This window comes from Cucumis sativus, chromosome 1 (genome assembly GCF_000004075.3).
Source record: "Cucumis sativus cultivar 9930 chromosome 1, Cucumber_9930_V3, whole genome shotgun sequence".
Taxonomy (NCBI): domain Eukaryota; kingdom Viridiplantae; phylum Streptophyta; class Magnoliopsida; order Cucurbitales; family Cucurbitaceae; genus Cucumis; species Cucumis sativus.
In genome coordinates this window covers 24,058,286-24,126,450 of record NC_026655.2, presented here as the reverse complement: position 1 = coordinate 24,126,450, position 68,165 = coordinate 24,058,286, and the positions used below count along the sequence as shown (strand labels likewise).

Genomic DNA, 68,165 nt, shown 5'->3' with positions numbered 1-68,165 from the left:
GTCTATAAAAAGAATATGTTATCGTTTGCAATTGACCTTCAATTTCTTTGAGATACCAAGTGCTTTCTGCAGTTTCGAATGTACCCATTTTTGATATCTCTCGAACAAATAATAATAATACACAAAATGGTGATGCTTGTTCTTCTCTAATTAATTAATATCTAGACAAATTCAAGGAAGTTTCCTATAATTTATTAACCATTAAGAGAATTAGACATTTAAGTTTTAAAAAATTATCCGTCGGAGGTTTGCCCTTTCTTATTATTGTCTTTCTTCTCTGTTCTCCTTGTGTCGATCTTTCTTTTCCTCTTTTGTGATTTTTTTTTTTCCAATCGTCTTTTATTTTTGCAATTTTTAAAAATATTTACATTTGTTTTTATTTTTCATATTTTGTTTTCTCCAATTTTTTCTTTTCCTTTTCATAGTATTTTTCTCTTTTTCTATAATTTTTTCCTTTTCCTTTCCATCTTCTTTTTCTTTCTTTGATAATTTTTTCCAAAAGTTATTTGATTGAAGATCGTGCTATTTTTTTCTCAAACTGTTGTTTTTTTAAGATCGTGGACAAAATATAAAAGATCGTAAAAAATATCATTGAAATATTGAATTGTTTTGAAATATTAAATTGTTAAATGTAAATAATGGTGTACAAAACAAATAGTGAAATCTAAATCTAAATAATCGTGTAAACAAAAATTGAAAAAAAATCGTTCAAATTTGGCTACCATAATTTAAATGATCATGCTACTTTTTTCTATTTTTTATTCTCGACTGTGAACTTTTTCGACTTTTGAAATTATTTTATAACTCGTAAATGTTTTGCCGCTTTGTTATATTTTTAAAATGATGCATACATAAATAAAAAATAATGATTTGAAATGTTATTTTAAAACAAAGAAAATCAAACGGTTGAGTTGGCCGTTTGGCTACCTTAACAGAAACCGTAACGATGATTCAATGGTTCTATTTTATTCTAAATATTTTTTTTTTCCATTACATTGCTTACTAAACAACCCTTCCATCTATTCCATCCATTTTAATTTATCTATAATTAATTTTCGTTAATTTTTATAACCGATAAAATATTTATGGTCCGAATCACAAATTAAAAAAATTTATGAAATTTGGGATATTTTTATTTTCTTTTTCTGTGATATCTTTTCTTTTCATCGTCATATTCTTTTTTCTTCTGTAATTTTTTTCGTCTTTTTCTCTTCTTCTGTAATTTTTTTTTCTTTTCCTTTCCATCGTTTTTTTTCTTTCATCAGTAATTTTTTTGTATTTTTTTCAAACGGTTATTTGGTTCGTGTTTCAAATATAGAAGATCGTGAAAAAAAATCATTGGATATTGGATTGACAATTGTAAACGGTGTATACAAAAATAGTTAAATCTAACGATCTAGTTCTAAAAGTGTGTACCAAAAAATCTTGAAAAAAATAGTTGATTTAATTTAAACGATCAAATCTAAACACAAGCTACCAAAATTTAAAAATATCTTGAAAAAAATCGTTACCCAAATCTAAACGATCGTTTCTCGGATACCAATTAATCATGGATCATTTTTGGAATTTTCCATTGTGGGCTTGTGAACATTTTTCGTTTTCGAAATTATTCTATACCGTGTAAATATTTTGTCAATTTGTTCTATAAACTCGTTAATTTTTATATTGTTATAAATTCAAATTTAATTATTATTATTTTTTTTGTTTCCCCTTCAACAAACTGGTGCTTCATGACGTTTACAATTATTAAAATTGGCAAAACTTATTTTGTATCATCTTATTTTTGTAAATGTATGCATAATATTAATGACAATTTTTTAATAACGTTATAACCCAACTTTCAATGGTAATATAAATAATTGTCAACCATCAAACATTACTAACAATCATAAATTGTCACTGTCAAGCTTATTTGTGAAGTTATAAGATGTAAGTAAAGAATATATTATGACTTTTTTTTTATCAAAGCCAATGAAGAATATTTGAAATTATAAAATATAGAACTTGTAGTATCTTATTTTGTTAAATAAACAAAGACTAAAGAATGATAAGGTATAATATTTTATGGCACTATGTATATCTTATAAACTAATCCTAATATATATAGATATAAATGACATTGGCACACACGCAATCCATACAAAAAAAGTTCAATTTTAATTACATATTTTTCAACGATCCATCCTTTTGGAGTGAAATTAAAGAAACCATATATAGAAATTAATTCTATTTTTTGAAATGTTAAAATATTTCTTTGTTGAGTTTGCCACTGTTTTGAGTTATCCATTTTCTATAATACTACTTTCTGTCTCATCCAAAACAAGTTTGGTTAGCTGTAGGTCATGGAATTAAACACAACATTGAATGTCATTAACAATTCCACAATTGAAGGTATAAAGCTCCAAAAATTAGGAAGTAAAAGTCCATATAAACCCCTTTTGAAGACCAAAAACTAATATCATCAAATGACTTTCAAAGGCAGAAACTGGATATAGCTTTGACAATAACTAACAGCCACATAACCCTCAAGACAAATCAACATCAAGAAAAAACCTAAAAAACTCCAAAGAACTCTCTTTTTTTTCTAGAGAAAGTATATAAGGAATGATTAGGACTGTATTCACTATATTTAAATCAATATACAAATATGAAGTTCATTCCAACAAATTTAGATGAACATTTTTTTTTTTATCAAGGAAACAAACAAGATATAGGGTGCATTCGGATAACCTCGCTAGAAGGCTATTTCTTTAGCACCACACACTATCCCGGATATATTATTGAATAGAAAGTATTATTACATGTTGAAAATTTAGATCAACATTAAAAGAAAACAAAAACTAATACTAAATTATAGTAATTAAAGCTTCTTCACTCTATATTCCTCGCCAAAATCGTGTGAATTTAACTTTTATTACAGTTTTATTTTTCTCTCTTCCTGATCTCTAAATTTACTATTGTATTGTTGGAGTAATAATACTTTGTTTGGGTTTAGGCACTAACCCATTGCAACGTCGCCCTTCGTATTACTCATGGTTGTCTGAGGTTGAAGCCTCTCCATGTGGCAACAGTGGTGGATGGTCTGCCGATGAGAATGATTAGTTAATTAGGATAAATTTTATATATATCCAAAAACATTTTTACAAAGGAATGGAAAAAATTTAGATATGGATTATTAGTTGAAATTACCATAATTGGAAATGAAAGAATGCTTGTCTTCCTCCCCCATCCCTTCAAAATCTTGGCCTCCCATTGCTTCATAATTATCCCCCAAGTGTTGCTAGTTTCATTTCGAAACAAACTCAGTGGAGATAGAGAAATATATAGGTGTGTAAGAAACCAAACAAAACCATAATGGTTTACTTCAATCCTCGAATCAGTTTAAACTGAACCCAAAAAAATTATTGGATAAACACCTAGTTATTAAAAGGTCTCTTCCTCTTTTTAATGTGAATGCATCTAGACTCTCTGAGATCACCATTTTTGAGTTTGATCGTTTCATAAAAAAAAACAAAAAAAAAAAACAAATAACCATTTGAATTTTATTTTTCTATATAGTATTACAGTCTTGAACCGTACTTGAGCACACTTCATGAGATTAAATATACAATTTTATTTCAAAACTAATTCACAATAGAAGAAAGAGAAAAGAATTTATGTTGTTTGGACATATGGTATATAGTTGAGTAAAGAGAAAAAAAATTCAAATTAACAATTTTAATTAACCACACTCTTGATAAAATGAACTTTGAAAGTGTTTCACTGTACATTTTGAATGGTTGTCCAAAACGTTTATAAAAAGTGACTTATTTTCAATTTAAACACTTGAAAAATGAAATCAAACAAACATTTGATGCTATATATATATCAACAAATGAAAGAAGCTCTTTACATGAGTGGGAGAAACTAACCCCAGGCGTTGGATTGAAGGATGGAAAGTCTTGATAATAAAATTTCCCATCTTCCAAGTTGTTTAAATTAGCTTCATTTTCAACTGAATCACATTCTAAAACATTATTAACCATCTTTTTCCATATCTTTTCAGGGACTTTCTCTCCAAGTAGCTGCATACAAAACTGTATAAAATGATTATGTGAAATTAACAACTTTGAATAAAACAATAAACTAAAGAGTTTTTTTTTCATACCTGTTTTAGATAAGTAGAACCCTTTTGTTTATAAGTCTTCAAAAAATCATCCACATTTTCTATTGCGTTGGAGGACAAGCGTTGGTGATATGCACCATTTTTGGCAATTCCTTCCAATCGCCATACTTCATCTCCCCTACTTGGAGGGTGGTGTTTCTTGTACCCTCATGTGTCATAATAAACAAACAAAAATATTGGGTTTGAATATATTGACCAACTTTGATCTAAATGAAGTCCATTTTATGATATATATTTAAACATAATATAAGAATTATAGGGATTAGAATGAAATATGCCGATTGGAAGGACTAAGATGTATATAAAAATATAAAACAAGTCTCAAAAAGGCATCAGATCAGAATATGATATTTTCACAGTTTTTAAAAGAACTTTGCATTTGAGAAAAAGGAAAAAGAAAAGGGCATACCTTTACCACGCTGATCCATCACTCTAAAGGGTTCGGAGACAGCATCCTCAATTCTTGGGAAATTAGTTAAGATTTCCTCATTCAAAACTTTCACTCCCAATCTAAACTTCTTAGTTTTGGTCCAACTTGAATTGTCAGTAAAGCTCAAATCATTAAGCTCTCCAAACCCATTATTCAGGCGAATTATCTTATCATTCCCAACAATTAAGGGTCTTTTCCCCACTCTTTCAGAAACAATACTTTTGTTAAAACCATCCCTACTCCAACAATTATTTTTCTCTCGTCGTCGATTGAAGCCGAATTCACAGTCAAGGACAACGATCTCAACCAAGGCCGACGACAAAAGACCTGTCTTGATGATAGCATTGGAGTTGGTAGTATTTTCACAAATTGCAACTACTAGTGCTTTCCCATTTTTGGCTTTTATTTCATTGTTGGTGAAAATGGTGGGAGCTATTTGATTAATGAAAGATAGCTTGAGCTTCGAATTTTCAAATCCGATTACAGTTCTTTCTTTTCCAAATTGGTTAGTGAGTTGGCTGCTTCTGGATCATGAAAGAAAAAAAAAATTGATTGATAATGATGAACAAAAATTATTAATCAGGAAAACAATGTGAATAAAAAATAAATTAAGCAAACCTTGACAGAAAGAATTTTAGGTGAGAATCAACTTCAATCTTTACCACATCCTCGACCTGTGTGTAGAAAATGACAAATGTAATGAGATTTTTTTTTTGGGGATATTAGAAATAAGAACTAAACATCATATATAAATGAAAGAAAAAGAAAGAGGTTAAACCTGCTTTAATTCATTTTCTTGAGGTATGTTCTCTTCTTTAGGAGACAAATCCTCGGATGGAATAACAGATTGAATTTCAAAACTGGAAAACCCAAATTATGTAACTCAGCTTTAGGTTATTAATGTAAAATCATTGTAAGACAAAAATTTTAATGACAAAAAAAAACATAAGTTTTCATCCATATTTAAAATATAGCGATCTTATGATTTTTGTCAAACATGTAAACATATTCTTCGACGTCTCGTAAACTCCCCATGGGGAGTATGGGAGAATTAAAGCAGAAGCAGAAGCAAGGTGGACAATAAAAGAAGAGCATAAACTAAATTTAAAAGCCAAAAAGAAAAGGAAAAAAAAAAGAAACGAAAGTGTTAAGAGAAAGAGAAAGAACCTTTGGATAAAGGATGGGAGAATTGTGTTGAAATGAGTTTGATGTTCAATTTCTTCGAGATCACAAGTGTTTTCTGCAGTTTCTAATATATCCATTTTGATATCTTTCGAACAAATAATTAAGACTCAAAATGTGGGCTCATTTATATTTATACACTATTAAATTACTTGGAAGAATTTACATTCAACTTGGAAGACTTACAAGTACTCTCTTTTCCACCTCTTTAATTAATATCTTTTTCCAAGGAAAATTCAAGGAAGTTTTGTATATCCACCCATGGAGTGTGAACACATCACGCCCTCTCAGCCTCATAAGTTGACCTTAGAGGATTCCAATCACCGGGCACAGCATCTTTCTTCTCGGCCCCGAAACCATTATCTTGTCCAGGCTAGGACTACTCTAGAGAAGATGAGCAGCACAGCAGTTGGGATCTCGTGCTTCCCTTCCAGTCACTTACGATGTGGAGTATGTTTGTGTTTAGTAGATAATGTGTTTGGGAGTTGTTGAAACACTATACCAACACTACCAACCAAGAAACCATTTTTCTTCTATTATTATTTTCAAACATTTAGAAGAACAAAATTTATCGTCTTTTTTTATGTGCAAACCATCGAAAAAGCAAGTCCGACCATCCAATATATTTTTAATGCAGAATTAAGAATTTGAACCTAAATCCTCTTGTCAAGGTACTAGTTGAGCTAAGCTCATGTTGATCAGCTTCTACAGATTTTAAAAACTCTAAATTATAAACTTTCAATTCAAGTCATTAAAATTAAACTCAATAACTAATTTAATTTTAAGAAAGTCACTTATTTCAATCTAATTATAATTACAATGCTTAATTTTTTTTAAAAAAATTGTATTATTGATGAATAAAAAGTAATAATTAGTAAAGATTTAAGAATATTATTGATGAATATCTTATTTTCTGAACCCGTTAATGACGGTCTGAATTTCGTGTTTCGTGAAAAATAATCTTTTCTTGATGAGCAATTTACATCAAGATATCATTTTTCTTAATGAGTATTGCCCTATGATCTTAACTTAAATCCAAAATTATAAAAAAAATTCTCGATGGGCAATGTCTATCAAAATATCATTTTTCTTGATGGATTCATGATCTTTTTTTTGTTTTTGTTCATCAAGAAAGCCTAAACACATCAAGAAAATTTTAAACCCATCGAGAAATCCAAAACAAATAATATATTAATTTTTTTCAACGATGATCATTACAAATCAAGAAAATTCATCTCTTGATGGGTCATGTTCATCAAGAAAACTTAATTAATTTGATGGGCATTGTCAGACGAACTTGATGGACATTGTCAATCAACTAATATATTATTCTCGACGTTTATTGTCCATCGAGAAGTAGTTTTCTTAACGTTTATAAATCATCAACAAAACTAAAGAAACTTTGTCCATCAAGAAAATCAAGAATTCACTTTTTTTTTTTTTTTTTTACATTTTTTCGTATTTCTTCAACAAAATAAGGGAGTTTTTCTTGACGTACATGGCCGTCAAGATAAACATTGGATCAAGAAAAATATTTTTCTTGATGGTCCTTTGTCATGACCATCAAGAAATCAAAATTTGCGCGCGACAAGAAAGACCAAATATATATATTTTCTTTTAAGTTGTTTCGGTAGAAAAATCATCAATTTATTTATAATTTTTTTCTTATATATTTAATTCTTTTGAAAGATCATATATTTTCTCGTTTAAAATGATTATATGTTTTAAAAACTGTTTATGGTGAAATAGACACACTCTATTCAAAAACTATGAGTCAAGCACAATCTCTATATATCAGTATTAATGCTTTGACAAATTAATACGTAGTTTACGCTTTGTGTGGAAGCTTAACTCTACTCTTGACTACAATTTGTAATACTTTTCATACAATAAAATATCGATATGATTAGGTATTATAAGAAATTCTGTCATGGTCTTTTCTGAAGCACCCAAAAATTGAAGTTTTGTTGGAAGTTTTTAAAAGTGTTCACAAACACAAAATTTGGAAAAGATAGAGAAAAACAATAGATTGAAAAAAAGAGGGTTGCAACTGGTTTATCATCTTTAAATTAGGATCTAGTAGAGTTCACCAACTTCAAGGGTTTCTTTTTTATTGATGAGCTTTGCTCTTCCACCCAAAATAAATTACTACAAAATTAATATTACTATCAATAGTGTGTTCATGTTAACCAATTTGGGAATCAAACAATGTCAATAATCTTCATTTGATATCTATATAAATTTCAACCTCCTCTCCATTGACAATTGTTTTATTTTAAAAATTAAACTTATAATAATTAATTTCTTTCACTCATGTCCAAATGATAAAAGAAGAGAGACTAGATTGATAATGCTCAAATATTTTATTGATGAAATTTAAATTTTGATTATTCATTTATAATGAGATTTTTCAAATCATGCACACATAATTTATCCATAAAATAACAACAACTCTATCGTTAGTATTTACCACAACAATAATTAAATATATGAAGATGGGGAGATAGAAATTACGATGATATTGAGAATGTAAATACTGTATGCAATTTCTAAAGAAATCATAAATATTTTTCAAGAAAGAAAAGTAATATCTTGATTTTAAAGATTTAATATTTAAAATATAAGTAATCTAAAACTTATTTATTTCTTAGAGAACAAAGTAGAAAAGAGAAACCAAATAGTTGAGGTGTCTTTGCTTTTGACTAAAATTACAATTAATAATCAAACATTAAATTAACGGTAGACTTTCTTACTCTCCCACTAAAAAGTTAAAATCATAAAAAGAAAGAAAGAAAAAAAAAAGCTAGCTATTGTGGCCGATCACAATCCATCAGCAATTTCTCTATAATTTCCTTATCCTATGGTTTTTAGAAAAATTCCAAGAAATAAAAAAGGTTGGGTTTCAACAAAGGTGTTATAATATAATTATATGATGTCTTAAACTTTATTAATTATTCTTTATGTTATTAAATTTGTGTATTTTATTGTGATGAAGTAAAAGAAGATTTTTCATGAAAGTGAGTTGAGGAGGAAAACACATCCACATGGAGATATATGAGTTTGTGATTAATGGGCTACGAGAGAGACAATATAAAATCTAAGAATTATATTTGTTGTTCTAAAGAAATAATTGATGAAAGAGAAAATATCCATAATGTATCATCTCTCACCTACCATATGATTTAAAAATAAATAAATAAATAACTTTGTGGTTGAAAAGCTATAGCAATATGGAAAAAGTTGGTGGAATGAAACAATAACAGGATATTTGATGCTTATTTGGAAAAAAAAAAAAGGAAGAATTAGAAACATAACTATTAGAATCGATTAAAAAAAATAAAAATAATTAGATAAATTCATATTTGAGAATACAGATTTGATTGAAAATTCAAAATCCAATTCAATTCATCTAATCAGACATTGTTTATATTAGAAATCATTTCTTACGGATTATGAAGCATAGTATTATGAAAAGAAAAAAAAGAGATAATTTGCTATATTTCCAAAGAAAAATTTAATTAGTACTATAGAACACAATTTATGTTAGAGATTTTGTACGAATAATCAAATCTCAGCCACATAGATAATTAATGACTCTACCCTCTAAAATAAATAAAATCTAGGAATATGTCAAACCAAATTACACTAAACCACTTTTTAAAGTATTATGTTAGGAATAACCACATATTTATCATAGTCCTAATACAATAGTTGGGTCTACCGTTGCACTCTTTCATTCTTTTTCCTATTGAAAACGGTTGTAATTTTTATAAAAGAACATAGAATTTATTCTAAATTAAACCGTCATTGTTTTTCTAAACAACATTTTCATAAATAAGTACTTTCACATTAACAATCACATATATGTTTTAAAAATATTTCAACACGGTAAATATTTGACTAAAATTTTTGTCTTAACTCGATAACAACGTTGATCGATAACTCTAAATCAGAAAGTTGAATGTTAGTGCACATATTGCAAATTTACCTTAAATTAATTTCACTATATTAAACTAATAAATATATATTTCATAAAATAAGTAATGAATACATAATTATATATTATCTACCATGCATGCATGCTTTTTAATTATTCAACAAACTTCAACCTCATGTGATTCCAATATATCCAAATTAAGTATAACTCAAGTCTTTTAACTATGTGTTATTTGTTTATTAAAATGGGATAATTAACATAATGACGATGATTATTATTATTATTATTATTTATTACTATTATCAATCATGATTAACTATTTAATTAACAAACCATTTCATTTTTAAATACAAGTTCAGTCAAACCTTCAAATGTGACCTATCACCTCTACTCTCTCTCCTCATTTGACCATCTCTATTTCTCAACTAGTTATTACTTGCTTAAATTATATATATATATATAAAACTAAAATATATAAACAGAATATTTGTATGAAAAATATATATTTATTTAATTTGATAAGATATCTATTTAAAGATGTATGATAGGTGATAACAAAAATAAATAAATAAAAGAAAATGAGAGGTGATAACAATATACCCACGTATATAATTATAATTATAATAATAATAATTATTACTATTATATCATTCTTTTGAAAAATGTCAAAATTAGCCAAAGTCAAAATTGAAGAGTCGTTTTTTTTGGATAGTTATAATTTGTTATCATTTTAAAAATAATAATTAGGTATGTAGCAATATTTAAACAAATTACAAATATATAATAAAATTTATATGTAATAAACTTAGATAAACTCTTATGCACTAGATTTGATAACATTTGAAAATTTTTATTATATATTTATAAATACTTTAAAATGTTGTTATATATTTAATTATTTTGAAACCAAGTCATATATTGGGATCGATTCATTTTTACTTTTTACTTTGTGGATTAAGCTTAAGCCTATTATAAGCTTGAGCTTTTGTACAAATAAATATATTAATTTTTGAATATGTCATCAACAATTAACTTTTAACTAATAACTATTAATTTTGGAACCCACAAAATTCTTAGTCAAAATTTCAAACATCAAATCAAGAAGTAAAGATGTTCTCATCACACTCAACATTATTCAAAATCAAAATAGTCATAAGGTCTATAATTGAAATCAAACTGAACCAAAAAGAAAAGGCCGAAAACTTCTCACTCTATATTATTTTTGTTGGAGTAATAATACTTTTGTTTGGGTTTAGGCACCAACCCATTGCAAGGTCGCCCTTTATAGTTATGGTTGGTATGAGGTTGAAGCCTCTCCATGTAGCAACAATGGTGGATAATCTGCCGATGATCAGAATGATTAGTTTAGGATAAATTTTAATATGATTATATATAATATATTCAAAAACATTTTTACAAAGGAATCGAGAAAAATTAGAAATGGGCTATTAATTAGTTGAAAATTACCATTATTGAAAATGGAATAGTGCTTGTCTTGCTCCCCCATCGTCCCTTCAAAACCTTGGCCAGCTCTCATTGCTTCATAATTATCCCCCAAGTGTTGCTAAGTTTCGTTTCAAAACAAACTGATCAGTGGAGATAGAGAATTTTAATTCATCAGTCTTGATAAAATTTGTTTAAATTGAACTTTAAAAGTGTTTCATACAATGTATTTTGAGTGTGGTGGTAAGAAACACAGTTAGTTTGAATCACGTGTTAATAACATACGAAATAACTACGGAAGCATATAAAAACACAAAAAACACATCAAACATCAACCTCTAGTAACCCAATTCGATGATACAACATCTACATTTAGGAGCCATGAACCCATGATAAGAGATTGCATAGCTAATGTAGTGATTGATTATTACAACGTTATGACCTAAGGTACAACACTCTATACAATATCAACGGGTTGTCCATGGACTGATTCAGGTATCAGTTCTATTTATTGAGAACAACTGTCATAATATGTAAGAGTTGTTCTCCCCCTTAATCATTATACACTCGCAATCAGATCATACACTATTCTTGAAACTGTAGTAGTATTTATCTTTTATCTTCAATGAGTTGTATCATAACACCAGGTTAAAAAGAAGGTACACACACCGAAAACTTTCCATGCCAGAATATCTCACCACCACGCAATTTCGAGAAGCCCTTTTTCTCTCAACACACCGTAACCAACAATCAATAATTCTAAAGTAGCCAAAAGTCTGAGACCCATAATCTAAACAAACCCGAGAATGAAAGGATAACACAATCTCAACCAGCCACAACAAACTCAATGATCACACCAGAACTAAAGTAAGATAAAATAAATAATTTAATAAAGGAAGCGACACCACTCTACTAACAAAAAAAAAAAAAAATCAAATAACTTATATTTTCAAACTTAAACACTTGAAAAATTAAATCAAACCAACATTTGATGCTATAAATATCAACAAATCCGCAGAAGCTCTTTACATGAGTGGGAGAAACTAACCGTAGGGGTTGGATTGAAGGATGGAAAGTCTTGATAATAAAGTTCCATATCTTCCAAGTTTTTAAAATTAGCTTCCTTTTCCACTGAATCACATTCTAAAGCATTATTAATCATCTTACTCCATATCTTTTCAGGGACTTTCTCTCCAAGTAGCTGCATACAAAACTGTATAAAATGATTATGTGAAATTAACAACTTTCAAACTTTTTTTTTTTTTTCATACCTGTTTTAAGTAAATAGAACCCTTTTGTTTATAAACCTTCAAAAGATCACCCACATTTTCTATTCCGTTGGAGGACAAGCGTTGGTGATATGCACCATTTTTGGCAATTCCTTCCAATCGATATAGTTCATCTTTCCTACTTGGAGGGTGGTGTTTCTTGTACCCTTATGTGTCGTAATAAATAAAAAAAAAGGTTTGAATATATTGACCAACTTTTGATCTAAAAATATAAGGACTAAAGGGAATCAGAAAGAAATATATGGCGATTGGAAGAACTAAGATATATATAAACCTATCAAACAAGTATCAAAAAGGGATCTGCAGAATGATATACATTTTCACTTAAAAGAACTTTGCATTTGAGAGAGAGAAAAAAGGCATACCTTTACCACGCTGATCCATCACTCTAAAGGGTTCGGAGACAGCTCCCTCAATTCCTGGAAATTTAGTTTTGATTTCCTCATCCACAAATTTCACTCCCAATCTAAACTTCTTAGTTTTGGTCCAACTTGAATTGTCAGTAAAGCTCAAATCATTAAGCTGTCCAAACCCATTTTCCAAGAGAATTATCTTATCATTCCCAACAATTAAGGGCCTTTTCCCCACTCTTTCAGAAACAATACTTTCGTTAAAATCATTCCAATTATTTTTCTCTCGTCGTAGATTGAATCCGAATTCACCGTCGAGGACGACGAACTCAACCAAGGCCCTCGACAACATACCTGTCTTGATGATAGCTTTGGAGTTGGTAGTATTATCACAAATTGCAACTACTAGTGGTTTTCCATTTTTGGCTTTTATTTCATTGTTGGTGAAAATGGTGGGAGCTATTTGATTAATGAAAGATAGCTTGAGCTTCAAATTTTTATATCCAATTACAGTTCTTTCTAATCCTAATTGGTTACTAAGTTGGCTGCTTCTGGATCATGAAAGAAAGAAAAAATTGATTGATAATGATGAATAAATTAAAATTATATTGATCAGGAAAACAATGTGAATGAAAAATAAATTTAATTTTTAAGAAGCAAACCTTGGCAGAATGGATCTTCGGTGAGAATCAACTTCAATCTTCACCACATCCTCGACCTGTGGGTAGAAAATGACAAATGTAGTGAGATTTTTTTTTTTGTGGATATTAGAAATAAGAACTAAACATCATATATAAATGAAAGAAAAAGAAAGAGGTTAAACCTGCTTTAATTCATTTTCTTGAGGTATGTTCTCTTCTTTAGGAGACAAATCCTCGGATGGAATAACAGATTGAGTTTCGAAACTGGAAAACCCAAATTATGTAACTCAGCTTTAGGTTATTAATGTAAAATCATTTGTAAGACAAAAAATTTAATGAAAAAAAAAAAAAAACATAAGTTTTCATTCATATTTAAAATATAGCGATCTTATGATTTTTGTCAAACATGTAAACATATTCTTCGACGTCTCATAAACTCCCCATGGGGAGGATGGGAGAATTAAAGCAGAAGCAGAAGCAAGGTGGAAAATAAAAGAAGAGCATAAACTAAATTTAAAAGCCAAAAGGAAAAAAAAGAAAAGAAAGAAACGAAAGTGTTAAGAGAAAGAGAAAGAACCTTTGGATTAAGGATAGGTGAATTGTGTTGAAATGAGTTTGATGTTCAATTTCTTCGAGATCACAAGTGTTTTCTGCAGTTTCTAATATATCCATTTTGATATTCTGTGGAACAAATAATACTTAAGAACATACAGAAAGTGAAGACACTTGGTTGCTTATTTATAATTACTCGGAAGAATTTCCATATTTTTAAGAAAAAAAATGGATTGCAAGTTGGAAGACTAATCTTGACTTACATATTCCAGGTGGGTAAAATCAAGGAAGTTTCCCTATAATCTCACATCCTTACGGTGAATTTGCCCATGTAAAAGAAAATTAATTAAAGAAGGTGTGGAAGATCACGATCAATACCAAGAGTTACAAGAGCTAAATAACTCTTCCAACTTGCTTTCCATTTTTTCTTCCAACTTGCTATCCACTTTTTATCAATAATAGATTGAGTGCGATAGACATCTTGATTTACGTAAAATTTTGATATATTTAAAAACAAAACCCCTTTTTATTACTGGCAATACATTTTCTTCCAATTGAACATTATTCAGACATAATTTTGACAAAGATTAGGGGTGATTACCAATAATACATTCCCATATCTAATTTCATTCCTTAAAATTTGAGTTACATGTGTGTAGCTATATTAGTAAATATTAGTTTTCATATTTTAAATAATATTTATATATCAATATTAATTCTTTGTTGAACCACACTTTTATAATCTTTTTAATTTCAAATTTAAAAGAATGATGTAATTGAATATTCTTTTTTTTTTCTAGGCGATTTCCTCAATTAATCATAATTGGTTTTGTTTTTTTCTTCCTATATATGTTGAAAATCCATCCAAAGACTTTAAAGACGTGGAGTGTGTAAATAGTAAACCAAATGGTTTGAACTTTCAATTAGAATTCATTATTAGTTTTGTTTTTGTAGGTTATTGTTAGTACTTTTTCTTATTTATCATTATATTAAAATTGTCACTTATTGCTTTAGTTTTCACAAATCATGAATCTTCCAATTGGATTTTTAAAAAGTGATTTAAAATAATCTAGTGAATTGAAATTAAGTTAATTCCAAATAAAAGTCTGCTTGTGGCAAATCTGCAAAGTTGATATTGAATTGATGGGACTGAGTATATACATGCTTATAAACTAATATCCTGATATATACGTGGAAACACATAGGGCACACGTATGCATGCATATATACTTAAAGGCAGATTAGCTATGTATTTTCAACGAGTCCTTTTCGAGTGGAAAATAGAAACCCATTTCGATGGACTCCAAATTAAGAAAATAATAATGATTACAATATATGCTCATGGAAGACACAATGACGTTACACAATGACGTTGTGTGAATAAATTAAATGGGTATTGACAATTGCACAATCCAATCCACAATGCCTTCTCGTTCACGTATATACGTTTTCTCTAAAATGTTTCAAAACCGAAAATCATGGTCTAAAAATGTCTTCACTCGAGTATTTTCAAAAGTTATATAATCATGACTATTGAAGTTATAATGTGTTCACTAGAAATCACATGACAAATATCATTTAGAGGAAATTTTCATCCTTATGTCTCAGTCGAAACAGACGTGTGCACTGCTACTCCCTAATGACGAAGATTTCAATCACCTTTTCTTATAGTGCAAGTTTACAAAAATACTTTGGGACAAGCTCTTGAAATCAATTGACAAAATTGTCAACAAATACAACTTGGACTCCCTAAGCATATCTTTAAGCAAGTTGAAACAAACAAATAGAAGAATGTGCAACTGCTCCCCTTTGAATGTGTGGATGGAAAGAAACAATATAATCTTTAAGAAAAAGTCCAAAATATGTTGTGAACATTTGGAAAGATAAAGATGTGTATAGTGTGATAGGAGTTTGATCTAAATCGTCACACTACCTCTAACGCCAATCCTCTTCTAGTATATCATTTCTCTTAATTATAGAGTTTGGTTAGATTCAATTGTTTTAGGCTTCTCTTTAGCCTTCTAACCTTGTAACTTTTCTCTATATGAATAGATTTATAACCAATCTTTCTTGGAAGATTTTATTCTGGTCCAAAAAAATTATTCTAAATTAAATTGCATATATTGCAAATTTACTTTAAATTAATTTCATTTACATAACGATATATTACCTACTATGCATGCATGCTTTTCAATCGCTCAAACAACTTTAACTTCATTGATTTTAATATATCCAAATTAATCCTAACTTAAAAGTCTTATTTATTTATTAAAACGGAAAAACTAACATAGTTTAACTATTATTAATTACTATTGTTATTATTATTATTTATTACTATTATCAATCATGATTATTAACTATTTAATTAACAAACCTTTTCATTTCTAAATAAAAGTTGAGTCAAAGCTTCAAATGTGACCAATCATCTCTACTCTCTCTCCTCATTTGACCATCTCTATTTCTCAACCAATTAACTACCTATTTAAATTTAAAATATATATTTAATTTTGAAAAGATATCAATTTAAACATTGACTTTAAATCCTAAATGAATAATGGATCCAAAAGTTCAAGATTTGAGATATTAGCCTTTTAATTCTTATTTTATTCAATCTTTTCACCCTTCTTATCCCTTTTTTTTTTCCTAACACACTTTTATTTTCTCATAATTACCTTTTCTAAATAAAATATAGCTATATTTTCATATATGAGAACAAATTATTTTCAAATATATACATATATAATAGAATTCATTTCAATGGATCCGACTCCAAATAAAAATATTTCTTTGTTGCATATCCTAAGGAGTTTTTCTTTGTAATTATAATACCACTTCCTGTCTTATACAACAAGTTTGGTATATGCTCATGAGAGACACATAATAACATTGTGTGAACAAATTAAATGGGTATCCACAATTGCACCATCCATATATATTCAGTCTTTGTGCCATAAAACTCTTGTTCTTTCTTAACATCTTACTTCCACATAACCCTTCTCAAATTTGATACGATCCAAAAATTCAAGATTCGACATATTTGTCGGTTAGAAGTCGTATGGGCCTATGGATATTCTACTTGTTCAATATTGTCTTTTTTCTTGATTCAGTGACAAAAAACATTCGTTTAAAGAAAGTTTGTGAAACATATTTTGATGGAACAAATATTTTATTTTGGGTCTTTTTTTAAAAGGAAGATGTGTCTTTGGAGTAATTTTTTCGTGTGTACAAACTTTTTATCCTAGTGTGCATATCATTCTGGAATATTGAGCGAGAGACGTTGTAGCAGTGCAAGTATATAGAGAAGTGAAGAACAACTTCTCGATTGAACAACTAGTAAAACATAGATCCAGAAGCATGTAAGTTCTCTCTTATTATTGTGGTTTAATTTGTTGCTTACTGTGTTTAATTATTTGATAATGTTTTGTGCTGAGGTTATAAGGTATGAAGTTCAAGCTTTTGTAGTATGATGATTTTATGATATATATTTTGTTTACGTCTTGATGAAGGACGTGACTAAAGAAGAGATCCTTCAATTTACTATCTTAATCTGTTAATTGATGAGAAACTTGATTAAAGGAGATATTTTGATTAGCCAGTTGATTTTTAGATAATTTAGTGATAGAATTACCTTCTATGAATTACAAATATAGCATTTTTAAAAAATTACAAATATAGCAAAATTATATTGATAGACTTGTATACTCGTATGGTCTATCAATGATAGATCAATATTTGCAACATGGTCTATAGATGATAGACTTCTATTATTGATAGAATTTGACAAATTTTGTTACATTTGTAAATTTTTTAAAATGTTACTATATGCTTGATTATTTTGAATCTAATTGGTAAATTTGCAACTACAACTTTATTAAATGGAAGCTCATGGTCACCCAAGATCAAGCCCGCTGTTGCGCCCAAAAACTAATTAGGCAGAAACCCAACTTAAGATTCATTAAAAGTTTTTGTCTATATATAAATAAGGGTTTGTTTACCTTCTCATTTTGAGGATAATGTCTAAGAAGAACAAAAAGAAGACCGAAGAACGTCTCAAGCTCTAAATTGAAGCTTTGAAGGTTTAAAGCTCTAAGGGGACATTTGGAGAAATGACTGAGTTATGGTTATGATAAACTTTGGAGAAATGACTGAGTTATGGTTATGATAAAACTAGTGTTATGATAAACTTTGGAGAAATGTCAATGTTCAAATGAAAAAACAACAATCGAATGAATAAGAAAATTATGTCACTGTTTTATTTTTAAAAACGTTGTGCCTCAAAAAAATTAAATATGTTCAATGTAACGAACTGGATTAGTTATAGAAACATCAATAAAAGTATGCATGAAATGGATGTGAAGCGAAGTATGAGGATGAAAATGAATACAAAAAATCATACAAAATGAACAACCAGTAAAATGGATATGGACAATAAACATGAGATGACATGAAAAATATGAAATGGCAGTAGATACGAATAAGATTGTATATCATTGCATAAAGAAAGAAAGTCATGACCCATACTATGTCTTAAATAAAACACATAATTGAAAGCAAGGACAGATACACACATGATTGGTAACATGGATACGGACAATAAATATACAAGCACGAATGAAACTTGAAAAGAAGAAAACAAAAGTAACTTACCTACCAAAACAAGAAGGAACATAGGATGAAGCAGGACTAGAGATAGTAAATGAAGAGGTATATATAGAGTGATAGATGATCAATAAATTATGCCTTTATTGACCAAAAAAAAAAAATACAAATGTGTCAATAAAAGTTAGAAGATAGTCAAAACCTATCACATTAAGGACAAATAAAAGCTAGGAATAAACAAATGCATAACAAAGGCCGAACGAAAAAATTGAACAAAGATATTGCAGTGTTATGGATGGATGAGAGTTGATTGCAAATAAAGAGAACAAACTTGGAACCGTAAACATGAAAGACTCAAATGGAAAAAGAAATAAATATGACATCATATATTTTTGAGGCATCGATTACAAAAAAATGCCCAAAAATAATTGGAAGAATAAAAATATTTAAAATTGAAACAATTAAAAAAAACAGCATTATTGTAGTTTCTAACCAAGATGCCCAAATATGGAGAGATATGGAAATAAATTGAAGTAACAAACAAAATTAATCAGAAATAAAAATTCAAACAAGTAGTTTGTAATCCTCATCATCGACTTTGAGGAAACTCAAGTTTGAATCGCTTACCTCCAACCCTATCTTGCTCGAACATCCCATGTGCACAAATGATAGTAAGGATAGTGTAGCAAGTGTCCAAAACAGTGCAAAAAAAAATTTGATCGGCAAATAAGAGTCCAAACAATGCAAGAGGAAGTGGAAGGGGAAACTTGAGTCAAAATTGCATGTTCACCGAGACAAGTGGTGAACATGCAAGTGTTTGAGTTTTGGAGGCAAAGTCTAAACCCAACCATTCAACAAAACCTTAAGGGAAGGTTGAAGGATGAAGAGTGGGAGAGAAACAAATATTACAACAAGATGAATTTTTTTTCCCACAAGAAAATGAAAGCCAAAAAACAACTGAAATAGGTTGAATATGAGTTGAGAAAAAAAGAAGATTTATTTTATTTTTCTTAGCCATCAAACCCAAAACAATGTGGTTGAAGAAGATTCAAGAGACGACGAGATGATTTCATATGAAAATTAGAAAATGATGAAACGAGTTGAGGAAAGGATGAAGTGGGTGTTGAGAAGAGGTTAAAGATGAGTGGAGTAGGGATGAAGACGAGTTGAGAGGGAGAATACTCTAGGAAGTGGTGAAGGGTTGAGAAGGAAACACAATGGATTAAGGAGTAAAAACGAAAAAATGGAAACCCTAAACTATAGTTTCCATATCATGAGCCCCAAAACATAGGTTAAAGTTATTATAACCCAAGCCCACAATGATAATATAAGGTCCAAAGACAGCCGACCCAAAAATTGAAGCTATAAACCCGGTTTGAAAACCAATAATACTTTAAAGATCATTAAATGACTTTCAAACACCAAAAGCTATAGCCTTGAAAACAAGCCACATAACCCTCAACACAAATCAACATGTAGGAAAAAACCTAAAAGCCTTTCCAAACAAATCTATAGAACTCATTTTCTAATAAGGAACAAAGATTAAAATTGTACTCACTATAGTTAAATCAATACATCATGAAGTTCATTCAAACAACTTTTTCTTCTTTCTTCTTTAAAATTTCAATGGAATAACAAAGAGTAAGAATCGTATAAACTCAATTTTTAAGTTTGAAATTGGAAGTACCACCCTTTGCAATTTGCCCTAAATAAAGATCAAAATGTATAAGTATATTATAAATTTGAATTCGCACTTTTTGACGCAATCGCATCGCACGTAACTTTTCACGGATTTCTTCTATCTCGGTAAGAACTTCTTTGCTCCTTTATGTTGATTTCTCTTTCTAAGATTTTTCGCTACGAAATTCCACTACACTAAGGAAAAACCGTGAGAAAAATTCCAACTTTTTCCACCCTCAGGTGAACCATTTCGGTAACAGTGGCAATATGACTGTTTAATGTCGATTATGGGCTGTTTGGCTCTGAGTTATTGTTAATCTCACTTGATTGTTTCTGGGTTCCTTCTATTTGCTTCTGCTTTTGTTTAATTGTTTGGGAGCTTTCATATATTTCTCTTAAACGGTTTATCTGCAATTTTCTACTGTTCTTTGTTTATTTATGAGTACTGACCTTGAGTATGTATGTTATCTTATTGTTAGAATGTTGTTTCTTGTCAGCTTTACTACTTTATTACATTTTAGCTTCTCTTAGTGCAAACGATTTAGTACCATTCACAGTATTAAAATGTCAACTGGGGTCCCCTTTTTGACTTGACTTAAGGGATAAAAGCAAGGGACAGATCTTATAGTTGCCTGATAAAGAAAAAGTTCATTCATCATTCATCATTCATCATTGTTCGTTTGTGACTAAAAAACTCATCTGATATTCTATTTGTGGGTGTTAGGATTTTCTTTTCTTTTCTTTTTTTCTTCTTCTTTTTTTTTTTTTTTTGGATAGAAACGACTTTCATTCAAACTAAATGAAAGATTACCAGAACATAAAAAAAGAAGAAATCTGATTTGATTGCTCAATTTGTGCTATTGGATGGAGGAAGAAGTCCCTGATTGAATCGAACCTTGGAGGCATCCCTCACTCATGAAAATTTTAGAATCAATCCACGATCGTTATCAACACTGAAATTAATGATATTAGTAGATCCATTTTCTTACTAGTCTCACGATTTTGATAGTTTTGGACTACAAGAACTTAGATTGATTAGACCATGAATCACAATTCTTATTTGATTCCAAATTTGGGACATTTATTTTGCTTACGAGCCCTTTATAATAGGCCTTGTTTACAATTTTCAGTTTTAAATAACTGTAGTCTGCACCATGTCTAGGACTTCTTTTTCGCCTTCTCTCTGTTACTTTTTTAAAATGTTGTATGATAGCTATAGCTTCCGTAGACTATCTTGTAGCATTTTAAAGTTGACTTTTAAATTGCACCAATCAGGCAATCACTTATTTGTCTTCGTTCAAGAGTTGAGTTGTTTTAGTGAAACCAGCGCATATAATATTATTATCATGGTTTAAACATTGTCATCTTCATTATTTATTCAAGTTTCTTTTCTTTTCTGTTATTTTTCCTTTTAGGACCATCATTTTCTCATTGGCATGGGATTCGATCAAACTGTTGCTGAACCACTCGACCCTATAGATCAAACTCATCTAGCATGGAAAATTACTGTGCACTCCCTTTCTGATCTATCTTATATATCTCCTGTTGTATTCTTATACCTTCTAAAAGAATGTTATATTCGTGGTATGTCTCCCCTGTTTCTTATGATGTATCATATATGTAGAAGTTCTGTTGTTTTGCTGTACTACTTATTTGGTCATATGTGTGTCTGTGTATATATTTGAACTTTTTCTCAGTGCATATATGGAAGTGCAAAGCTTTGTCTTGCGTGAACCTTTTTTTTCGATGAATCAAGAATGTAATGTAAAAAAGAGGAAGAGAAGTCTTCCAATTGATTTGAAAGTGAAATTGATATAGTTTGTCTAACCTTGCTCTTCATGTTCTAAAATTAATTGTTAGATAATGTAATATTTCATTTGCCTTCACCCATCAAGCACCAACTGAAGTTTTTAGGTAAATCAGTGATTTAACATGGCATAGCAGGTGGTCTAGGAGGTGTTGTGACCAAACCTTTGCAGTGTTATTCTCTCCAATTAATATTTATTTCTACTTGCTAGGTCCACTACATATTTCAAGCTCACAAGTAAGGGGGAGTGTTAGATGATACAACATTAAATTTACTTCACCCATTTGTTTAAGCTTTTAGGTCAATTGTGATTTATCATTAACTTTCTTATTTGTGCTGAACAAGTATTTTTGTGTTAGCGGTGATAATATTGAGATTTACTTTGAAGTAATGGATTCTGGCACTTTCTTTCTTGCTTTTAAATGATTTTGTCTTTTCTTTGAGCATTAGTCTCTTTTCTTTTTAGCAATGAAAAGTTTTGTTTCCTTTCCAAAAGAAAAAAAAAAAAAAAGAAGAAAAAATTGATTTTGCCTAAATATTCAACCAATGTTTATTTTTTGTCCAACCTTCCTAGTTCCTCATAAGAAAGTTATTCAATGCAGAGTTTATCATGAAGACATTTTTTTGTCATACCATATTGGAGTTATTTCGGTTCATCTTCATTCTATTTATTTATATTCTACATTTTTAATGTCACCTAGTACAAATGCAGGCACATTGAAAGCAACTAAGAAGTTTCGATTCCTTCAGCAACAAGTTCATTTAGTACTTCATAATGGTCCCCAACCTGGACCAGCTACCTTTGTTATTCGTTGCCTATACGTCTTGCCTATATTTGGACTATATAGTGAAGGATTCAGCCACTTGATTACCTCAGCCCTCCAACGTTTTCTGAAAGTTGTGATAACTCCAGCAGACCTTGATGAAGCAAAGGACCTAGCTGCTCAGTTATTTATTGATATTGTTGGAGGATTCATTGCGCATGATGACAGGATAGTCGTGAAGATTATACAGATATTTGATGTTCAATTGTCCGATGTTGAGAAAGTTATGTTTGAATCTAAGGCAAGAAATAGGTGTTCCTCTGACTCAGCCAAAGACTTTGTCGAACAATATGTTTCTGAGTTATTAGAAACTCAGGGTTATGCGACAGCTGTTGACGTATTAGAGCATTTCTCTATTCACCAATCTGGGCAGTCCCTTCTCTATGGCATGTTGCAGAACAATGAATTTAAGGCAGCTGAGAAATGGGCCACTTTCATGGGAAAGCAAATGTTACATCTGCTTGTCCAGGAGTTGATAAATAGAAACAAACTAAAAAGTGCGTATGGCGTTATAAAGAAAAATGATTTACAGAAGGAATTTCCCGATGTCTATCAGAAGTGTAAAGAGAGGTACTTTGATGACCCCTATGCTGTATTTTTCTTCTTTGAACTCAAATTTTCATGTGCTCTTGGTATTGTTCTGTCTCCATTGGCTTAAAATCTTATGAATAATTATGATTCTTACTCAGCTCCTTGAAGAATTTAGCTGAAAAAGGATGCTGGGATGTTGCTGAGGCAAAAGCAAACAACAATAGGCAATTTCTTGAATATCTGGTTAGTATACTCCATAGATTCATTACTCATATTTTGAAGATTTTTAAGTAATACATATACTTCATTACAAGCAAAATGTCTTACCTGCTGAACCTGAGTTCTGGGTTTTTTGACAAATAGTTCTTAAAGCTCAAAGTCTTCATATCTTTACCTAACCTTTATGTGTTTTAAGGTTTACTTGGCATTGGAGGCTGGTTATTTCGAAAAAGTTGATGAACTTTGCACTAGGTACTCCCTCACGGGTTTTCTGAATATCAAAGGTATGCCATCTGTACCGTAGTCTCTTGCACTTAGAAGTTTCATTGTATATGTCGGGCCGTTTTTCCAGCTTTACCAAGATCAATATCTCATGTTAGACTATTATTATTCAGAAGTGTTCTACAAACTATCTTGTTGGCCTTTGTCCATTCCCTATTAGTTGGCCTTTGTCCATTCCCTATTACCCCTAGTCATTCCTTTTTACCTTTTATTCTTTATTGCCTCAAGTTTGTCCACTTTATTTGTTTTTTAATTGGATAAAAATGGATAGGCATCTCGCATAAAATTTTTCAAGTAGAAAATAAAGAGCTAAAAGGTGCGGCAAGAAAACAAGGAACTGGTTGAATGCCTCAGGGAATTGCTTCCATGGGCATTAAGAAGTGGAGTTGCCGGAGATAGTGAATAAACCAAAGAAATCCTTATCATTATTCCTAGGTGATTACGGCCTTTGTTAAGATACTGGCCATGTTCTTTTATTCCTCAAAAAAGTTAAATTGTGTTCAAAATAAGGGAAAGAAGGTTCTTGCTGATCAAAAAAGGGTAAAAAATGTAACCTAGTGAGCTACTCAATTTTACCATGGGCATTAAGAAGGGCCTTTTCCTTCTCCCGTTGATCACCCAATGAAGGAAGGTAGACTACTTGTCACCCTTAGTGAGCTACTCAATTTTACCTCTCTGTCTCGAGAAAGAGAAAATTAGTGTAAGTGTAAAATTAATATCATTTAGCAAAAACTAAAAAAGTGTAAAATTAATATCATTTAGCAAAAACTAATTTAGTATATTTTTAGCTTATTGACACATTATTGTATTAAAAACTAAGGAACAAAAATTATCTTCGACTTCCCTAATCTTCTAGGCAGTCATCAATTCAGTAGTAAATTATCTTTGAGTCACCTAGGATGATTTCCACTATCAGGAACAAATTTTGGTTTCTGTACATTATATTGCTTCAATGTTCTTGAACATTATCTACACAAAACATTAGCATGCTTTGAATCACTGCAGTTAAATTTATCAGCATATTGGTTTTCTGTAGAACGTGAGGGAAGTTATGAACAGAAGTTACCTAACCACTATCTGGATCTTAATCAACTAATTGATGGAAATATATTATGGATCGACAACGCTGATGCTTTACATCGTGCAACATGCCATATCGAGGAGTGTAAAGTTGTTGGTATTGATTGTGAGTGGAAACCTAACTATATTAAGGGCAAGAAACCGAACAAGGTAATTGCTGACAAATTATTTGTCCTCTCTGTTTGTGCTTTTCTCCTCCAATTCCTTTCTTATATTGTTGTATCTGCACTGGTTGTATTTCATTTTATTTTTTAATCTATTAAGAACGTTGAAGTACGTAGCAAATGCACCTGTTATTTTGGTTCTTTGGATTGAAAGAAACAATAGGGGTTTCAATAACAAAAACATAACAACAATAGTAATAAAATAAAATTGGACCATGTTATTTCTGTAGCCCTTTACTGTTATTTCTAATGTTTTACCTGTCTTGGTTTCATCTCAGGTATCTATAATGCAAATTGCTTCCGAGAAAATGGCTTTCATCTTTGACTTGATCAAGTTATATGATGATGTCCCTGACATTCTAGACAATTGCCTGACTCGCATCTTGCAGTCTTCTAGTATTTTGAAGCTCGGTTAGTAGTATCTGAATGTTTCAACTTCGTGTAACTCACTTGAAGTCTTGAATTTTCCATTCATATCCCAAAGTCTAGTTCTTAGTGATTGAATTGTTATGTCCTTTAAATTATTTTAATTTTTAATGTGAACCTGAAACATAATTTAAAGATGCCCAATCCCGATAGTATCTTCTTTTATATATTCATAAAGAATAACACTTCTTGATGTCTGAAAAAGTGCCTGTTTTACTGCTACCTTTCTATGTTCATGTACTAACTCCCTTTCTTTTCTGGGATCGCTAATTTTGAGTAAATATGTTCTTGTCTTTGTAGGCTACAATTTTTTATGCGATGTAAAGCAACTGTCCCATTCGTATGAATCATTGAAGTGTTTCAAACATTATGAGATGTTACTAGACATTCAAAATATATTTGACCATAGTGGAGGTCTATCTGGGCTTGCACAGGTAACATAACTGCAATTACACAAAACTCTCTTCTTCCTCGAATTTGATATTGAAATCATTTGGTTTTTTCCCATACTATTGCCTACTCCTCGCATAGCTCTTTTATCAATCAAAGCTTTATTGGCTTGTTTTTTTTTTTAATGTTGTAATTGTTTTAGAAAGTGTTGGGAGCTGGATTGAACAAGACACGAAGAAATAGTGACTGGGAACAGCGGCCTTTAACGGTGAATCAGGTCAATTTCTTTCTTGCTCAATTTTTTATATCAGTTTGACTTCTCTATAGATGAGGGGAGTGACAAAAGCAATAGCAAGCGTTTGAATAATGCACGTATCGGACCATTTTATTCAAGTTGGATAATATTTTGTGGTTTGGATCTTTGTCATTACTCATTACTATTGACAAAAGGTGAGAATGGGGTAAGCAGATTTGAATCCACATTCTGCAGTTTGTTTAAAATTTGAACTTAGTAGATACGTCACTGATAAATGGATATTTATTGAAAATTTTCCTAGTTCTGTAAAAAAAAAAAACCATGGATGATGCTCCTTTTTTTCATTTTTTTTTTCCTTTCTACGTTGTAGTAAGATATGCCTACGGATTTTGTAGAGGTGAAATTATTTCTTGCTCCCTGTTATTTCCCACTTACTAAACGGGTTTCTCTCATGTGTCTTTGCTTGTAGATTTTAAAATTTCTTTTAATTTCTCTTCCAAATAGACTAGAAAAGTTAAAAACATTTATTAAACTACAGTAGTATTGTTGAATGTTGAGCAGCTAGAATATGCAGCGCTGGATGCTGTGGTGCTCGTCCATATCTTCCAACATGTTCGAGATCAATCACAGCCATCTACGACAACAGAAGGGGAAACACGACTTGAGCGGAAATCCTTTATTGTAAGTCTAAGTCCTCTGTTCTTATATATACCCAGTTGACAAAATATGAAAATTTTGAATCCTAATTGAACCGGAGCAATTGACTAGCTATCGTCTTCTGTCGCTCGTTCTTTCTAACTCCTTGGATAATAATGTAGGTCTCCCACATGGATAACTCGTCAAAACTGAAGAAGAAAAAAGAGAGGAGCAAAAAGGAAGCAGAAGTTGTAACCAAGTTGTAATGTCAGATGTGAATTATGTTAGGATGTTTATGGTACACTCGTGCCTTTCCTGTACATATTCATTCAAATCAAAATTGTATGTTGATCTTCACTGTACTTCAGTGATTTCCATGAAAATAGTAAATGTGTACAGTAAATGATGCTTATGTTAATATGGATTATGCACGAAACCTTCTGTTTAAATACTCTCATACTTGTATCATTGCCTTTGGCACAGGAACAATGAGGAGTGAAGACTAGGAATTACTTTGTAGATTGGATCAATTTGTTCTCTTAGCGAGTGACAACAGATTTATATTATTAATCTTTGATCTTGGCGACTACTTGTGGATTTGAACGTTTGATGTCTAAGGATGGAGGTTATCAGTATTAGTAACAATATTTCTCATCGGTATTAGTGTTGTATTGATAACTTAATATCAGTAGACCATAATAAGTATCACTTTGAGAGTATGAGTATTGGAATTGGTAATTGGTATATTTCCTTCGCGTTTGAGGCTCATTTACAATCGATACGTAAGTATAAGCCTATTGTGATTGTAGCAATTTTGATTTCGAAATATGGAAAAGTGAGTCCGTGACATTAGATCTTTATTAAGATAAGAGATTAATTATTTCACAAAAATTGAACATAGTGTTTATGAATTGATTTTTTTTTCTTACATGTTTCTCAGGACAATTTCAAACAAAATAACGTAAAATTGAACACAATATAATATAACTCCTATAATTATTTATTTTTATTGTTGGTATGTTTGCTATTTTGTTCTTTTTTCTGCCTACAATATATATAGTTCATATCGTATCAATTAAATATAAAATTATATTATATACCTTCATTTGTTGTATGATTATCTTTAGGATTAATAACAAAAGTGAGCTTGGCTAATACTAAAAAAATAGGTTGAATATAAATAATGTATGAATGATACACATGGAAGTGAGTGTACAAATAGAGTAATTAGTAGTATAGAATAAAACATACAAGAATATACATTTAGTTGATTTTGTATTGACTACATAAATCTACAAAATAATTAAGTAATTAATTGTGGACATGAATTAATTAATCAAAGAAATCTCAGGTTGTTTGATGTTTAAAAATGAAGAGATGGAACTGTCAACATTTGTTGTTCTTCATCCATTTGAAGCCATTGTTGATGGAAATCTTGAGTTTTGAAGAATTCAAATCATATAATTTGTATTTTGCAACTCTACCACCTTTCCTCTTATTCTCTCCATTGTTTTTCCACCATTTCTTCACTGATTTCTTCCACATTTTTGTTGCTTCAACCACTCTTTCTCTCGGAGATCTTATTTCTTTAATCGTTTCCAATGTCGTCTCCATCCTCTTCATCCTCTGTCCCCGTGCCGCTCCCAAGTACTGTCGTCGTTGCACCGCTTCCATCTTCGTCGTTGTCGATTGTTTGATTGATGATAATGTGGGGAATTGGAATTTGTGTGTGAGGCTTTTTATCATTTGAGCTTTGTTGTTGAGGGAATCCATTTTTAGAACTCCCAAGAACTTAATTAGCTTGTTTTTGGTTCTTTAGTTTTTATTCTTTTCTTAATAGAAATCGTAAAATCTAAATCACTCCTAAAATGATCACCGTTGCAATTATATGCTTAAACTTAAAAATTGAATCTTTAAATTCATGCAAATATTAAAACTAGACCCTTGCCCTTATCATAATTGCAGAAACTAAACCTCAAATGATAAAAAGTATAAAACCGTTAAATTCAGGATGCGTTTAGTTTAACTTTTCAAATGTTTAATTTTAAAAGTAAGTTATGTCCTACAAAGAAGAACGTGTTTGGCAAATAAGTTATTGCACAATATTAGAAATTTTTCCATAGTAAAAGTTTGAGAGCTCAATTTTATTTAGGCTGAATTTTAATAATAAAAAACTTAGACGGTGTAATTGTAATTAATTTTTGAAATTTGTCCTTTGTTTTTACTAATTTAGTTTAATTTATTGGCTTTGTTGTTTCTGTAGCAAATTAGTAGATAGAATTGGTTTGAAGTTAGAACTTTGCTGATTCCTTTTGATTGCATTTTGCAACTATAAAGGTTTTATAGATAATTGTTTTTAACTTCTTTTTCTTTCCCTGCTTCCTTTGTTTGTTTGTTTTTTCTTTTTTTTTTTTTGAAATAAATTACTTCTAATAATTATAACTAAGATATTAAATTGAAAATTTAGAGTTTCAATATTACTTTTAAAATTCAATATTAAACCTAATAGATTACTTTATTTCTCAGACTTTGAGAGGGGTAGAAATGCATACTCGATCCGACTTTATAGATGAAGTAGATAAACCCTAAACCCTAAAACAAAAATTAAGGATCCACCAATATTTTCAAAGTATTTTATATTATATCGTTACATGCACGTAATAATGTCTAAGTAATTCATATTTAATTAATTAACTAACATTGAATTCAAAATTTTATATCTATACTATATAAAAAGATTATACAAAGAATCAAAGCAAGCTTGATTAATGGTATTGGCATAACCTCCGTTCCCAAAGGTTAAATTAAAGGTTCAATCCTACATAATAATTGTTGTACTAAAAAAAAAGGGGTACGAGAGAAATTTTAATTTCTTTTTTTGCCCTTAATATTTTCGACGATGACTATTTTGCCCTCACAATTAATCACATGTATCTTTAGCATAGTATATAACCATGCATTTTCCTTCTTTTTTATATATTTAATTAACAGAACTTTTACCGACATTAGACCTAAGTGCAAATCCTACCATTCTATAGATGTTACGTGCTTCTTTAAATTACAAATTTATTGTTGTCGTGACACAAACATCATGTATGTTTTCTCCGAGGTGGCATCAACATTACTTATAACCATGGATGCCAATGTCTTTTTATTTTTTCACTTTCTAAAAGTTGATATTATAACATTTTAACTTTAATATTCTAAACTTCTAGCTAGATATATATTGGGGCATTCTTTTAATAATTTTACCATATATTAAAGTTATGGTTTAGATCAGTTGTTACTATTTTTTTTTTCTAAACAGATAGACAATCAAACATAAAATAAAATAAAACAGAAAAGTGAATTGAGAATTGAGAGTATTTGATAATAAAAATGAATGATATTTTAAAACATAAACTAATATCAACAATGTCTATACAAAAGAAGACACGTTACAAAAGAGAAAAAAATAGGTAAAAGAACTAAAATAATCTTGTTTGGAAAAATCTCTATATCCTTTGGATTTTCTTCAACAATAGTCTCTAATCTTGGAAAACTTGAACACCTTTTACGTGGTCCGATCATTATTGGTGCCATTTCAACTCGACTTTGTATTATTCTATTCACCATCTCTACCCTTTTCTTTTTTACTTTTTTTTTCTACGTTTCAACTAAGTAAAAAAACCACGTTGTTAGTATGAAGAGAGCTAATTGGATTTGAGAGGAAGGGAAGGTTAATTTTGATGTATATATAATGTAAAAATGTGTAGTTGTAAAGGCTAAAAATAAATAATCTTCCATAGCACATTTGCCTGGCAAAGGTAAATTTCAAAATGAATGGTGGAGAAAAAGATAAGTTCAATGCTCATCTCTTTCGAGAAATTAATTAAAGAAACAAATTGGAGCTATTTTAGAAACCATATTAAATAAATCCAACCAAAAAAAAAAGAAAAAAAAAGGAGAATGTCATGTATGGTAAGCTATTTATAAAAGAAAAAAATGGTTGAAAGTTGTTTGAATTAAGGTTATTATTATATATAATATGTGATGATACAATACTCATATATATAACTTTCCATTTAGGTGAGTCTAAAAATTGATAACCTTATCACTTCTGTATAGTTCAAAGAACATAACCTATATCTTGATAATATATATTAATCCTGTTGTTCAAGAGATTGTTGTTCAAGAGATCGAGTCACATGCAGTCATTCTTATTTCATACATAATTTTCTAAAAATATGTATGATTAAATCGTCTAGTTTAATGCAATAAATTTACTTGATACATTTATAATTTAGTGTTTTATTTTAAAAAATTAAAATAAAATGATAGACTTCTACCAATGCATTGATAGACATTGATTTGATAGAAAGCTATTAGTGTGTATTGTAGATTAAACTATGATACTTTGCTATATATTTTGGTTTATATTCGAAAATGTGGCTAACAAACTAATACAGTAACGTTCGAGTAACGCTCGAGTAGAAAGAGGAAAAGAGGGGTAAAAGGAATGAAGTTGAACGAAACCCCTAACTTAATGAAAAAGGCATAAGACTATGTTAGCATGATGACCACGTGTGAGTGAGCATGTGGAGGTATTTGAGTTGGCAACAAAAATAAAGTAAATACAATATGTATTTTGAATTATAAAGAAAGAAAAAAGCCCTAAATTTAGGAGAAAGAGAAAGAGAGGATTTGGTAACCCAATCAATGAAACAAGAATTTTAATAAGCTTTATTTGAATATATTGAGTATTCACATGAAAAAGCAAATTAAGAGAGAGAGAGAGAGAGAGGGTAGGTGTGGGAAAGAATGTGATTTTGGGATTTTGAGAGATGTTCTCAAAGGGAAGTTGTTTTGATTAGAAGAAAAAGACAAGTAAACAGCAAGGAAAGAGAGTAAATCATGGAGTGGATGAAAAGGAAGATGATGAAGATGATGAAGATGATGAAGTAAAAAAGAAATGAAAAACAAAAAAATGGATGGTTTCAGTTGAGAGGTGAATTAATTAAAAGTGAGTATATGAAGGCATGTGAAGATATCAGAGTAAATTTGGTAACTCAGTACAAAAGAGTTTGTGTTGTCACATGAAAAATGAGAGAGAACTTAACTTGTGGGATGAGAACACTCAACTTCATTTTTGTAATTTATTTACTTCTAGAGAAAAAAGACGTTTCGGACGAGTGTTAAAATGCATGCCTTAAACTTGTTATCTAAAACGTTTCAAAAATGACCTATGAGAGAGTTTCATTGTTTATGATTTTGGCTTTAGGGTTTTTTTAAAAGATATATGGTTGGATCAGCAAGTATACTGAACATCTTTACTAGATGGACACCTTCGTAGCACCGCATCATTTTCGCTTCATTGATATAAAAAGAGAAGTACAAGAAGCAGGGAAAAACAACAAAAAGGGTAAGAGATAAACCCAAGACCACCCAATAAAGTACATTATACAAAAGTATATTATAATACTAATTTTTCTTTCTAATTAATACATAATTGTTTTCATCATTTGCCCTATCTTAGTTAGGTAGTAATTAGCATTATTGGATATGGCTCACTTTGTAATTGTACAAACAATTTGATATACAAGTTATTCATATGAAGATACGTGAATAGTGTACCCTTCTATATACAAAGAGTTATGAAATAAGAGACTAGGCCACCTTAAATATTTAGTCTCTTTATGAATTCGGTGATTGAAGAGATTAATATTTCACAAGGATAATTATACTTGACTCGATTTGAATTCTAAATGAGTTATGTACTCTTGCCTGTGAGAGATTGTTCTTTAACTTGCATGGGTGAGCATGACTCATGTAACAGCTGATTCAATAACCCTACCATATTTTGGAGACCTAACTAAATAGAGACCTAAGAATATAATATCATCCGATTAAATTCACTCATTTTCATATAAGTAAAGTTATTTTATGTGTTGATTTTAGAACTCAAACAATAGATACCTACCCTCTCACTAGCTCGAGAGAACTTAGTTTATGATTGAATCATGATCAATATATTTTTTTATTAGAGTATCGGTAGTACTAAAGTGAATTTATATGGGTAAAATGGACAATGATCAAACTGTAATTATGAACGTAACTCATGAAAGATCAACTTATTTTGTAAAATGTTAGAGTTAATTAAACTATAATTATGCCTTCACTTTAATCCTTCTCTCCAATAGGTTCATGGAGCTTCCCCTCAAATAGAGTTCATCAAAATTTCCCTTAAATCTAGACTAACTCTTATTTAGGTCAACTCAGACAGCACATTCATCTATTTAGAAGAGTTCAACTATACCAATCATATCATGACAATTTTTTAGGTTTCCACAACAATTTATGTTTGGCACCCAAAGACGATTCTATCGATCATGACTTTAATACCACTTGTTAGGGACAACAAACCTTCAAATATCCATAGTGATATAATATTATTGTCTATTTTGGACATAAACCCTCGTGATTTTTCTTTTGGTTTTAGTATTCCAACATATATTACACTTACAGAAGATAGTTGTCCTCGCCTACATAATTTCCCTTATCTTAGTCAACAAATGAGATTTTAATCCCATTGAATTACTTAAATCTTAGATAGAATAAAGCAAGAGCCAAAGATACAGGTAACATCAAAGGGTCGGGAAAAGGGGAGTCTATAAAATTGGTGAGAAAATAGGTTTGTTAAACTTTTCTCTAAATATTCCAACCAAAAGAATTTTTAAACTATTTAGTAAACTATTTGGTGTGGAGGCAACATTTTAAATTAAGTTAATGCATAACATATATTTAATTAGTATTTATTTGACAATATTTAAAGGTGCAACCTGATATCTCACCTATTTAATGAGTATCTTAGTTTTGTTTGCGTTAGAATGGTATGTGTACCTAATTCATTCTTCAAACGAGAGAGAAAAGGTAAAAATGAAGTGATTTTAGGGAAGAGTGATGGGGTCGGCCCACACAATAATAAGAAAAAATGAGAATAATCGAAACATCATCAATATCAATATCAATAAGAGCATAAATTCTTAAATTGGTTGTGGTTTGGTTCCAACATCACTAATCTTATTCTTCTATTTGGGTCAGGACCAGATAGGTTAAGATAATCAAATATTTACCTTACATTTTCTTCTCGTTTTCAAATATGGCAAAATTTCAAGCCCAATTCATAAATATATTGAACCAAATTATCCAAAGTTCTCTTACAAATTAAACCGTGTATTTATTTATTTATTTTCCTTCTCGACCTAGTAAAAAGATTGGCCCACGCCAGGCCTAGGCCTAGGCCCAAAAAATATCGAGAAATATCTAAAATGTTCTTAAACCCGTAAAAACATGTAGAACATTCGACGAAGAAACCGCACACGTCTGCTTTTCTTCGAAGTATCTTTAAATACTTCATTTATGAATCGAGTGTATATCATTAGTTTATTTGGTAGCTTATTTAAAGTTTATCTCTAACACACTATAACATTATACGAGGGTTAGGTAATCTTCTCAACGATATATTTAAAATAAATGATATATAACACCAATATAGTAACGTTATAGTCGTTAGACTTTCATTTTGAGTAATCGCGCTATCAACACATTATATTATCCTTAGAAAGAATTGTAAGGTCTCATAAACCAACACGAGTCATTTCATCAGCTTATTTTCTTGAGGTCACCCAACATAGAATTATTTTGAAGTTCCTATGATCGAGCCACCAAAAAGGAAGGTGCACATTGTTGGCATATGTGCGACGTGACAGTATCATACTTACTATTCTTAAAGACTTATTAGAGTGAGAATTTTCTCCACAAACCAACATGAGTCATTTTAGCATGTTTTCTCCTCACTCACATGCATCCTATAAGCATTTCCCAAGAGGTCATCCAACATAAAATTACTCCAAACTAAGCACGCTTAACTTTAAAGTTCTTATGATCGAGTCACCGAAACGAAAGTGCACATTGTTGGCATATGTATTAACTTTTAATTTAGATTTAGATTTATGTCCTACATATTTTTTTGACATACATGTATGTATCATTTTAAGGACGTTTTCCATTGAATATTTTTTTTTTTTGTATGTTTTCAATAAAATATGTCAATATGAAAACATACAAAAAAAAGATTTAGATTCTATTGAAAACATATTGACATATTTTATTTTTTGACATGAAAATTGTTATTATCATTTTAAGGATGTTTTCAAATATTTCAAGATGAACGAGAATATATCAATGATAGACACTGATAGACAAAAATAAATGTATGTACCAGTGTCTCATGACATTTTGTTGTATTTTGTTAATATTTTTGACAGTTTCATCAATTAAAATAATGAATGCACTCGAGCATCTCCACTTTTTTTTTCTAAAAAAAGGTACGTTGAGTCAGTTGAATGTACCCGAGCATCTCCACTAGGTGGACAACACCATAGCATCCCCATCACTCTCGCTTCAATAATAAATAAAAGTAAAGAGTAAAGGAAGCAGGAGTCCTAGCCTAGAGAAAAGTCTAAGAAAGAATTACACAAAAGCATAAATGTTGAAAGTGATCGATAGAGCTAGGACTGTAGTTAGAGAAGAACTTAGATATGCTAGTCCAAAAACCTGTAAGTGCTTGTGCAAAAACTTAACCAACTAAGGGACCAAATTTAATATTTATTGGAAGTGCATGACCTAAAGTTGAATAATTTGAAATATAGAGCCTAAAATTGAACAAATTTTATGGTATGAAGACCAAAAAGATATTTTAACTTTTATTTTATTATTTTAAATTTTTTTATAATTAAAATATGACTTCTTTGTTTATTTCTTATATTATATGCCTCAGACTTCTTTTCTTTTATATAATTCTTTTTAACATAATACACTAGGTGCATGCATCCAAATATCTCAACTAAGTTGATACGTATAACACTAATGTTAATATGTATATTTTCATGCATGTCCAAATTTTCATGTGTTTTAATGTAATTTTCTTCAATAGTAATTAAACAAATATATCCTAGATTTGAATGGGTTAATTAGAAAATAAGGGTTTTACTTAAAAATAAAATTCAAAGATACAAAAAATTAAAACATAAATGTTTGAAGTTACATTGCATAGCATAGCAAGTGTAATTTCCAATTAAACTAGTAATTAACTTAAGAGTAATATAACCCATGAATCACAAACATGAATATATGTATATATATATACATATATACATATTGCTTGACTCGTTAATACACATAAAAGCCGTTAGAAATTTGAATCCTTCGCTTTTCTCTTACACATGTCAATAAACCCAAAATAACACAAATGAACAAATAAATAAATAGTCTTTGTAAAATATGAAGAAAAATAAAAAGCCAACCAGGAATGTCTATAAAAGGGAAGGGGTTTGTTGAGAGTAAACATTGAGATTTAAGTGTGGAGAAAAAAGAAGAAAAAGAATTGAAAAATGGAAAAGAAGAAAGAAGACAGTGGGAAAAGACTGTATTTTACATCAGACAATGGAGAATGTTCAAGTTATTCAATAGTGTCTGGTGCTGAAAAACTTGATGAATACTCCAAAACTCGAACCCTTCCTCAGGTCTGTTCTTACCTTTCTCAATACATTCATATTCCTTTTTTTCTTTTTTGCTTTAGTTTATTATGTTTACTTTCTTTTGAAATAGTTGCCCTAAAGATATTCATCATAATTTTACAGTACTATTAAAGTTAATATAATATTTAATGCATTCATAAGTTCATGTTTTTTTATGGTTAATTATATATATATAATATATGTGTGTGTTTGTGTTTGTGTTTGTGCTTGTGCTTTTAATTTCTGACTTCTTTTTTGCTGTGTTTTGAGATCATCTTCTTTCTCTTTGAATTTCACTACAAATTTGAAAAGCCCTATAGAAGTTCATACTTGATTTTCTTTTTTTAATAATTTATTTTTTACTCTAAATTCATTCATTCGTCATGTGTTTGGATTAACTTTTAAAGCGAGAAGAAAAAAAAAAAGTGAAGTAATATACAATTTCGACTCGCTCACTTCATTTCTATCATCTTTCCCTTTGAATTAATACTGTAAATTGAAAACCCTAGAAATTGATTTTTTGGATTTGGGTTGGTTAGATTCAAAATTTTGAAAACAGTTCTTTACTCATTTTTCTAATCTAATCCAAATGGTTGATTGTATTGGCTTTGGAAATGGAACAAGATTTAGTTCATTAATATACATTTTATCTACTCACTATGAATTTCACTTAAATTTTGAAAAAACCCCTAGAAATTAATTTTTGTGATTATATTGGGGAAAATTATTAGACAGAAAGCTTTTTAAAATTAATTTTGTAATTTTTTAAACTTAAAAAAGTGTATGTTTGGATTCAGTAGAAGAATAGTATTATACAATTTCTTTTCACTGTCTTCTTCATTTTTCTTATCCATTTCAATATCTTTTGTACAAAGATGGATTTTAGGTTCGTTTTGGGATCTCTTTTTTCCCTCTGAATTTCACTCAAACTTGAAAGCCCTAGAAATTAATTTTTGAGATTTTGGTAAATTATTAGACTAAATTTTTTTAAAACCTAATTCTTTGTTTGTCTCTTTGAGGACAAACAATAAAATTGAAACGACTTGTAGAAGATTACCATGGATATGTGCAAGAATGACATGCACAGATTGAGAAATTGTTTAATTGTTTTTTAAAATGTATGTTTGGATTATCTTTTTGAGTAAAGATGAATGAAGTAACATACAATATTTCATACTCTCTTCTTCATTTTTTCATATCCATTTCATTATGTTCTGCACAAAGATCTTTGGGGTTTGTTTTGAGATCTCTTATTTCCCTAAGAATTTCACTGAAAACTGAAAAGCCTTAGAAATTAATTTATTTTTCATTTGGGCAATTTATTTGACAGAAACAAATTTTATTAATTAAGTTTTTACTTAATTTTAAAATAATCAAGTGCATGTTTGGATTAGCTTTTGAAATGGGAAGAAAAATAATTTTAAGTAATATAAAAATAAAAAAGTCTCCTTCTTCACTTTTCTTATCTATTTCAATATCTTTTGTACAAAGATTGATCTTGGGTTTGCCTTCAGATCTCTTCTTTCCCTTTGAATATCAATAAAATTTTGAAATTAATTTTTGGATTGGGGCAAATTATTTACTACTTAGTTTGAACCTGATTAAGGGGTCTGTTTAGATTTAAGTAGAAGCAGTTGTTTAAGTATTTAGAAAGGCAATTCAAACATGCATGTCGTAATTAGAATAATTAAACTAGCTAGGTTCAAGATCTTTAACTTGCGTTACTTGATTTGGGTTTATGGATGTTTGATTTCTCTATCTTATGCTTTTCTTTTGATTTTAATCTTAGTGAAAACAAATGAAAAGGAAAGGAAGAGAACTAAGTACTGCTCTTGATAGATAAAAGAAACAATTGTTAATATATGATAAAATGTTTGGAATTTGAGTTGAGAATAATTTATTTTGCTATCTTCTTTTTACTATTATTGATGTGTAGGGTGAAAAGACAATTGATGTAGTGATAAAACTACCAGCACTTCGTCTGACTTCTCTCCTTGAAGCAATGGATTTACGAAAGGATACAGAAATTCCAATGAAACCTCCATTTACAAATCTTCAAAGGATATTTAATGGACGTACACTAGTCCCTCTGCCTCAAATAAATGAAGAAGAACAACAACATGAATATCATAATACTCAATCAAATCAAAGAACGACCTTTTCTGGACCAAGCAGCTCTTCCTTTGCTGAACCACCCAATACTCCCTTTAATGCTGCTCCTGCCCTTTTCCTTCGTATCGGCTCTTGGCAGGTATGAATCAATTTAAAGACGTGTTTCTTAGTGATTAATTTTCTAAAATAAAACGGATCTTCTTTTTAATTTGCAGGTTGTGGCCAACAGTGAAAGTGATTTGGTTTTGAAATTTGATTATAGAAACAAGAAGCTATCTTGGGAGGTTGTGCTGGAAGGGCCTTCCAAGCACAAGATTGAAATTGAATGGTCTAATATCATAGGAATTCAAGCTGCCATTGAAGATCATAGACAAGGAATTCTCCAACTTGAGGTTTTCAAATTTAGTTATTGCTTTTTTTTTATTGTTGAGAGATACCAACAGTGATATATTTCAGTGTATCTCTGAATCCTTTTTATATCCCAAACCTTTTTTAAAAAAATAATATACTAACAGTAATGCATGGAATTCTACCAAAACTCTACCATGTTAAGCATAGATAAAAGTAGAATTTCGTTGAGTGATGACTTGAGAAGTCTTTTTGTTGCATTTTTTTAAAAGGAAATTGTTGAGGGAGTTTGATGTTTAAAGGATGATCAGATTATTCTTCTTTTGGTGCATATTCATTTTCATACCCATTTAGCTTTTTATGTATATATTATATTATCAGTTATTTAGTTTCTTATTATCAGTTATTGATCTTAAAATTATTGAAATTAGAGTTTGATGTTTGAAACCCCTTTTCAAAAATTTGGATCAGATCACTTTATCTTTTAGGGTTTCTTTTTCATGTACAATTGAGTTGTTCTTTTATGCATATAAAGAGCTTTGTGCTCATTAATTTTATTGATCTCTCATTTGGTTTTGTTATTATTTTTAAAAAATGAAAACATAGATGTACGCATGGTAGCTTTTTTTCATCTTTTTTTATTTTTTAATGAATATGTATTTAGGTATAAATACCACTTTATTTAGGGTTTTTTTCATCCTTTTTTTCCGTTCTTAATGACTGTTTTAATTTGTAGAATAAATTACGAAGGTATTTTCTTCCATTCAAAATTAAGGGTTTGTAAATAGTAATTACTTAGTGCATTAATCTTTCATATTCAATATAAACTGTTGCAATTTTTCCCTCTTTTGAAGCTGCAAAATCCACCAAGATTTTACAAGGAGATTGAAACCAGACCACTGAAGCTGTTCAAATGGGAAGAAGAATATGATTTCACACAAGGCAGAGCTTCTATGAACAGGTAAATCATCTCAAAAGGAACTCTTATAATGCATATATTCTTTTTTTTAACAAGTACTTAACGTTGGAATAATCAGTAAGTGGACTCAGATTTTTCAAACACGTTAACACATCGTTCCATACATATATCTTTTAGTTTTGAGATATGATGAGGATGCTACCAAATGAAAATTGAAGTACACGTGAATGAATCTTTTTTTCCAGTTTAAAAACATGTGGGGTTGAGGTTTTCAAACTTTCAACCTGTGTTGATCTAGTTAAGTATGTACTAATTTCAATTTATATGTTTTTTCAGGAAACACTTTTCAGTGTTTGCACCGGGAATCCTTGGAACGTATTATAAGAGACTGATGAAAAACAAGGAAATGGTTGAAGTAAGCCAAAAGCCATTTCCTACTGCAAATTCCCCTTACTTCCACCAGCCAGCTTGAAGAATAAAATCCTTATGTTATGTCATCGTCGCTCCTTTGCTTTTCAAAGTGTAGACACATATGATGTGTGAACTTGTTGTTGTTGTTGTTGTTGTTGTTGTTGTTGTTGTTGTTGTTGTTGTTGTTGTTGTTGTTGTTGTTGTTGTTGTTTGTTTGTTTTCAATTTAAGTGTCTGTACTGTGTTGTTGTTTGAGTTAAAATTTGAATTCCTGCATTTTCAAATACATGCGATAATAAATCACACAGCCTTTCCTGAGAAGGGGGTTATCTATATATGAATATTTGGAGAAAGTATTAGTTTTAATTTATCTCTGTGATTTTAAAGGTTATAGTCAAAGGTTATAGTGCGTCCTTATAGTTTGATAAATGAATCTTATTGTTTGCTAAAATCTTCCTAAATAGTCTATACCGTATGAATTATTTACAAGGATTTTATCAAAGTATAGGATCAAAGTTGAGCAATTTGAATAACAATTAATATAAATGGTATTTTAACGTATATATGTACGATGTCATTCTCCAATGAGATTCATCAAGTGCATCAATTACTAGATAGTTTTCCTAAAAACTCATGGTTTAATATGGCAAATTATTATTTGGTCAATTGGTCGTTCTTAAGATATTTCGGTGGATCTATTGATCTCCTCTTACCTCCTGTAAATTGTTAAAAAAATGTTTGACCAAGTGGAGTGATGATCAAACTCATATTTCGCCCTTGTCTCCATAAAGGCCATCTTTTTCATGGATGTATCGTATCTTCAAGTCCATTTAGCAAGAACAGTACACGATTTTTACCAACCACGCCTTGGATTATCGAGGCCTCTAAATGATTGAAGGTTTGATAATTTTGTCCCACTCGATGAGGTGCACAAACCATCTCTTGTTATCCTAAAGGAATTTGGGAATTGTTTTTTTAATGTTTTCATTGAAACCTTTGTAGGGATCATGAAAATGTTAGATAATAGGTGGGAAGATCATTAGAAAGAGTAGCCTGTAGAAGAGTATGACGTTTTTATCTTCTAGAGTTCAAGCCCCTGTCTTTTCAGGCATCTGGTTTTGCACTTTTGCGTCCACAAGATCTCCTCCCTTGCATTTGAATCAAGGATTTGTGCCTTCAAACTCCTTTTAGAATGATAATGAAATTTAAATAATCACATAAACTGATGTAATTATCTTGCTATTCAGTTGTTTCCCCATTTCACGGTTACAAAAACTACCATATAAAAGAAATCGACCCGAACACCAAACATTAGAAATGAAAAAAATATTATTTGAAATCCAAAAATTAAATCGTTACCAATATTCATTGCCTTTCAGTACTTGCTATATATACATTTGTTCAAAACAACTTCAATTTCTCAAAACTTTCATACATAATAGTCAACTTCGACTTCACATCAAGGTTCAGTAAGATCATAGGCCAATGAATTCAGAACAATGAAGGGAGCTGGTTGAACCAAGGAATTAACATATCAAAGTCTTATGAGACAAGATGGCTGAGTTTGAACAATCATAAATACTTTAATGGCTATGGTTATTGCACCAGAGTAACAAATCCCATAGCAGCTTTTCACTAACTAGAGTAGAGTTCAGATGATGGAACTGGTCATTTCGGTATGATAGCCACATCCCCTCCAGCTTTAAAATAGCCAAATGTTGAATCATCTTCCATCAAAAAGATGCAAATGCAAATGCAAATACAATTTATTATTCTCTTTTGTGGATGGATCTCATCTGCTTCAAAAACAACGTAAAGAGTTGATTCATTATTATTGGGTGGTTGAATGAATTGATTCAAAGGACTTCCAAAACTGTGAGGGAGGGGGCTAAGGATGAGCTTTCATTTCATTGCTCTTTCCCATATTTTCTTTAGAAAAGAAACCCATCTATTCAGGCTTATTGATGGTATTTTGGTGTCAAACTTACCTATTTCTGTTCTATGATATGTTTTTTTATGAGCAATCATGATTCAATATCTCAAATTTCTCATATTATTTTAGTTTTTCATCAATAAATGATGATTAACTCATTTCGAATTTCCAAAACCTAATCTACCAGAAGTGCCTTCAATACTCGAATACTTGCATATTATAAATAAACTAAATGCATCCATGTGTAGATTTCTATAACATAAGGTTAAATTAGAGGTGTATCTATTAAATTCCTAAACTTTTTTAAAAAATGTCTCATAGATCTCAAAATATCCTGCATCTAATGGTACCTGAACTTTGGTCTAAGGATGTACTTTTTTAAAAACAAATTGTAACTAGATATCTATTGAACACAAAAACAAGAGTTCAACAACTTACTACTTGCTATACATTTTAGAACTTAAAGATATTAGACCTAAGCCTGAAAGTTTAGTAACTATAATTATAATATAACCATTAAAGACTTACAAAATTTTAACAGAGTGAGCAAATTTTAATTTTAAAGCAAACTAAGATATCCTCCATTTTTTCTTCCCCGTGTTTCCAGTTAAATACATTATGCTCTAAATATCTAGTTTGGCAAAATTCAGTTACTAAATTACCATCCATCGTTGTACAACTTTACAGCTGATCTCCATCATTGTCCAAGGATGCCGACAAATAGTTCAAAATAAAGCTGTCGAGATCTCCCTCAAGCACCGAATCAGGATCTGAAACCTCATAATTGGTACGAAGATCTTTTACCATCTGATAAGGCTGCAAAAATCAAACAATTGGTAGTTACTAGTTACTGCTGACTGCACGAGGTAAATTGAAAGAACACTAAGTTTAAACCAACTCACATGGAGCACATAACTACGAATTTGGTTTCCCCAAGTTATATCAGATAGACTCTGCGTATGCTGTGCATTCATCTGAGCTTGCCGTGTCATCTCAAGCTGATTCAATCGAGACTGGAGTACTGCCATTGCTGCGGCCTTGTTTTGATGTTGTGATCTGTGTTATTTTCCATTTCAATGAGAAATGATCTAGCAGTGGTTGTATTCATCATATGAAAACCAGTTCTAATTCTCCTTACCTTTCATTTTGACAAGTTGCTGTAATCCCTGTAGGAATATGGACTATCCTTACGGCACTATCGGTGGTGTTAACACTCTGACCACCAGCTCCTCCAGATCGATAACGCTCAATTCGTAGATCTGATTCATTAATTTGAACGTGAGTTGAACCATCACCAGTTATTGGAATGACAGCTACAGCAGCAAACGAAGTATGTCGCCGCTTGTTACTATCAAAAGGAGAGATGCGAACCAATCTATGTACGCCCACTTCCGATTTGGCATATCCAAAAGCATATTCACCATCTAACTTTATTGTTGCTCGCTGGAATAATAGAATAATTTGTCAGAATTGGCATTTTCTCACTCAAGCCAGAGTGTGAATAGAGTAGATATGACGATTTTAACTCAAGCTATACAATTAATAGAATTAAAAGACATAAGAATTTTCAACTGTTAAACATTACATTATATTAGCTAGCAGTAACAAGCGCATGCAGATTTGAGCTCACACTCATTTGTTGTGAGATAACACAATGAAGAAATACACAATTGAAGTTAGCAGAGATTGAACCTTGATTCCTGCAATCTCACCCGGCATTTCTTCCATAACAGTAACCTTGAAACCACGTCTTTGAGCCCACAGTATGTACATCTGCATGACCATTGCTGCCCAGTCCATGCTCTCAGTTCCACCAGCTCCAGCTTGGACCTGTTTGACCAACAAATATTCAAAAGCTTGATGGCTGTATCTCTATACAAATCACTATTAACATTTCTCAAAACTTGAATCCAGCAATGAAAAAAGTAACACTACATACGAGAAAATTCACAAAAGAGAAAAAATTAGCAGCACCAAATTAACCAAACCTCAATGTAACAAGAGCAAGAATCGTTCTCCCCAGATAACAAAGCTTCAAGCTCTTTCTCTCTCGAATTTCTTCTCATTGTGAGTAGAGCATTTAGTGACTCCTGCAAAAGGCCATGCATATAATACAGGATTAAAACAAAAGAAAAAGATCTGTCTACCAAAATTGTTCTAATTTCAAAAGAAAATTAGCATTTGTCTCATTGAAACGGGATGACAGCCTCAGACTTAAAGTATTTGCTGACGGGAAATAGTTACACAGAGAAATAAAAACAGCTATGACTATCGAGGGTTACACCTATGCCTTCTTTGAACCTCTGTTGTGTATACTATACACATTGAGGCTTATGCCTCATAAGACAATTTTCAGACAAGTACTTTCTTTTACCATTAATTTACCCCAAACATTTCAAAAGCATAAAAGGTTTGAGCTGTATTGTAATAATTTGAACTATTATACTTACAGTGAGGCTAAAGACCCCTTTATTTTAGAATTTTTGTTCACATGAGAATTGACAGGGGAGATTTTTTCATATTTTGTTTATCTATCATCACACAAAATTAGAATTTGTGTGACGTATCTAATAAAAATTGATGCTTTTGTCTCGTGTCACCTTTTCAAGGGGTTCCTCAAGGCTGCAATTTAAAATATTGAATAATTGCAATCTCAGTCAAAATATTCACCAAAAATGAAAACTTTAGTTACGGGCTTGGGACCTTGAGCTCAGAACTCCAATCTCCAAGTATCCGAAGTTTTTACCACGGAGCTTTACCAAAGATATCTATTTGTATTTCTTTCAAACCAAATACTATGTTCGGGGTTTTCTTATTTACTCTGTTCTTGATTATGGAATGACATAAATTGCATAATTTACCTCCATACTAAGAGGAAGGAAACTGAACACATTTAAAAACAACAAAAACATAAAGAAAGAATACATGCCTAGAAGATGAATTTAGAGCCCACCGATTCCAACTCTGTATCATTCTCTTCTCTGGCAAGCTTTATCATGTCGATATGCTCAAGCAATTCTCTCTCAAATGCGTTAATCTCTTTTATCTTACTCATAATAGAACCATGCTCCCGACTTATCTTCCCTGCATGTGCAGGATCATCCCACAAATCAGCCTTATTCAACTCCACTGATAACAACTCCAATCTCATCATCAGCTTCTTCCACTGACATCGCCAATAGAAGAACGATAATCAAACTTCAAGCGTTATGATAACACAACTGATTTACATCAAACTAAAACTTGAAAAGAAAAAAAAAAGCCGTAAAGCAGAAATTAGTTGAAAAATAAAGACATGGGAAATCATGTTTAAGACCTGTAAACGCTTCTTGATCAAATGAATGGATTGGGCAATTGCAGCAGCATGGCTCCTCCAATCACTCTCGCTCTCGTCCAGAATCGTCCATCGATTTCCAAGGATTCCTTCGACAGTAAGCCCATCAGACGTTGAGGGTTCAAACGCAATCTGTGTAGAAAACAATCGCAATGTGGTAAAGGGGAACCCAAAAATCTTGTTAAAATCAGTTATCCCACGATTCCAAAGGGCAAAATTTTGAGCAGTAGCTGATGAATACTGAAGTACTGGGATAAAACGGTGCTTGGAGATGAATACGTTTCTGACGAGGGTGAAGATTCGATTGCAGACTTGTTTTCTGAAGGTGAAAATGGACATTTTTAGATTTGAATTGAATGAGAAATCATGCAGATTCTGTAAACGAAACAAATGCTGTGTTGCTCATGGGTTTAGGGTTTTGGCGATGTCCGATTCAAGCCTTCCTCATCAATTGATTTTCTTTATTCTATAGTTTAGTTAAATAAATCTACATGAAATCTCTTCAAGCACAGAGGGGATGTAGCTCAGATGGTAGAGCGCTCGCTTAGCATGCGAGAGGTACGGGGATCGATACCCCGCATCTCCATCATTTTCAATTTTAATTTTATATAGAGTTGAGTTGAGTTGAGTTGGTAAAATTTAAGTTTATCAATTTAAGTCAACTTTTTTTTCACACTAGTACATATTGTTTAATAGTTATCGTGATTTTATATTGGAGGATTATTCTACCACTTTGTATTTAGTGAATAACGTCACATAGATATATTTCTCCTTCTTTTTTTTATCACAACAGTGTTTATATGTAAAAGTTATAAAATATATATTTATATATTGGGTTCAGAAATGAAACAAAAAGTTTATAAAAAGAAAAAAGCATTATAGAAGAGAACATATTTTTTAAATAACAAAAAGATCAACAACACCAAATACGTGAATTAAACACTAATTTAATAACAGGTACTTGCTATTTTGAACCATTTGTTTAAACATTTTTGTTTCAACAAATGAACTATTCTGGTGAAGTACTTTCCTAATACATTCAAAAGTTTAAATTGAACACACAATCAAAAAAGTTTGAACTTTTTAATATTCAAAGTTGTTGGCCTAATTAAACTCTCAAACAAAAACTACTATTCCCTTTTTCCATCCTTCACCTCACTAAAATCACTATATTTTCTTCACGGTTTCCAACTTCTGGGTTGGCCTAACTTCCAACTGCCATTCCCAATCCCCATCCTCATCTCATTCCATCTATTCACATAAATATATCATCTCTTCTTTCTTCTTGGTTAATTTTCCTCACTCTCTCCCTTTCAGTCCAATGGCTTCCCCAATTAGCTTCCTCCCCATTGCTCTCGCTCTTGCTGTCTTGCTCCGCTGCCCCTCAGGTCATCTCCATGTCATTCGGGAACTCAAACCCGATACAGTTTTCCCCTTTTATTTTTCGTTTTCTTAATCGAAAGTTTGCATGGTATTGGTTTTTTATTTGAAGAAGAAGATGGTTTTAAGTAATTCTCATGATATGATCTATTTGTGTGGTGTTTTCTGAATTGTGACAGTTTATAGTGATGATCAGGAGATTCCTGGACAAATGGTGGTTGAAGGCTTCAAATGTTTTGACAATAAGTTTGTGAGTTTTTCTTATCCCTTTTAATTATTTTTCTTAAGATGATGAGTTGCATAATGTTTTGTTTATTATTTTTATAAGCTTTTATTGTTTTTAATAGATATACAATGGTTGTGAACGTGCTTATAGATTGAACCCAAGTGGGAGTTTCAATGTCCCTCCCGAGGCTACTAACCTATTTTGCAATGGACCATGTTTGATCGAAACACAACTTCTGCTCAACTGCCTTGACAACACTTTTCAAAACTTCTTGTTCTACAACAAAGCCACCGCACAAAGCGTTCGAAACGCCCTCCGTGTTGGCTGCAGCTACTCGAGCCAAAGAGGTAGGCCATACGTTGTTGGCCAGCTACGTACCTTATGTTAACTTACAGAATGTGTATTATTGCTAATTTATATAAAAAAAAGAATTGTTATGTAAATAGTTTAGAATGATATAATTTGTAACACATGATCATCTTATTTGCCATTTGTTGTTTAATTGATTTAGGGAACTTCAATCAGGGATTGTTCATGCAAGGTGAATTTAGTGAAGCTCACACCTTCCAAAAATGGTTCATCCTCCATTATTCTCTTCTTTTTCTTGTTGGGTGTTGTTGTTTTCTCATCTTATAACAATATCTTGATACTAATATACATAAAAAAGAACACTACATTTATTGACATCATAACATTACTCTATTTGAGACTCTCAATATGTACTCTTCTCTCTTTGTAAATTTACACTTCACTCTTCTTTCTTCAAAGGCAAAGAAACGCAGCCAAACCCATTTCTCTCCATTTTGTTTGTTTCTCTTTGCTTGTGAGTTGTGATCTTTTCTGTACATATTCTCTTCATACCTTTTTCCCATTATTTTATAAACATACTAAACATGGCTATTCATGTAATCTTCCATAAATGGCTCAATATTAATGGCCATTTGATTGTTATTACTGTTTATGGTATAGGTTTGATTTTCCATATTAATCCTAATTTGTGAAGTAATTAATTGTTCATAATGTAAATACACCTTTTCTTATACTACTATTAAATTTGGAAAATAAAATTTTAGAAAAAATTACCTTTTTAGTCCTTAAGTTTGGATGAATATGTTCATTTGGTCTTTAAGTTTTAAAAATGTACATTCTTAGTTATGACGTTTATAAGATATCTGGTCCTTGAGTTTTCAAAACAAACCATTTTAGTTCCAGAAAAACCTTTTAAACTTAAGAAAATCTAAAGACTAAAAAGGTACACTTTTAAACTTTGTAAACCAAAACAAACATATTCTTCAAAACTTAAAAGGACTAAAAAGGAAAGGTACTTTTTTTCAAAAAGAAAATTATTTTAGTTCTTCAAATTTCAAGGTTTTGAGATTTAATTGTCTACTTTACATCGTATCGTTCAAAACCAATAAAAAAAATCGTCACCCCTTTCAAAATTACCACATGAGTAGCCCAACCAAAAAAACTAATCTTATCAGCTGTGTTGGGTATATTTGTCAACAAGAAATAATAATTTATTATTATTATTATCAACGAAGTTATTTAAATAAAAATATATTATTTAAAGATAAAATATTTTTCTTCATAGTAGAAATCTTTTATCTATATATTTGCATAAAGAATTTAGGAAGATTATTATGATCTTTAAATAACTAAGTTATTGGCTTAGTTCAATATCCACATTGACAAATAATTGATTTCGAAAAAGTTCTCTCTTGAATCTTGAATAATTATTATTAATTATTATGAAGATAGTCAAATTGCTTCTTTATGATAATGTATTACAAAAGTTTTGCAAGTGATTTTAGTGATTTTTACCTTGTACTTGTTGATAAAAAAATATATATGAAAGACTAAAATAGTTGAACTGTGGAAAACTTAAATTTATCTTCAAAAAATCAAACACACGAATTCAAGAGAAGTCTGTCCTTGATTAAATTTTGGTTAGAGAAGGTTCCACACACCTAAATGGTATTTACCAAACTGGATTAACAAAGTCTTTTGTCTTATTTGCTTTTTCTATTACTTTTAGCTATTTTTCAGTTAATTACTTTCCATATAGCTAAATGATATTATTGATTGTCTCATTTAATTTTCACATTCTAAAAGTGATCAAATAATCAAATAAAACATAAATAAAGTTTATTTGTTTCTAGTACAATAGTTACAAGAAAGAAAACCGAACTTTAAAACTCAAGTGAAAGAGTGTAGGTTAATAATTACCATTACATTAAAGTCATGCATCTCTTGATTCAAATTCAACGACTATTTCCCTTTTACACAACACCCTTGGTTTACAGGTCAACTCATCATCTTACCATCACATAAAAATTAGTCCCTCTAAGATTTAACTAAAGAACAAAGATAAAATTGAAATTGAAAAGATGTTAGAAGCAAAATCAAGAAAATTCACACTACAAAGAGAATGACTTTGAATATGATATTTAGTGATTCGAACGAACGACCAAGTACAGAATCTTGTTGGATTCACATGTCATTAGACCTCGTTCAAACTATTCACTCCTACTCATAGATATAATTAATGATATATTCACGTAAATATGTACGTGATTCTTTCTTCTTGTTATTGATAATAAAAATGTGTAGTGCTAAGTGTATAAGAACTTTTTGGCCCATTTCAAGTGAGGGAGAAGTTGAGTGAGAAAAAATGAAATGATGCAGAAAGGACTTTTGGGGACTAAAGAGGTAGGTGGCATATTCAGACAGTACCTATTGACAATAAAAAGAATGGGACCCTCTTCATTTCATTTTCAGTAACCCTAACATTTTGACCAATCAATATCAATGACCCAACCAATTCATTGCTCTTTTTTTTCTACTCTTCAAACCCCAACCCTCATCCCAATAATGGACCTACTTTACTATAGGGACCATTGATGTGATTTTCCTACTGTTTTAGCTCCCCAATCTTTGCTTCTTTTTCCCATATCTCATTTAATCACCACCTTCAATTAAACCACCTCTAGCCTCTAGCTAACAACAACAGTGTATTAGAAAAAACTTTCAAGTATATGAAACCTTAACCTTTACCTGGTGTGTCTACTAAAGGATGAGTGTAAGCCTAAATTATTGTAGTGCCATACACTCACTTCACAAATTTGAACTATACGAACAAAACTGGTGAGTTGTACTTCATCTCCTAAGCTTGGAGAAAAAAAGTTCATCTGACTTGTTATTGAGGAACACAAACTAAGTGTATAAAGGCAATGTGAGTTTTGAGCTAAGTTAATATGTGTTTTGAATAATTGTACTAGACAATGTTTTGCTACTATCATAGAACAGTAAAATGTTTGTTATCTAAAATAAGTGGGTACCGCAAGATTCAGTTCATGACTTCAATAATATTTTGTAGTCACAGACTCACATGTAAGACCAATTCACATGAATTTCCAAATATGGAGAAGTATTAGCAAATAATGATTTAGGTATCACATGAAGAAGACTGACAAGAAAAAGATGGAACCTAAAGAGAGAAGCTGCCAATTCAATAATAGCCAAAAGAAGTAGACAAATTTTGTGGGTTTGGTTCTACAAAAAAGTGTATATATAATTTGACTAGTGTCATTATCTGAAACTACTTTATACATCAATGTCCAGAAAGAGAGACAAATATCCATACATATTACATACCCGCCCCCCCCCCCCCCCCCCCCTCCCAAAAAAAAAAAAAAAAAGAGGAAAGCAAATTCACTTGCAAATAAATGAAGCTACTTTGTATTGTTGTGAAAAGAACATTTAGAACAAAAATGTAATGAAATCATGACTTGATAATTGTTTTTCCTTTCTATCCAGTTTAGTTTATTTGTAGGCTTGCTTACACTTTATTTTGATGCTTCAATTTTTGAAGATGTTATTTCTTTCAACTTTGCACTAAAGAAAAAGAAAATTCATCATAGATATTTTTGTTAATGTGTAATAAATTTTTTTGTGCAAAACTTAGGGGCACATATTTATTTTTTCCTTAACCAAACAATTGTTTTTTAGCATAGGCAAGTGTTTGAAAGTGCAACAGTTAGTTAATGAGTTGCTAAATAAATTTAAATCTTCGGTACATGATTGATGAAAAATTTTAAACAAAGACAAAAGTAGGCTTTTTATACAAAATTTAGAAACTAAAACCAAACATTAGAAAATTAGGATACTGAGACTTTATTATAAAGTTTAGGAATCTAAATGATTGTTTATATAAAATAACTATAAAAAGTCTTAATCAATCTTGACCATGAAAGCTACCCAAATAACACTATTCTTAAAACAAGTTTTGAACACAAAAGTAGAAAGTTGATTGTTAGAACAGCTGCCAACCAAAATGGTCACTACAATCAACTCTTCGTTTTTCATTCACATAATCCAACGGAGTATGCATAACCATCATAAACATGGACCTAAGATTTGATGCAACAAAAGAAAAGTTGGTCCCAAGACAAAATTGGGATATTTGGCTATGTGGTCTAGCTTAGCTCAATACATTCTATTTCATGAACAGAAAATCGCTTATCTATAAATCTCAATGCAGTTAATTCAAAAACAACCCTTCTCTGTTTGAATGAATCACACCAAAAAGAAAAGAATAATCAAACAGATGCAGTGAGAAGTGAGAACTAATTCATATTCCATAGAGATAAATTTACAGAGCCGCCATATCGGTGGCAAAAATGGGTTCAGTAGGAAGAACCCCATCACTCAGAAAAGCCTTTTCTTTCACACTAAAATGGAGAAGAAGACATTATTTTATAGAACCTAAACAAGAGAGGAGAAACCAAACCAGCCATCAAGAATCTATATATCTTAAGAAGGGATTTTACCTGGAAGAGACAGAATTCAAAGCTCTGGTAAATCCATTCACAGCTCCATATCCTTTTGAGCTGAATCCCAAGCAACCAAGCAATCCTGGCCTGTAAGGCAAATAAGTCTTCTTCTTCATCTCCTCTGAGTAAGCTCTGTTAGCTGTGTAATGACGCTCATGTGGAGATGGCGGAACTCTTCTCTTTCCAACTCCATTTGCAGGCTTCCCAACCCCATTTTTCTTTGCTCCAACTGCTCCTTTTGCTTTCTTCCCTTCTGAAGAACGACCCACCAATGGATTAATGAACTTTTGCTTGGCGATACTCTGGTTTGTTCCTCCTGATTTCTTCTCTTTTACAGGAGTAAACGATATGTTAGACCAGAAATTATTGTTGCTTCTTCCTTCACTTTTACTTCTGTACAGAAAATCCTTCAGAAAAACCCATCTCTTCGAGTTTCTTCCTGATGAAGACGACCTCGACGACGAAGCCGAAATCGAAGGAGTACTAGCCTCGGAATTGGAGGCAACTCCTTCAACTTTCTCCATTACTTCACTTTCTTCAGAAACTTCCTTGTCAGCTGTGACAGAGCATTCGACATTGCTTCCATCTCCATTCTCTTCCTCCCTCCACTCAATCGGCGAATTTCTTAATGGCGACATCGATCTAGTTCTTCGTCGCTGAAACTTATCCCTCAACCGCAGATCCCTACCTCGAACAAACTCCACGATACCATCTCCGTCTTCATCACCAATCTCCAAATCCAACAATGGCGGCAGTGGGAACTCCAAGTGCGTGGAAAGCTTCATGGGGCGAATCTTGCCGTCGTGAAACAACTCGTCGGCGGAGGTCATGGAAGTGGAGCCGGCATGAGAGGCAAACCTGGAGGAGAAATCGAACTCAAAGGAAGAAGAATGGTTGTCCATAGAAGAGGAGGAGGAGGAAAGGGAAGGGTTTTTGGTAATGGCGAAGTGCATAGGGCTGGCCGGAGCACTGTAAAAGAAGCCGGAAACGGGGGAACGGGTGGGGCTGGAAGGAGCACTGACGTAAGGAGTGGAGCAAGAGCTATCGACATCTTCGAAAGAGAGGTAGGGGTCGGTGTAATCGAGAGATTCGCCATTGATGGAGGAGTGAAGCTCTGTTTGGGGGTCAGGAATGGAGTTTCTTTGGGGATTGGGAGTTGGGGATTCCATGAATTTGGTGCTTTGTTCATACAGCTTCAAAGCTACAACAATGGAAGCTCTCTACTAATTAATAATAAACAAACAAACACCCCACCACTATTTTAATAATATTTATTTTTAATAATAACCTTTTTTTTCCAAATTTATTGAAATTTACTTCACCCTTACGTCAATAATAAATGTTTGGGTTTCCAAATTATAAAATTAAATAAATAAATAAGTCAAAATTTGAAAATTTTACAACAAAAAAAAAAATGTAAATATTGAATTTTATCTCTTTTTTTCCCTATTTTTTAAAAAATCCCTTTAATAAAGGGGCCACCTTAATTCCAATACACTAAATGAAGAGTTTCTCTTCTACTAACTTTATATCATTAGAGATCTTCATGGCTATCATAGTATTAATGCATGTGATGGTGTATCCTAATCTTTATTTTTCTTTTAACACTTCCTTCTGCTTTTCACTTTGATTATTGTGTTTGGGTAAAGAAAAATAAGAATGGTAATAAACATGACGTTACACTAACACTACAATAGATACGATTATTCTTCATAATTTTAGTGTATAAAAAGCAATAGCTTGACTTGAGCAGAATGTGATCGGTAAAAAAGGAAAGATCTACACACCAGTGTGGTGTTTGTCACATGAGTTTCGATGCTTAAATTAGAAAGTGTAATTGTTTAGCAAGTAGGAAGTTTGAGTATTATAACAGATTTGTTTCCCCTGAAGTTATTATGATCCAAAATATCTAGTTGTAGTTGAAGTAAGAATGAATCTCTAGGATTTTGGAGTTGTATCTGACTTATTTATTTGACTTGTTGGGTTGAGGCATGAGAGAGTGTGCATGACTTGGTGTTTCTTTAGGATCAATTTCGTCCTTATTTTTGCTATATTTAGGGCTTATAATGATCTTCTGGGTCGGGACATGTGTGAGTCATGCCTCAACAGGTAAATTGATAAGACTTGGTTCAAGTTCAAGCACATTGGTTGCACAAGTCATCCTCTTTTCCTAAATCCACAAATCACCTATAACAGCCGCCTCTGGTCTCAAGTTAAAGATCATGGGTGGTACTTGTCTACATATCAAATTTGATATGTCAATATTGGGAATATGAGGCTTATGTCTTCAATCCACTTCTGCAAGTTTATGCCTCGTTTTTTATAACGTGCCTACTTTACTATTGTTGGTATAGTCACATTGAACTTGGCACTTCTAAGATCATTATTGAATCATTTTTCATGTCAAGAATACACAACTTAAACTTTTTTTTTCTCAAAAAATCGGTTGAGTTCCAAGCACACGTCCACAAAAATAAGCGATGTTGCACGAAAAATAGTTGAAGTAACTTTTTCTTATAAATGGCACACCTCTCCTTAAGATCTTGAGTCCACCTCCACTTTTAGTCAATAAAATATATCCTCCTTCCATTATCTCCTTAGACCTTCATAATCCTTTTTTTATTGAAGAAACCAAATCAAGTAAACAATAACGACGACTAACCCAAAAAAAGCTACATCATCAATACCATTATTCAAGCTCACAAACCCTAATAGGAAAAGTTCACAAAATCCCAAGCTCACGTTCTACTACCCCTAGATCTTCACACTTTAGACCTCATTTATCTCTTGATATTAGAAAATAAATTAGATCTCAAAGGTTATAGTTCATTTCAAGAATCGAATCATTCTCGTAAAACTTAACTACTTAACCATATATTTTTGTATCCATGATGGTTTTCATGTAAAAGCAATAAAAGTTTAGAAACAAAATTAAAATAAGGTTAAGAAAAGGAGGTGGAGTGAAGTTGTTTAAGATTTGACTTTTTGATGAACTTTAATAGATATGAATAATAATTTTGCAATAAATGATAGAATCTAACAAAAAAGGGAGAATAAGGAAAAGTGATTTTAATTTAAGTTAATAGTGAGGTGAGGGAAGCAATTGTTGTTCTGCCATCTCCCATTTGGATCACGTGGCATGTTCCCACTCCCCCATACTCTTCCCTCTTTTTATATTCTACATTGACTCTACCTTTCTCTTTTTTCCACTACTAAATCATAACCCTTCAACTACACACACCATCGCCATCATCATCATCTACTTTTCCTTCTACATTAAATATAATATCATCATTCACCACTTTTATTTTATTCTTTCTCTTGTCTTATTTCAATTCAATTAAAACCTACGTCAATCCAACCCAATACCATCGTTCTTAAATTATCTTTTGAAACGATGCTAGCTCGGTAATGTTGCATGAGTTGAATCTTTAAACTTTGTTTTATTAATTTTTTTAAAAAAATTACTTCTTTTTATAGATTTTTTTAAAAAATGATAGATACTAGTCTACATTTTCTTATGTTATTCAACCATTGTTATGAACGTTAAACTATAAATTAAATATATAATACGAAGATATTCACAAGACTTATAATGTACATTTCCTTTTGTTTCTTTTCCCTATTCCCAAGAAATAAAGAATATTGGTTCATATTGGACAGCTTTTGATGCAAAAACAAATTGTAACATCAAATCAATACCACACACATGGTTCATATTGCTACTTTTATCAATCTTTTTAAAACAATCACATACTTTATATTATAGCTTGAGTATCTCATACTCTCTTAAACATTGAAAAGCAAAATAGTATATGTGTGTGTGAAGATGTTTAATTCAAAAGTCATGTTACTACTCTTCATTTGTTATGATCATTAATAACTTTTAAAAATATTTGTCTACACCCATCAATTAGTTCACTTGCTTCTATTCTCTCTCTTGTCTATAATCTAACATTTTCTTTTTCACTTCATTCTACTCTTTAGTTTCTTTAAAATCATACTAATACTGCTTATATGTATGTATATATATTCTTTAATCTCTACGCTAGTCTCCTTTAATTGAGTTCTATATAAGATAGAAAAAAAAAAGAGAAATAATAGAAACATTATTGAGAAACGTCTTAAAGACTTAAGTATTTTGACAAGGTTGTAATTTAGTAGTAGAGTGGGTAACGATAATGTGTCGGTTGATTCTAATACTAAGAAAAAGGAAAAACAAAAAGAGATGACAGATCACAAATTGTGAAACATAGGTCATAATTTTTCTGTCGAAAGACTTGAACCACAAATCTTCTAGTCACACTAATGTACGTAATTTTACGGATACCAACCTCTTCACTAATTACACATATCCCAATAACATAACTTGAGAAAGGGATGCCACATGCAATTCTTTTATTATTATTTTTACAATTAATCACACAAAATAACATATTTATTTAACATGGTTGGTGGACATATCTTGGTGGACATATCTTTAAAAGTTAAAAAACATATTGAGAACTTAAAAATGAGCTATCTAACATAACCTAATTAATTACACTAAAATAAACTCTAACCTCCAAACTTTATGTTATGTATCTTTTATAATTTTATAAAAAGTAAAATGAACAAGTTAGAAAAACTAATTAAAGAGTCGATATTTAATTAGTTGGAGACATAATACTAAAATTTCATCTACTATTTTTAAATTTTTATGACTTCGACACCCCGGTGTTAATCTACTAGTTCCATTGTGTCATTAAAAATGAAGAGTTTGAGATGTTGGGTGTGATTGATATTTTAAACTTTTGTAGGAGGTGAAAAGAAGAGAGAAAGAAAAAGATTGGAGATGAAATTATATGGCAATTGAATGAGAGAGGGTTGAAGGGATGAAAAGGAAGAAAAAGAAAAGGTGGAGAGAATATTATGGTGTTTATGAGACAGTATCTTTTGTGGTCTTTAACCATGAGAACAAGCTAAGCCATGGGATCCACACACATATATATGTTTATATGTGTGTGTGTGTCTTCTCTAATTAGTGTCTCAATTAAAATATATATAATGCTCTAATTCAGACATACTCATGGAGAAAGAGAACTTTATTTAACTTGACATATCATAATTGTGGTTTCATTATTTCTGTCACAAAGGACAGTAGCATCCATTGTCTAGGGATTCATGATCAATCAATGATGTGACAATATATATCAAATCTCACATCATATACTCTACTTCATTCACAATTTCACATCATACCCTATTAACTCTTTCCTTTCCATCTAATTAATGTGGTGACTTGCTCAAGTGGAAATTTTTTCCTTTCTAAAATTTGTATCTAAATGTTAGTGTGAAATGTGAAACTCTTACCATAGCCTACAAATTAAATGTCTCATTGCTATGCACACATACATTATTTCAAGTATATGCTTTGAATAATTTATACAAAGAGATCATCATGCATGTGGTAGCTTAAAATATCATTTCCAATCCTTCTAATTTCATTAGAAATTTGGAAAAACAAAAGTGTTTTACTTTGAGAGAGAGAGGTCCAAAGTAAGAGACATATAGTTTTAAAAAATAAAATGAATGATTGGTAGGAGGATATTTTTGGAATTTGATGGTTTGTATTTATTATATTAGGGTGTCATAGTCATAGTTGACTAATGAATATGATTTTTAGAAAAATACTTATGACATTTGGAAATGACTTTTCCTAACCCTAACATATATCAAACTACTATATACCTCAAATATTATTTTAAAAAATAATGGTTTTAAATTTTAAATTTTATTTAAAATAATAATTATCTCTTTTTATTTTGTATTAATCTACACCTAACAATTTGTTAGGTAATTTTTTATAACTTGTTATTCACTTTTCTAATTTTTATTTTTTGTTTGAGAAAATTAAACCTATAATCAATCCTTTTATTTTCAAAAAATTAATGTTTGGTTATCTACTTTTGTAAACGATATTTAAGAAAATGATAAAATCAAAGTTTGAAAAAAAACGTCCACTCTTTGTGCACGACACATATCCCACACTTGTGTCTACTATATGTTCCCCTCGTACCTTCTTCTCTCGTACAAGATTGTTAACTTAAGACTAAATTGATACTCATTAGTAGTGTTTAATTTAGATGCCTAAATCTTCGTAAACTTAGAAGTACGAAGAATAAATTATTATTTCGATAAAAGTTCGTCAACCTAACATGATTTTCAATTTTGACAAAAAATAAAGTCATTTCTAATTTTTTTTCATTTTTTTCTTAGTAGAAAACAAATAAATTTTGACTCTAAATTTATCAAATTATTCCAATTTAGGGTTTGTTTAGTTTAAATTGAAATTTAGATTTTAAACATTTATTTTTCTCATTATTCAAGTTTAAATAAAAATGTTTTTTCTCAAAAATTATTTTTGTTGTCCCTACTTATCAGATCCAAATGAGCATATGTATAAACTTTCAACATATAAATAAGAATAAACAAACCATTTTTGTTTAATGTTTATCCTAAAGTTTTAAAAGCTCGTAGAAAACGAGAGTTATTCACATTTTTCATGGAAAGAATAATGGATCATTATCAAATATACTTAATTTACATTAAAAGATGTGTCACAAAATAACCAAATATTGTTGATTACTTTATAATTTAGAATCAATCAAGGACGGCCTATTCCCCTTTTTAAATTGTTATTTAAAATTGAAGTTACACTAAAAGTTTAGTTATTGAATGTTATAAAATATTACTAAACATGTTTTAAATAACTTTACATTTATGAAAGCTTTATTTTCTACTTAATCAGTTGTTCACTTTCAATTTTGTAATTAGTAGTCAATTTTATGTCTAATATATTTAGGAATATTTAAGAATTTAGACATGATAAGGTAATTTATTAAGTATATTAAAGTTAATTAAATAATGAAACCTAAATCCTTTAGATGAAAATAGTATCTTATCCAATTGATAATTAATAGTATAATGTATACTAAAGAGTTCAATTACACCAATGATTTTATGTAGCTATATTATATCCTCAAAAAAAAAAATCATATGGGGCCTCCAAAAGTTTTGCACTGCAAAAGAGGGCCTTTTCCAAATTCTATATATTAAAATTGAGAACCTGCCCTAACTCACATGCTAAGGCCCTAAGGCACCTATCTACTTCATAAAGTACTTTATCGAGTAAACTTCTAAATAATGAAAGCATAAAATGTAGAGCGTAGAGAGCATCATATATATATCGAACATGAAGTAATGAGTATATATAACATAGAGCATGATATCAATATACATTGTGGTTACACATCAAGAGCACAATTAATCTTCTATTAGGAAAAACAAAGTAAAAGTAAAATGGGAAGAGGGCCGTATATATTGAAACTATTGAGGAGGGGGTTTTCGAACTCTATTTTCATTAGTTGTCCAATTTGAGGAGTTGTAACCCCGAGAAGAACCTTCTCCAGAATAATGCTGTGATGATCTATCAGGTGGGTTATTATTATTATTACTTGATCTACTCATCACTAGATCAACATTATGCCAAGTCGTATAACCAATAGTCTCTGATACCATTAACATTCCTTGTCCAACAATACAACTACTTCCATTATCTACAATTTCAGCAGGGACTACTGGTTTCCAGTGGAAATAATTATTGTTCATTGTATTTGAAGTCCTAATATTTGACCTTGAACTTGGTGGCAAACGAACACAACCTATATATATATGAGAATAATTCAAACAAAAAAGAAAAACAACAGGTTAAGTTTAATTAATTATTTATGTGTATATAATAAACCATGAAATTAATTATACATATACATATACATATATATATATACCCGATGGTCTTACTGAAAACTGGGTGAGATGTTGAGGAAGATGATGAGGAAGTTGGAGAATTTGATTATTAGAAGTAGACATTGTAAATTGATTTGGTCGATAAACAATATTAGGTTGTTGCTGTTCATAAAAGAAAGGCATCTCATTGCTTGGAAATGGCTTTTGGCTTAATTCAAACAAACGTTTATCAAAACTTATAAGCCTCCTATAATGTTTGTCCAACATTCCTAGTGGAAACACAATCAAATGCTCCCTATAATATATGAAAAAGAAAAACCATGTATAAGTTATTAATTAAGACATTATTATAACTATATATTAATGAACAATATAATCTTGAATGTATATCAAACCTGCATAAGGGAGCTTGGCCTTGGGTGAAATCCCATCCTACAACCCATTTGTTATGTCTACGATGGCTATCTACATTATTGTTGTTGTTGAGTATCTCATACAAGTTAGGTGGTCGTGATAGCTACAATAACAAATTTGATCATAGTATATACTTAAATTTAATTTAACTTCTTCAATCATACTATTACTAGCTATATATATGATATATAGTTAAATGAAATAAGTAAATATTAATCATTACCTCGACTTCAAGAATTCCAAATCCATTGTCATTCAAAGAAGCTCTAATTCCCACAATATTTGACCAATCAACTTCAATTTTTTTTCTAGACCCATTCCACATAACCTCATAGCATATTTGCTTCCTTACAAAATTAAGCTTTACAACCATTACATCCTTCATACCATTGCCCTCAAACTGTGCAACAAATTAAAATTCATCAAAAGAAACAAAAACGTAATTATATGTAAAAAAAAAAAACAAAAAGTAATTAGTTTTACCTTCCAAGTCCCAATATGAAGCAATAGAGGGTTTAAAATGGAGGTCATCAATAACTCTTTTCGACGCATTTGATTTTGTTTAGCAATTTTCTTTTGAATCTTTCTTCTTCGTTCTTCCATATGATATATTATTTATATCTGTCGTTGCAGAAAAAAGAAAGATATTAATTAATAAACAAAGAAGAAAGAAAAGGAAAATAATTAGGGTTAATTTAAAGTGAGAATTTAAAGAACTCATGTTGAAGGGGTTGGGATTAAAAGCTTAATTAATTGATTATGTGTTAATTAAATATTGAAGCTGAAAGTTTTAGATTATTGTGAATTAATTTCCTTAAATTTTAGATTCTTGTAGCAAGATTAATTTATTTATTAGAGGTAAAAAGGATATGAAGGTGTTTGACTAAGAAATCTAAGGTTTGAGTTAAAAGATATTTGAGTAAAAATGAAAAGAAATTTATTTTCGCTCTCTCCAACCGCCAGCGCCGCCACATTGGGTGGTGCCGTCGTCGAGCGCATTCGGAAGTGACCGCCGTCGCTGGAAATTAGGTTTTCTGAAAAGATGTGGAAGTTAATTGGAATTAGGGTTAAGAGAATGTTGATATACATACCGTTGTGGATGTGTAAGCTGAATCCGGCTTTGGGGAAGAGCGATGATGAACAACAATTTTTTTAAAAGAATTCTTTCTTTATTCTCTAAGAAATGGGAGATTTTCTCTCTGCTTCTATATTGTATGTATCATGAGATTGATCACTAGGACTTTTTATATATATATATATATATATATATATTAACATCCATTAATAATTCTGCACTGAATTTTTAATTGAGGGAGAGATATTATTCAATTTTGAACAAAAAAAAAAAAAATACATTTTTGATATTTGATCATTATTAGACACGGATTAATGATGGGTGATCGTCGGTCAATCGAGGTCGAATTTCGACAAAACCGTCATCGATTAACTATGATCGGTTTAGTAAATGTTTAAATCAACCTCTACTATCGATGAATAAATATTGATTGATCGGTTTAATGCTATGAATTTTTTTTCCTTAACATACTTTCTCAAACGAACACGCAGTGGTTTGACTGAAATGAGCTAACTTGATTGAAGGCTTGCAATTTGCCTTTGATAGCTGCAGCACCTACGAGAAAGTTACCAACACATATAGCTTCTTGAACATCCATATCCTACAAGCTACACAAATCCTCAGGATATATATTCATTTATAACTATCATTTAACATCTTTGTACACTGTCATAATTAAAGAGAATCAATGAAAATCACTATATAGATTCCCGTCTCTCCATTATTTCCATCAATTGGACATATATCTAGTCATGTTTTCATAATTACTTTAGTCCTATTTCTATTCTATGTTCGTCTACAATTGTTGGAAAGAGAGGGCACTCTTCAGTGAGAAAGGTGATCAAGAAAGGAGAACCATTTTTTTAAGCTAATAGTGTTGACACTATGCCAACAACGGCAAAGACAGCAAATACAGAGGTCGCTTCTCTATGCCACTTAAACGCATCATAAACATAGAATAATGCTCTACTTGCTCACTCTTGGTTTAGAGTCTAAACCACCCATTTTTTTTAACTTAATCAAACTAATTAGCCCCCATGCAGCCTAATCCTTTCTTCAACGAAATTGATTTTTTCATTAGTCTAAACTGGGTAAAAAGACTCAAAACTATACTAATTTTCAGTAGGAAAAAGAGGCAAATGAGAGTCGAGCATAATGGAGCTTTGTTAAGAAAAAAGGGAGCACTTCGATGCATCTGAGCAACTCGGGACCAACCTTCATCATTTTCATTCTGAGTATTTGAGATTCTGGAAGACTCCGAAAGCTTTGCATGCAGTTCCTACAGGATGGCCAATAGGAGGGTCGGAGTGTCCAGAAAAATGAAAAACTCGGTCAGTGTGTTAACACACATATGCACTAATTATAACTAATGGTTCACACATGCAACGAAACACATTCAGTATCAATAGTACAAGATCCATGAGGAAAAATAATCGTCTTAGGTACATAATTTCAAGAAGTACTATCTGACACGTTCATGGAGGAACTAGCAATACGTAGATCATAAAATTATGAATTTATGATGACCACGTCCAACATAACTTCCAAAATAGATTTGTTGAGCATAGTTGAACTAACAAGCCCACTGCCACAAGAATAATCTAAACTACTATTTCTGAAAGGAATACACAGTAAGTAAACTCAACTATCTCATCAAAGTTAATGCTCACTTCTTTATTTCACGGGATATAACTATAATATGCATGATAAAATCTACTTATTTCATTTCTTCTCATGTGAAAAGTTCAAGAAGTCTCTAAAAAAAGGTTACTTACAGAGATGAAAATTTCCATACTATCAGTGGCTTGTTCGATATGCTTATTAGTTTCAAGTAAAGCCTGTCACAGTGGAGTGACTTACAAAAAGTTCAAAATCATCTATGTCGTCAAATTCTTCAGACTCACTATCAGTTGCTTGTGATTTTCTCCTTTTTGATACCAATTAACTCTAAGGATCAGAATAGAATCTAGAATAAAATTCTAGAATCAAAATAATAAAAAAATGTGTCAACAGGTAAACATTAAATTAGGCTAAAACTCATTAAAAGAGTCCAACAAAACCACTAAATCTTACCCAATAACAAAAAATCGGCAACTAGCAGCGGATTGCGGTGATGGGGGCAATGCTTGACGGTGCTGTAAGGGGGTACGTCGAGTATCAACTTAAAGGGCCAAATTTCGGTCCATTGTGCCTAAGATTTCATATCTATCGCTAGTAGACGACTTTTATTGTCGATATAAACTTTTTCTATATTTTGTTTTTTTTAAATAACTTTGTCATTTACAAGATAGTATAAACATTTACAAATTTAAATAAAGATTTTTATCATATTTTTATTTAAAAATCATATCATACCAAACCTTGAATTCAACCAATTGGGCTTAAATCACTTTTTCTAAAATTACTAATTATGAAAATCATATCATACCAAACATTGAATTAATTATATAAAATTTCCAAATACATCTTGACAAATCAAACAAAAATAACTCATCACTAATGAAAAAAGAGGCTCTGTAAATGAAAAAAAAAGGCTCTGTAAAGGAAAAAAATAGACGTAAAAACAGTACTACGAGTGACAAAATAAGAATCGTAGAAAGATTTAATGAAAAAAAGAATGCAAAGTTAAATTTAGGAAAATAAATGATCTTCTTTGAGGGATCATCAAACCAATATATACTAGAAGGGTTGAGCTACACTGTGTTTCAATAGAGTGAGTAATTGTAACTTAGGAAAGGGACAAACAAGAGAGTATCGATTGTAGCAGTGATCATCATTGAAGAAATACAATATATCAGTACAAACGATTTGAATCTTACCAAAAAAAACGAAACAATCAAGTCTCAATCTCGCTGTTTTACGTTTTTGTTTCTCATTCTCATTATTTTAATTCAATTTTCTCAATCATTTGTAATTCTTCCGACGTTGATTTGTAAGAATACAAATTAATAGAAATAAACTACGATTATATGTAATAGACAATTCTTCATTCATTTAATTTCGAAGGTTTTAGAGTACATTTAAGTTACGTTTAGAGTGATTACTAAAAAAAGTGGCCACTTGGAAGCTGAGGGGTTCTCATGTCCATAACACTTCCATTGAAACAGTACTCAATGTTATCATCGTAGTAACTCTTGTTTTGTTGGTGACTCAAATAATTAGTTGCAGCAGCTGCTTCACCATTTTGTCCCAACCAAAACATAGAAGCCATTGGATTTGCATTGTCAAGCCCATGATTATTGTAATAATTGGTTGATGATGCTTCAGCTTCATATCTTCTCATGCTGTTTCCTTTGTTCAACACCTCCATTCTTTCGTCTTGATGGGTTATGATCTCATTGAAATGTGGTGTATTGTAATCAACAACTATAAGACAAAATTGTAAGGAAAATTACAAAATGTTGTAATAAATGTAAAAGTTTCATTTATTCTTATCTACTTACCCATATGTAATAATATCTTAAATATATCATTCATTTCATAGTGCAGTACTCCAACATCTCGTTAAAAAACGTATGTGTTTTTTTTTCCATTTAAACTGTGTTCATTAACTTCGAGAGATCGACATTCTTCATGTCTCGCAATTAATTAATTACAACCAAAGTACAAGGAACCAATTAATTTTCTAAAAAAAGAAAGGATTTACAAATCTAAAAAAGTGATAAGAGAAAATGTGTATACCTGATTTTGGTGAAGTTAGGCTGTGAATTTCATTAGCTGAAAGATGGGGTGGAAAAGAAGGGATTTGGTTGAACATTATATCCTCAAATTGAATAATAGAAGAAATTTGATTATTGAAAGCAACTTCTGAAGAGAAATAGGAGAAATGTAAAGTTGGGAATGGCCTTCGGCTCAGCTCAAACAAATGCTTATCCTTATCTTTTAGTTTCTCATAGTGTTTATCCAACACTTTTGGAGGAAACACAATGCAATGCCTCCTACCAAAACACATAAAATGATCTCTATTAACTTTATAAACTTATTTTGATCATTAATTCTTGTAGTGAACATATATAAACTGCAAAACTATACCTATTTACATAAGCTTGACCTTCTGTAAAATCCGATCCATCTGTCCATTGCGTGTGTTTCCGTGGCTCAGGTTCGATCTCCTTATAAAACTTCGGCGGATGGTTTAACTGCATATAATATATTTGAAAAGATCAACAAAGAGGGACAAACTATAAGCAAACCTTGTGTTTAGCTAGAAACACTCGAACTTACTAAACCCTATGAAAAAAAAGGAAGTAATATATAGTTAATTAATTACCTCTACTTCCAAGATTCCTGGTTTGTCTTCTTCAAGAAAAGCTTGGATGCCTATGATGTTTGACCATTCAATTTCAATTTTTTGTTTCAGCCCATTTCTCAAAATCTCCCACACAAGCTGCCTCTTTGCAAAATAGAATTTTGCAACCAAGTCACCTTCATTTTTAGCCACTAACTGAAGTACCATAGCAAAAAAAAAAAAAAAAAAAAAAAAAAAAAGAAGATCTTAACGAAGTTACCACATAAAATCACCATATATATTATCAATAGTTGCAAAATAATAATGATCTATCTTTACATTTATAAGTAATCGCTCGGTCTTGTGATTTTACAATAAGAAAATCGACGAACGTACAACTTCTTGAAGATTCGACAAAAATATTACCTGCCAAGACCCAATTTGAAGCATCAATGCACCTAAAATGGAGGCCTTTAACCTTTCACCATCATGATGATCTGTTCTTGCATTATTTATGATCCTCTTCCTTTTGGATAGTGTGCTTCTTTGCATTTGTTTTAACAAAGAGGGTGAAATTTGAAGCTTTAATCCAATTGCAGGCAACTTCATGAGACTTTCCATTAACTCTTCTTCCTATACCAACAAAAAAAAAAAAAAGAAGAAAATATTAACTTTCTTTTTTAAACTACGTAACTTGGTGACTTGAAAACCTGTAGAAGTCCTAACAAGTGAGATGACATGCCAATAGTTTAGTATAGAACTCTAACTTTGATATCATGTTAAAATTATATAACTCGATTGACAGAATTTTAGTACAAATTTAATCCCTTATTAGTAAAATATAACCTGATTAACTTTGATAAATAATAGCACTAAATACTAACTTTTTTCAAATTTGCAATATAGTTTAACCTAATTTATATGTTTATAAAACACTAACAAAACCATTTTTAGATCAAAAGAGGATTTCAGAAGAGATGAAAAAAAAGGGTTTAGGAAAACCTGGTGTTGAGTTTGTGGTGTGCAATGGTGAAGCTTGTGATTTGGAGAAAGAGGAGTTGAGAGATATTGATGATGATTGAGAAGATTATTGTAATTCAAATGGTGAGAAAATGGAGTTGAGAATGAACCATTAAAGTGTTGTTCTTCCTTATCCATTAACTTTTTTTGTTATATTAATGGGGAGAAGCTTCTCAATAGATTGAAAGATTTGGTGTGCAAAGTGTGTGTATTTATGTGTGTGAACAATCTATAAAGCTATATATTTTATATATTCTTTTAGAAAAGAAATGATTTCATAATCAAATTAAAAATTCAATGGAATGTTGTTTCATTACTTAATTTAGTGGCAGATAAAGTAATACATATTTTGGTTAAACCTTTTTGGTTTTATGTGTCTATTCAATTACCATATCTTAAAGTGTTATGTTTTATAATAAAAAGTTTTTTAATAACTTTTTGTTTAACCCTTTCGGTTGTGTTTTTTTTCCGGAAACTGAGACCTCTTGTCCACAAGTATATACGAGTGCCAATTGAACTAAACTAATTATGGTGAGAAATTCTTTTATTTCATACATACAAACAAACAAAAAATACTCTCACATTCGTACAATGTATGAGTGTAGTATACAAGAAAAAACGTATGTCATTCAACCGGTTTTAGGGTTTTTTATGACATCCTATGTCAAATGGCGTAGGTTAAAAATTATACATTATGCATGTATGCTAAATGACGTTGGAATGAGATCAAAGTCTCACATTAGTTAGATAAAAGAATGATCTTCATGAAGGAAAAAAATTATCACTAACTGTTATGAGACATTTTAGATGAAAACAAAACCAAAGTCACGAGGATATAAAGTACTCACTAATATAAGATGACTATTAAACAGCGTGATCTAATAATTTCAATTTTTGTATTTAAAAACACTTTAAACCGGCATTTTTTTATATGATATATTGGGTTGATCATTAGAGTTAGTTGTTAGAGATGATGGTTGCATGGACCGTTGAACATCAAATGCAGTGATTGGAAATGATTATGGACGAAGGTGGTCTTCACCAAATTAAGGAAGTCGTTGTGGAAGGTGATTGTCAAAGTTATCAGAAATGGCCAAGGAGTGGATCAGAGTTATTTGGGAACATCAAAGAGAGAGAGAGAGAGAAAAATGGAGGTATATAGGTTCACCATTATATTCGTATTGATATCAAACCAAGAACATCCTGCTCTGTGTTTATTCTACCATTTCTCTACAATAGTTTTCAACTTTCAATTCTACAAACAAGAATATTGTGCAAGTCCTTTAACAACAACATTTTTTTGAAGTTTAGAGGTAGAAGAAGTGTAATTAGATTAAGATTTTTAGAAAATTGGAGTGATAATAATTTTGTTTGGAATAATAAATGTAACTTTCTTAACAGTGTAATATATGAATAGTGGATTTAATTTAAAAGTTGTTAGGAAGGCCTCCACTAGTGTTCTAGTGGGCTCTACAAATCTATGACGTATTATATAAATGGATTGTATCACTCTTTGTGTGGGACTATATTGTGTATAAGTTTCGTACATAATAATCATAATAATAATTAAAGGACATTAGTTACCATACTTTTTAACCTAACTTAAACCAATTTCTATTTTTAATCTTAAATCTGTTAATTTAAAGCTTCGATTTCCCACTCTAACTTAGCTAGCAACGACATGGATTAATGTTGTTGTAGGT

The 68,165-nt window shown here is 30.7% G+C and overlaps 7 protein-coding genes and 2 non-coding genes across 19 annotated transcripts; 4 read left to right on the top strand and 5 right to left on the bottom strand.

The window, feature by feature from the left end:
* Positions 1-2,667: 2,667 nt before the first annotated feature.
* On the bottom strand, positions 2,668-5,862 carry LOC116402944 (calmodulin-binding protein 60 G-like). Of its 2 annotated transcripts, none has more exons than XM_031883459.1 (8): positions 5,763-5,862; positions 5,374-5,455; positions 5,214-5,269; positions 4,575-5,119; positions 4,148-4,311; positions 3,912-4,076; positions 3,190-3,280; positions 2,668-3,082 (listed from the first exon to the last, which is right to left on the bottom strand). In XM_031883459.1, the coding sequence occupies exons 1-8, from the start codon at positions 5,855-5,857 to the stop codon at positions 3,027-3,029; spliced, it is 1,254 nt and encodes a 417-aa protein (XP_031739319.1). In that variant the 5' UTR covers positions 5,858-5,862; the 3' UTR covers positions 2,668-3,026. The 2 variants fall into 2 exon arrangements, with proteins under 2 accessions (XP_031739319.1, XP_031739322.1); XM_031883462.1 differs by having other exon boundaries at positions 3,912-4,064.
* Positions 5,863-10,815: 4,953 nt separating this feature from the next.
* Positions 10,816-14,125, bottom strand: LOC105434513 (calmodulin-binding protein 60 G-like). 2 transcript variants are annotated; one of them, XR_004214043.1, is made up of 8 exons: positions 14,015-14,125; positions 13,620-13,701; positions 13,459-13,514; positions 12,812-13,347; positions 12,429-12,592; positions 12,206-12,358; positions 11,182-11,300; positions 10,816-11,055 (listed from the first exon to the last, which is right to left on the bottom strand). XR_004214043.1 is itself a non-coding variant. In XM_011650224.2 (8 exons), the coding sequence occupies exons 1-8, from the start codon at positions 14,107-14,109 to the stop codon at positions 11,003-11,005; spliced, it is 1,236 nt and encodes a 411-aa protein (XP_011648526.2). In that variant the 5' UTR covers positions 14,110-14,125; the 3' UTR covers positions 10,816-11,002. The 2 variants fall into 2 exon arrangements, 1 of the variants encoding a protein (XP_011648526.2); XM_011650224.2 differs by having other exon boundaries at positions 11,182-11,278.
* A 5,930-nt stretch (positions 14,126-20,055) lies between these two features.
* Positions 20,056-27,629, top strand: LOC101205010 (hypothetical protein). 6 transcript variants are annotated; one of them, XM_031880403.1, is made up of 12 exons: positions 20,067-20,394; positions 21,684-21,852; positions 22,788-23,469; positions 23,589-23,673; positions 23,846-23,933; positions 24,968-25,161; positions 25,454-25,586; positions 25,902-26,035; positions 26,194-26,268; positions 26,809-26,928; positions 27,066-27,181; positions 27,367-27,629. In XM_031880403.1, the coding sequence occupies exons 2-11, from the start codon at positions 21,705-21,707 to the stop codon at positions 27,147-27,149; spliced, it is 1,743 nt and encodes a 580-aa protein (XP_031736263.1). In that variant the 5' UTR covers positions 20,067-20,394; positions 21,684-21,704; the 3' UTR covers positions 27,150-27,181; positions 27,367-27,629. The 6 variants fall into 6 exon arrangements, 4 of the variants coding, with proteins under 4 accessions (XP_031736263.1, XP_004135767.1, XP_031736264.1 ...); XR_004214202.1 differs by having other exon boundaries at positions 20,068-20,394; positions 27,066-27,225; XM_004135719.3 differs by lacking the exon at positions 27,367-27,629 and having other exon boundaries at positions 20,068-20,394; positions 27,066-27,334.
* Positions 27,630-37,448: 9,819 nt separating this feature from the next.
* On the top strand, positions 37,449-37,550 carry LOC116401845. Its single transcript, XR_004214248.1, has one exon. It is a non-coding gene; the product is annotated as a U6 spliceosomal RNA (small nuclear RNA).
* Positions 37,551-41,540: 3,990 nt separating this feature from the next.
* Positions 41,541-45,940, bottom strand: LOC101219384 (peptide chain release factor PrfB2, chloroplastic). 4 transcript variants are annotated; one of them, XM_031882570.1, is made up of 8 exons: positions 45,479-45,940; positions 45,116-45,328; positions 44,151-44,252; positions 43,855-43,992; positions 43,301-43,605; positions 43,065-43,218; positions 42,825-42,978; positions 41,541-42,028 (listed from the first exon to the last, which is right to left on the bottom strand). In XM_031882570.1, the coding sequence occupies exons 1-7, from the start codon at positions 45,833-45,835 to the stop codon at positions 42,844-42,846; spliced, it is 1,404 nt and encodes a 467-aa protein (XP_031738430.1). In that variant the 5' UTR covers positions 45,836-45,940; the 3' UTR covers positions 41,541-42,028; positions 42,825-42,843. The 4 variants fall into 4 exon arrangements, with proteins under 4 accessions (XP_031738430.1, XP_011659596.1, XP_011659591.1 ...); XM_011661294.2 differs by having other exon boundaries at positions 41,541-42,025; XM_011661289.2 differs by having other exon boundaries at positions 41,541-41,956.
* Positions 45,941-46,009: 69 nt separating this feature from the next.
* On the top strand, positions 46,010-46,082 carry TRNAA-AGC. The gene has a single exon. It is a non-coding gene; the product is annotated as a tRNA-Ala (tRNA).
* A 595-nt stretch (positions 46,083-46,677) lies between these two features.
* Positions 46,678-47,903, top strand: LOC101204762. Its single transcript, XM_031880217.1, has 4 exons — positions 46,678-46,884; positions 47,056-47,126; positions 47,224-47,449; positions 47,614-47,903. The coding sequence occupies exons 1-4, from the start codon at positions 46,818-46,820 to the stop codon at positions 47,736-47,738; spliced, it is 489 nt and encodes a 162-aa protein (XP_031736077.1). The 5' UTR covers positions 46,678-46,817; the 3' UTR covers positions 47,739-47,903.
* A 3,789-nt stretch (positions 47,904-51,692) lies between these two features.
* On the bottom strand, positions 51,693-53,182 carry LOC101219146. Its single transcript, XM_004135533.3, has one exon. The coding sequence runs from the start codon at positions 53,104-53,106 to the stop codon at positions 51,931-51,933; it is 1,176 nt and encodes a 391-aa protein (XP_004135581.1). The 5' UTR covers positions 53,107-53,182; the 3' UTR covers positions 51,693-51,930.
* An 11,000-nt stretch (positions 53,183-64,182) lies between these two features.
* On the bottom strand, positions 64,183-66,625 carry LOC105436206. The gene is made up of 6 exons (XM_031880190.1): positions 66,445-66,625; positions 65,869-66,075; positions 65,485-65,658; positions 65,247-65,353; positions 64,896-65,152; positions 64,183-64,580 (listed from the first exon to the last, which is right to left on the bottom strand). Exons 1-6 carry the CDS (start codon positions 66,598-66,600, stop codon positions 64,258-64,260), a joined length of 1,224 nt encoding a protein of 407 aa, XP_031736050.1. The 5' UTR covers positions 66,601-66,625; the 3' UTR covers positions 64,183-64,257.
* Between the last annotated feature and the right edge of the window lie 1,540 nt (positions 66,626-68,165).

What these genes read in the sequence shown, in the direction of transcription:
- LOC116402944 (XM_031883459.1), bottom strand. Translation starts at nt 5,857, where the DNA reads ATGGATATATTAGAAACTGCAGAAAACACTTGTGATCTCGAAGAAATT. An exon ending in CCTTCAATCCAACGCCTGGG is followed by an intron (nt 3,281 to 3,911) that starts GTTAGTTTCTCC and finishes AAATGAAACTAG; the next exon opens with CAACACTTGGGGGATAATTA. An exon ending in TTCTTTCATTTCCAATTATG is followed by an intron (nt 3,083 to 3,189) that starts GTAATTTCAACT and finishes TCTCATCGGCAG; the next exon opens with ACCATCCACCACTGTTGCCA.
- LOC105434513 (XM_011650224.2), bottom strand. Translation starts at nt 14,109, where the DNA reads ATGGATATATTAGAAACTGCAGAAAACACTTGTGATCTCGAAGAAATT. An exon ending in CGAAGATCCATTCTGCCAAG is followed by an intron (nt 13,348 to 13,458) that starts GTTTGCTTCTTA and finishes TTCATGATCCAG; the next exon opens with AAGCAGCCAACTTAGTAACC. An exon ending in CTATTCCATTTTCAATAATG is followed by an intron (nt 11,056 to 11,181) that starts GTAATTTTCAAC and finishes GATCATCGGCAG; the next exon opens with ATTATCCACCATTGTTGCTA.
- LOC101205010 (XM_031880403.1), top strand. Translation starts at nt 21,705, where the DNA reads ATGGGATTCGATCAAACTGTTGCTGAACCACTCGACCCTATAGATCAA. An exon ending in TATCAGAAGTGTAAAGAGAG is followed by an intron (nt 23,470 to 23,588) that starts GTACTTTGATGA and finishes ATTCTTACTCAG; the next exon opens with CTCCTTGAAGAATTTAGCTG. An exon ending in GTCTATCTGGGCTTGCACAG is followed by an intron (nt 26,036 to 26,193) that starts GTAACATAACTG and finishes TAATTGTTTTAG; the next exon opens with AAAGTGTTGGGAGCTGGATT.
- LOC101219384 (XM_031882570.1), bottom strand. Translation starts at nt 45,835, where the DNA reads ATGTCCATTTTCACCTTCAGAAAACAAGTCTGCAATCGAATCTTCACC. An exon ending in TGATCAAGAAGCGTTTACAG is followed by an intron (nt 45,329 to 45,478) that starts GTCTTAAACATG and finishes TGGCGATGTCAG; the next exon opens with TGGAAGAAGCTGATGATGAG. An exon ending in GCAACTTGTCAAAATGAAAG is followed by an intron (nt 43,219 to 43,300) that starts GTAAGGAGAATT and finishes AAAATAACACAG; the next exon opens with ATCACAACATCAAAACAAGG.
- LOC101204762 (XM_031880217.1), top strand. Translation starts at nt 46,818, where the DNA reads ATGGCTTCCCCAATTAGCTTCCTCCCCATTGCTCTCGCTCTTGCTGTC. An exon ending in AATGTTTTGACAATAAGTTT is followed by an intron (nt 47,127 to 47,223) that starts GTGAGTTTTTCT and finishes TGTTTTTAATAG; the next exon opens with ATATACAATGGTTGTGAACG. An exon ending in CAGCTACTCGAGCCAAAGAG is followed by an intron (nt 47,450 to 47,613) that starts GTAGGCCATACG and finishes TAATTGATTTAG; the next exon opens with GGAACTTCAATCAGGGATTG.
- LOC101219146 (XM_004135533.3), bottom strand. Translation starts at nt 53,106, where the DNA reads ATGGAATCCCCAACTCCCAATCCCCAAAGAAACTCCATTCCTGACCCC.
- LOC105436206 (XM_031880190.1), bottom strand. Translation starts at nt 66,600, where the DNA reads ATGGATAAGGAAGAACAACACTTTAATGGTTCATTCTCAACTCCATTT. An exon ending in CACCACAAACTCAACACCAG is followed by an intron (nt 66,076 to 66,444) that starts GTTTTCCTAAAC and finishes TTGTTGGTATAG; the next exon opens with GAAGAAGAGTTAATGGAAAG. An exon ending in TTCAAATTGGGTCTTGGCAG is followed by an intron (nt 65,659 to 65,868) that starts GTAATATTTTTG and finishes ATGGTACTTCAG; the next exon opens with TTAGTGGCTAAAAATGAAGG.